Source organism: Mastomys coucha, unplaced genomic scaffold (genome assembly GCF_008632895.1).
Source record: "Mastomys coucha isolate ucsf_1 unplaced genomic scaffold, UCSF_Mcou_1 pScaffold12, whole genome shotgun sequence".
Classification (NCBI taxonomy): domain Eukaryota; kingdom Metazoa; phylum Chordata; class Mammalia; order Rodentia; family Muridae; genus Mastomys; species Mastomys coucha.
The window spans coordinates 15,051,847-15,120,999 of record NW_022196894.1 but is presented as its reverse complement, the minus strand read 5'-3'; the positions used below and the strand labels follow the sequence as shown (position 1 = coordinate 15,120,999).

Below are 69,153 nucleotides of genomic sequence, written 5' to 3'. Positions count from 1 at the left end.
ATGTCAGTGAATGTTATGAGCTTCCTCCTGAGGGAGGCTGCTGTCAATCTGTATCAAGGTGTCTGTCCTGACTGCCTCCTACCAGGGGATTGGGGTAGGTCCTTAGATGAGCCCGAGGCTCAGTGTGTGTGTGTGTGTGTGTGTGTGTGTGTGTGTGTGTGTGTGTGTTTTTAGATTTATTTATTTATTTTATGTGAGTACATCGCTGTCTTCAGACACACCAGAAGAGGGCATCAGATCTCATTATAGATGGCTGTGAGATACATGTGGTTGCTGGGAATTGAACTCAGGACCCCTGGAAAAGCAATCAGTGCTCTTAACCACTGAACCATCTCTCTAGCCCCGGAGAGTCCAGAAGGGCATTTTTGTTTCTTTCTTTGTTTGTTTTTTTGTTTTTTGAGACAGGGTTTCTCTGTGTAGCCCTGGCTGCCCTGGAACTCACTCTGTAGACCAGGCTGGCCTTGAACACAGAAATCCATCTGCCTCTGCATCCTAAGTGCTGGGATCAAAGGCGTGTGCCACCACCGCCTAGTTATTCTCTGCATAAAGGCAGGTTTATTGGGAAACCGCTCTGGGGAAGTTCACTGGTCCCAAGGAGGGAGACAGGAGAGCTGGAAGAGAAAAAGAGAAAGCATGCCTGTAGCTCAGTGTGTTTTGAATGTCCATTGTGTATGCTGTGCCCTGTGTCATTCCTAGACTACATGGGTAGATTGGATCAATGTGGAAGCTGAGTGAGGTGCAGTGGTCACAGGAAGAAAGCCCAGAGTGGGAGCTGGAGCGGCAGGGTGTCATCCTCCCTTCTCATTTTGGGGGTTCCTAGAGGCCATAAACCTATGCTTGCCCTCCTCTCCAAACATGGAACTGTGCATGCATTTCCCATAATAGTTCCATGTGTGTTTGATCCAGCCCCGAGAAATTAGAGTATGGCTACTGGTACACGCTGGAACTCAGTAGCTATGTCGAACAGCTGGAAGCCAGGCTGCTGTTTACTCTGAGCAGACACACAGTGGCTTCTGCAGTTGGGCCTCTGGAAATCTGAATAGCCTTCCTTGTTGAAGACACTGCAGGGTCAGAGGCTAGCTAAAGAGTAATGCCACAAATCAGGCTGCTATTGCCTTGGCTGAGGCTGCAGGATATCAGTTTGGTACTGACAAGCCAAGGTTCTAAGCTGGGCATGATGAAGCACACATTTAATCCCAGCACCTGAGACTCAGAGACAGGCAGATCTCAGTGGATTCAAAGACAGTTGGTCTACATAAAGAGTTGCAGGCCAGCTAGGACCAAACAGTGAGACCTTGTTTCAAAACAAGTAACTAAGTCCTAGGGCTGCAGAGATGGCTCAGAGTGCATACAGCTTTTGCAGAGGATTAGAGTTCAGTTCCCAGCACCCATGTCAAATGGCTCCTGCAACTCTAGCTCCAGGGGATCCTAGTGTCTGGCATTCACAAGCACCCATACACAACACAATCAAAAATAACAAATCTTTAAAAACAACAACAGAGACAACAAAAAGAAACCAAGACCTACAGCAGAGATTTGTCCTGGTCATAGTTGTCTCTGGACTGGCATTTCCCTTGTCTGTCCATAGCAAGGATGACAGGGACCCCAAAATAAGTACTCAATACCATGAATCCTACACAAAAAATAAATTAAAAAAACAAAACAGAACAACCCCTCCTAAACAATATCTCCAAAATGTATTAGCTAAACATCTTAAAAGTGGCGAACACCTTTAATCCCAGCACTTGGGAGACAGAGGCAGGCAGATTTCTGAGTTCAAGGCCAGCCTGGTCTACAAAGTGAGTTCCAGGACAGCCAGGGATACACAGAGAAACCTTGTCTTGAAAAACAAAAACAAAAACAAAAAAAGGAAGTCTTAACCAAGTTTAGATAGACTTTTTCCTCTGGTTTACCCTCATGAAGAGCACTTTGGTCAAGTGTAGCAAGCTAAGAAAGGAAAATACAAAATGGTATGGTTCAAGTATTAAAGGGACACCAGGAAGTGCAGTGGAGCTAAATCCTCTGCCCAAGGAGATAAACAAATTAAGGGAGTGGTTGTCTCAGGACAAGATCCCACCCCCACAGTAACAGACTGCCTGCAACAAGGCCACACCTCCTAATAGTGCCACTCCCTAAGCCCAGCACCTTCAAACCACCTTGATGCAGTTGTCACCACCGATCCAACCATAGAATATTTAGAGAAGTATGAGGAACGTTCTGCTTTCTCCTCACTGGTTCCACAGGGAGCCGGAAGTATACCCGTAAGGCTGGACAGGGCCTGGTGTCTCTGGCCTAGCTTTCCAGGCCCTGAGCTGAGCTGAAGTAGGCCATTGTCTTTGTGCTAGACACCAGCCCAGGCTAGCAGCAGGGCCATGAGATCACTGGGCAGTGCTGGGAACAGAGGGTGCTTATGACTCCCATCTGACTTTCTCTGGCTTTTGACTTCTGTTCACAGCACAGCAAAAGGAGATGTTGTTTGCTACTATGGAAACCGGGGAGAGCCTGAGCCTATTGTTTTGGCACCAGGTGAGCCTGCTTTGGTGTCTAGACAGGGTGGGGACTGCTCCTATGTTGGGAATACTTTGTGGTAAGAATGAGCAAGTCGGGCTGGAGAGATGGCTCAGCCGGTTAAGAGCATTGACTGCTCTTCTGAAGATCATGAGTTCAAATCCCAGCAACCACATGGTAGCTCACAACCATCCATAATGAGTTCGGATGCCCTCTTCTGGTGTGTCTGAAAACAGTTACAGTGTACTTACATATAATAAATAAATAAATCTTAAAAAAAAACAAAAAAAAAAAGAATGAGCAAGTCCCCCCGGGGTAACAGCATTCTTGGAGTCCAGCACAGCACCGAGTGAACTAACCTGGGGTCAGCTGCTTTCTCTATTCACAGCCTGTGGACAGTCCTTGCTGGTAACATCTTGGGTCTGACTTGGGTGCCTACAACTGAGCCGTTGGTTCATATATAGTATCCCTACCCCTGGGAAAGAGTCAGTGTTCTCAACAACATCTATATCCCACCTCTGTGTAACAGTTTTCATTTGTAACCCATCTCCAAGTCGGGAAGCCTTTCTTAGGCAGGTGGCACAGGTTGCTAAGGCTGCAGGACACATGTCACTGCTGCCCAGTGAGGAGCAATGGGAGGCCCAAAATGCTCTGTTCCAAGTGGAACTTAAGGGAGGAAGGGAGGAGCCCCCAGGAAAGCTGGATAGTCCTCTCCTGCCTGTGTTACTAGTTCCAGGGAAAATGGTAGAGCCTGTGATCCTGGCTTGCTGCATACCAGAACTTATAACACAGGTTTATATCAACACTGATTTCCAGCTTTTCATGACTGCCTGGGGATGTTTGAGCCCTGGGTAGGCTAGGGGGCTCCAGAGCTCCTCCCCATTTACTGGGTTATGTCCAGCCCAGGATGTCATGGGCTGGTGAGATCCTAGAACAAGCAGCCCACACCAAAGTATTGGTTCTAGTCCATCCCACTAGCTCTCCTACACAAGGGGCTCTCTGCCAGCTGTGGGTACTCTGGCTATGATACCCTCAGTGCCCTTGGTGCTGTACATGCTCCTTTTTTTTTTTTTTTTTTTTGGTTTCAAGACAGGGTTTCTCTGTGTAGCCCTGGCTGTCCTGGAACTCACTCTGTAGACCAGGCTGGCCTTGAACTCAGAAATCCCCCTGCCTCTGCCTCCCAAGCGCTGGGATTAAAGGCATGCACCACCACTGCCTGGCTGTGCTCCCCTTTTTGTGCAAGCCCCAGAACAGGTCCAGTAGCACCCCCAAGAACCAGCTGGTGCTTGACTTGAAGTCCAGAGTGTAGGCAGTTATTTGGGGTCATCTCTAGCCAGGTCTTCCCTCTCTGTTTGCTGCAGAGCCATTTTTTTTTTCCAGCTCCTTGGGGTCTGCAGATCCATTGAAGGGGATTTGTATCTCAGGAGTCTGTCTCATACCATCCCAATCTCAAGTGGCCCAGAGGCCTCTGGGAGAGCAGCTGGAAGCTGGGGCATAATAAGGCCTGCAATTCCCCAGAGTGGAAGACTCCCTGACAGGAGCTTATTTTCTAGGACAATTTCTTCCCATCTACATTATGATTTATTCCTGAGCCTGCCCCTACTTGATCTTTATCCACTTCCCTTTTTTCTATTGTTGAGATTTGAACCTATACTCTTACACCTACTGAACATACTCTTAGTAAACACCCAGACCTCTGGGTGTTTGGCAAACATGGTTTGCCAAAGCATCTGTACCATTTTACACTTCTACCAGAAGTTTACAAAGGTTCCTGTTTCCTGAGATCCTACCAAGACTTGCTGTTCTCTCTCTTCAGGGGGACAGGGTTCTAGAGAGGGGACCTAGGCCTTTAAACATGCTGAGCATATAGTGTATCACTAAGCTACATCCCTAGGCCTTTGTTACCCGCCTCCCCAACCCGAGGTGCTAGTGAATCAAAGCAAAGGCCTCTGGCCTGCTAGGCAGGGCTCGCTACCTTTGGCATCAGTAGCACTACCTCTCTCTCCCTTTTTTGGAGAAGGGCTAGGGGTTCATGTATCCCAGGCTAGCCAGAGTCAAACTCAGTATATCCAAGGGTGACATTGAGCTTCTGACTCTCCCACTGCCTCCTTCTGAATGCTGGACAGGTATGATGGCTGGGAATGATGGACAGGTATGATCTGTCCATCTGAAAATTTTGTTCTCTTTTTGTCTTGTAAAAGTTCCATCTATAATCTACAAATCTCATCAGATATCTAACTTGCAGAAATCCTTTCCCATTTTGTGCTTTACTTAACTTCTTTGGCACATTTTTTAAATGCACAACTTTAACTTTATATGAAGTCCCATTTATCTTGTTGATATGCTTGTGTTGTCTTACTTAATAAATCATTGCTCACTGGGTCATGAAGCTTTTTCTTTTACAAAAGTGTTTACTGTTTGCATACGTGTGCATGCACTAGCACATGCGCTCACATTGGGACACAGTCTCACTCAGCCCAGGTTGACCTGAAGCTTGCTACACAGGCTGACCTCAAACCTGCCAAATCTTGCATCAGCCTCCTGAGTTCTGGGATTATAGATACATGTGACCACATTTGACCCTAAAGTGGTTTTTGGAGATAGGTTTCATGTAAACAAACTTGCCTCAAACCTTTCTCTCTGTTGTGCATTTGTGTGTGTGTGCATGTACATGCCTGTGTGCCCATGCCTCAGTTTGCATGTGGAGGTCAGAGGACAAACTTGCAGGAGTCAGTTCTCTGCTTCCACCACGTAGGTCCCAGAGCTTGAACTCAGGTCATTGGGCTTGGTGGCAGGTGCCTTTACCTACTGAGCCATCTTTCTGGCTTGGAGGTAATTTTTGCATAGGGTGTGAGGTCAGGTCCAACTCCATCCTTTGTGAATCTCCCAGCTCCATTATGGAGTGGTCTCCCAAAACTAGTCCAGAAAGAAAAAGCAGTGCCATTAGAGCTGACAGCCTCTTCACCTAGGGGGCTCCAGCAGAGCCGGGTGTTGTTCTAGGTTCTCGGCTGGACCTACATCAGAACTGCCTTCTACTGGTGCCTTGTTTAGGATGCTTGACTGTGAGCCATCTACCCCAGCCACCCATGGCCTCTGCATGGCCAGGTTGACCTTCTTCCTATAGGAACCTACGGGCTAAGCAATGCCCTGCTGGAGACGCCCTGGAAGAAGCTGTGCTATGGCAAGCAACTCTTCATGGAAGCCGTGGAGCAGAGCGAGGCACTCCCTAAGGACGCCCTTGTCAGCCAGCTCCTGGACATCCTCAACAACGAGGAGGCGTAAGTGAGCAAGACCCTCTGGGGCGGCCACACTGGTCTAGGGCAGGGAAGAAGGCAGGCTCCGCTACCTTCAAGGTCTGTGAAGGCAAGCAGATTGGCTCAGGTAGGGCTGAGGAGTGCTTTCCCTGACATGCTCCTTCTTCCTCTTGGGGAAGCAGTCAGGGTTTCCAATGGGGCCCCGGATAGTGAGAGACAGTGTAGCCAGGGCCCTGTGCTCTGGGAGACTTGACATTCTCTGAGATCTGGCCTCCCTCTCTACAAGGAGAGCCAGTGTTATGTTCTAGAAGGTTCTAGCTGCTCAGCAATCCTTAGGGAGAAGAGCCAAAGAATCCAGAAGCCAATCAGAACAGGCCTAGGGTTTGACATTATTTGCTATGCCCTGTCTCCAGTGACCTTGGAGCTAAACAGTAGGCAAAGACACACCTATCCCTGGAAGGAGCAGACCCCCACACACATACACACACACACACTCTTCCATGCCCATGGCCTTTTTCATGGAGCACCCTCAGACTCTGGACCCTTGGGCCTTAGCCATCCAAGCCAAGAGTCCTGATGTCCACTATGCCGGCATTTATCCCTTCACAGGGATAAATGCATCTTGTCCCATGCATCTTCCCATTCTCATCTAAGCTTGGACACTTTCTGCCCAGATGATCCAGAGTAGCCCCACCCTCCCCACCATGCTGCCATCCTCCACAGGGTGAGGACTGCCTTGACCCCTGTGTACTCCCTCCTCTCCAATACTATGGACCTTGAACCATAGCATCATTCTCCAGCCTCAGTATCAGATTCCCTCGTGAGAGGCTGTGCTGGACTTTGCTGAGCCATGTGCCCACATGGTCCCCAATCACTTGAGCAGGCCAATTATGGCTCTTGACTTTTCTTATTGATAACTATAGCCACGGTACAAGTTGTGCTGGTTGGTGAGTCTCAGAGTTTCAGGGGGCTCTTGTGTATGGACAGATGCCCACAGGGTACCATTAAGACACAATAGAGAGCGTATGTGCCATTTGGATGCCTAGGTTTGTTGGAGTGGAAGGGTGACAAATTAGAAGGAGCCAAGTAGGAAAGTTATAAATAAGCCCATGGTTTCTCTCTCTAGGGCTCCTCGGGAATCTTAGGCAGCTAGCATGGCATATAGGGGTCCCCCTATACATAAGCTACAGACAGGCAGTAGGGACTAACAGCTTCTCTGGCCCTCTATTCTTCTAGACAGCTGCCAGACCCAGCCATTGAGGACCAGGGCCAGGAGTATATACAGCCGATGCTGAGCAAATATGCAGCCGTGTGTGTCCGCTGTGACACCTATGGCACCAGGTGATCAGGGTTGGGACTCCTGGGCACATTCACTTCCCATTGAGTGTCCCCCTACAACATAGCTGGCCATGGCTAGGCACGGCCCCTGATTCAGTATATTCCAGAGTGTCTCTTCAGACTTAACTGTAGGTTGATCAAGACCCTATAGGTAACATGCCCATGCATAGGTCAGGTGTGTCAGAGCACTGGCCTCCTGAAGCTGCCATTGTGTCATAGGTGGGCTTCTGGCTGCCTCACCTATAGAAGCAAGAGATGGCATTTGGGATGTTTCTGCTGGCAGATATTGGTTGGTAGATACCTGGCACTGATTTTCCAGAGCCTGTGATTACATGCTGGATGGCAGCTATGAGCTGGTCTTTCCTATGTGTGCCAGCCATTCTGAAGGGCAGGAGCTCACACATGAGAACCTACTCTATGATGGGCTAGAAGAAAGAAGCAAGTGAGACAGCTGACCTAGCCTGGGCCAGTGGAGGAAGAAGGAGATATGGGATATCTCTATGTGAACAGATCATGTACCGCAAGCAGTTGAGAGCTTAACTTCTTGTTCTTGAGCATTTAGACATGGCCAGGTATCTGGGAGCCTGGTGTACTGTCAGTGGGATCAGTGACCGCCCCGTAAGGAATGTGGTAAATTGGTCCTTTCTTTTTTTCCTTTTTGGTTTTTCAAGAGAGAGAGTGTCTCTGTGTAGACCTGGCCATCCAGGAATTTGCTATGTAAACCAGGCTGGCCTCCAACTCAGAGATTCACCTGCCTCTGCCTCCTGAATGCTGGGATTAAAGGAGTGCGCTACTACCACCCTGCCTGTGAAATGGGTCTTGCTATAGAACAAGGTCAGGCCAAGCTGAAGTGTTTCAGAGCAGTAGCAATAGGACTCTCCCAGTCTGTGTTGGCCAGGGGCCCAGATGGCTCTGATGAACTCCTCATGTCCTCAGAGTTGAGGCTATTATTTAAATAGCCCACCTGATGCCAGAGCTGAGCGGCTAGCTCAGGCCCTGGGTGTGATGGATACCATTCCTACCTCAGGTCTGGTCCCAGCCATGGTTGTGAAAGGTGGGGCTGGGGCTAAAGGATGCTTTCTTTCAGAACCAACACCATCATCCTTGTGGATGCAGATGGCCATGTGACCTTCACTGAACGAAGCATGCTGGACAAAGACACCTCCCGCTGGGAGACCAACACCTATGAGTTCACACTACAGAGTTAGCCCCTGCCAGGTTCCTAGGATGCTGTTCATCAAGGGCCAGCATGGACAGGAAGGAACCTTTCATGGCCACCCTGCATATCTGTGGCTCAGCCAGCATCTCTAGGACCAGGTTGTTCTGATCTGTGTCCTCATACTCAGCTCAGGGTTTCTCTTTGTCAATGGAGAATGACAGAGTTAAATACTAGGTCTGAGTCAGGCCTGGGTATGCCATATGTGAACGCACAGACCTCTTGCTCAACCCCACCATCACTGTGTGCACCTGACTGATGAGCAGGAGTATGCCTCTCACCTCACACGTTTGGCCAGAGGGTCTCATCCCTGAACAGGTAACAAAAGCAGACTTTTTATAGAAACTGGAGATCCTGTATTTCATGCTCATGTGTGTTCAGTGGTTCTGCATGTACAAGGACCCTGTGTGCATTTTCTCAGTCTTGTAGTGTGGACCCCGGGATCTCTTAGACCCCTGCTTGCCCAGGATTGTGGGTTCTGAGCAAGACCATCTTAACCAGCCCCTGCCATCTCCTATTGCCCTTGTTAAAAACCGTACACCATAGGAATGTGAACTTGAATGTGCACAGTGATAATAAAATTTTAAGGTTGTAATGAGTGTTGGCTTTTTTTAAAAAAACTATTTTATTGGGTTCTTATATCTTTTACTCCCTTCTATCCTTATTGTACCCTGATCCCTTTCAACTTCCCAACAGTAGATGAGAGAAAGATGGTTAGAGCAGAGAGCGGGGGGCATGGACCTCTTTTGGCTACTTACTACTGATAGGGGCATTGAGTTTCTTAGGTCAAGTCCAGTCTTCATTGTTAGGATATTTCCAAGTTCTCATCAAAGAGCAACATCAGCAACTGGGAGCAGCAGCCTCCTCAGGCCCTCTCTTATTTGTACCCTCTCCAAAGCCTCCAGAATTAAACTATCTGTAACTGACAAAAATCATGCCCCTGTCAGTGCATGAGGCAAATCATAATCACCTGCTGCAAAACACCCTTTTATCCCACACCTAGGATTAAAACCAAAACATTCACATAACATAACTAGGTTAAAAAAAAAAAAAAAAAAGATCTCTCCGGGCAGTGGTGGCATACACCTTTAATCCCAGCGCTTGGGAGGCAGAGGCAGGCAGATTTCTGAGTTTGAGGCCACCCTGGTCTACAGAGTGAGTTCCAGGACAGCCAGGGCTACACAGAGAAACCCTGTCTCGAAAAAAAAAAAATCTCACTACAAGTTAAGGGCGATTCAGAGTTTTCTTCCTTTGTGTGGTGGCAACAGTCAGAACTGGAACTATCATGTTGGGTCAGATGCCCACTTGAGAATCTTTTTTTTTGTTTGTTTGTTTTTCCTTTTTGTTTTTGTTTGTTTGTTTGTTTTTGAGACAGGGTTTCTCTGCATAGCCCTGGCTGTCCTGGAACTCACTCCATAGACCAGGCTGGCCTTGAACTCAGAAATCCACCCGCCTCTACCTCCCAAGTGCTGGGATTAAAGGCGTGCGCCACCACTGCCCAGCTGAGAATCTTTATTTTTACATAAGCTCTGGAGCACTTGATGGATGCCTGCCCTACCACCTACAAGCTCCATAGCTCAGGCTCCCTGTACTTCTCCAGCCACCTGTCTTGATATTTTGGAGTAGTGACCCAGCATGGTTCTGAACTGGGTATTCCAGGCTGAATGTGATCAGTTGCTGGTCTCTCTAGGGAAGAGCAAATGCCTGATTTTACCCTTCCTTCCTACCTATACTATCCTTCTCTGGGGTCCAAGAGAAATACTGCTTGATTCAAACTAAGGTTGAAGGGGTGACAAAGCATATAACCAAGGCCTAAGAAGAAAGAGATACTGAGTGTCACATTGGCTGAGCCCCACAGGTTGTAGATCCCGCACCCTTGTTTTATACCGGTTCCTACTCTCATGGGAACCCCTCAGATGTCTAGTCTATATCTGTCCTGCTGTGCAGCCAGGGAAAGCTTTCTAAACCCTGATCATAGAGTCCTCTGCCCCAAGGCTTCTCAGTGGCCTCCTGTGGAAGGGGTGACCCAAAAGTGTAGTTTCTCTTATGGACTAAGTTTTGTCCTCCCAAAAAGGAAGTCCTCACCCCAGTCCTTCAGAGTAACAACCTGAGCTACACAAAGATGTAGATGTAATGACAATAACCTAAAATCATTCCCTGCTATCCAAATCTTGTGACTTTATTTTTAATTTTTTAAATTTTTATTTATTTATTTTTATTCTAGACAGTATCTCTGTGTAGCTTTGGCTGTCCTAGAACTTACTCTGTAGACCAGGCTGGCCTTGAACTCTCAGAGATCTGCCTGCCACTGGGCAGCTGTGACTTACATAATAGGAATGGTGATACAGATCCATGCAGATACAAGTGCATGCATGCTGGAAAACAAGCCAAATGTAGTGATGTATGCTTATGATCCTAGGACTCCAGAGACTGAGGCAGGGAAGTAACAGAAAGTTTGGGATCAAACCAGGCAATGGTGGTTCCTGCCTTTAATCCCAATACTCAGGAGGCAGAGACAGGTGAATCTCTGTGAGTTTGAGGCCAGTCTTGTCTACATAGTGAGTTCCAGGATAGCCAGGGCTACCCAGAGGGAACCCTGACTCAAAAAAGAAAAGAATAAAAGGTTTCAGACTAGCCTGGGCTACCTAGTAAGACCCTGTCTCATAAAACTAAACTGTAGTCAAAACCAAACCCCAAATGAAGCTAATATTCTTCCGAATAAGGTATTCATTACCACTGTGTGTGCTGTGGCAGCATGAGGAAAGGAATAAGGCTTTACCTGGGAGGCACCCTGCTCGAAAGAGCTTTCTGGTGGTCCCTTAGTTACCACACAAGTGAGGAAGCAGAGACTTGAAGCCAAGACAAAGACAAGCTGTTGCTTATAAGAGTGACGGATGCTGCAAGCCCCACCTTTCCATTGCAGGTCTCATATGCCTGGTTCCCTGCCTTCACCACAAAGACCCAGGTCCCTCCCACTGTTCACAGACATAGGACCTTTATCTCCATGTTCCTTTGCCTGAAGAACTCTTCTCAGATATCCAAGCTACACTCTTCCTCACTCCCTGCACTTCCTGTCATTCAATGCTAGTGTATGTACGCATATGTACATGGAAGTCAGAGACAATTTAGGGCTGTCCACCCACCTCCCTCACTGGCCTGGAACTTGCCAAATAAGCTTGTTGGTGGGTGAACTCCAGGAATTCACCCCTCTGCCAGTGAGTGTTGGAACTACAAGCACATGCCACTCCACCCAGTCCTTTTTCAGAAGGGTTCTGAAAACTAAGTTCAGGTCCTCATGCCTGCAAAGTGACCCCCCCGCCCCCCAACTAAGTCTCGGGCAGACACCTGTTTAAAGTTGAAGTTTCTGATCAGTGAGATGGCTTGGAGGGTAAAAGTCCTTGCTAATGCCTATAGTTCAGTCCCTGAAACCCACGGAAAAAGAGAATCAGCTCCAGAATTTTTTTCTGACCCATGGATGCGTTGCACTTATACAGATTACACAGGCAGACAGACAGACAGAGTTGGCCTGGTGTGGTGGCATAGGACTTTAAAAACAGCACTCAGAAGGCAGAGTTCACGGCTAGGCTGGCCTACATAGCAAATTCCAGGACAACCTGAGCCACACAAAGAGATCGTGTCTTCAAAATAAAGATAACAAACACCAAACCAAAACACCCAGAAAACAAAACACTGAAACCTGACCAGGAGTCAGGTCAGCGCTGGTTGTCTTCACTTTTCATTTTCTATTTTGAAAAAATTCTTTACTTTAGGACAGAATCTTGTTTTACTATAGGAAAATCTGTCTTTAAGAAGAAGCCTGTGATGGTGAAGGTGGTGAGAAAAAAAAAACAAAAAAACAAAATGAAAAAGTCACCAGGCAGTGGTGGCACACACCTTTAATCCCAGCACTTGGGAGGCAGAGGCAAGCAGATTTCTGAGTTTGAGGCCAACCTGGTCTACAGAGTGAGTTCCAGGACAGCCAGAGCTATACAGAGAAATCCTGTCTTGAAACCAAAAAAAAAAAAAAATTATTTTATATGTGAGTACACTGTCAATGTCTTCAGACACACCAGAAGAGGGCATCAGATCCCATTACAGATGGTTGTGAGCCACTATGTGGTTGCTAGGAGTTGAGCTCAGGACTTTTGGAAAAACAGTCAGTGCTCTTAACTGCTGAGCCATCTCTCCTATAAAGTTATCTTTTGAATTGAATTACACACACACACACACACACACACACACACACACACACACACACATTAGATGGTTCTGCAGGCACCTGCTGCCAAGTGTAACTATTTAAATTGGATTCTCAGAACCCACAAGGGAGAAATAGACAACTGATTCCACAAAATTGTCCTCTGAACTCGACATGTAAACCACTGGACACAGGATCCACAAACGTACATAAGTATACAATAAATAAATAAATGTAAAAAAAGCCCTGTACAGAATGTTTGTTACATTTTAGCAAATGACCTTGGGCAATGAACCTATCTTAGTAGGAAAAAGCAGGAGAGAAAATACACATATGTTAACACTGTAATTGTGTTTTGTAGTTCCCAGAAGAAATGGGAAGCTATTAAATAGTTATTCTTTTTTCATGCTGCACTTGAGTTCCAGTGTTAGGACCAATGATGGTAAGCTATGACCAGAGCATTTGCTATCTATTTTAAAAATAGCATCATGCCGGGCGGTGGTGGTGCAGGCCTTTAATCCCAGCGCTTGGGAGACAAAGGCAGGCAGATTTCTGAGTTCGAGGCCAGACTGGTCTACCAAGTGAGTTCCAGGACAGCCAGGGAAATCCTGTCTTGGAATGAATAAATAAATAAATAAATAATAAAATAAAAATAGCATCATGGGGGCTGGAGAGATGGCTCGGCAGTTTAGAACACTGACTGCTCTTCCAAAGGTCCTGAGTTCAACTCCTAGCAACCACATGGTGGCTTACAACCATCTGTAATGGGGATCTGATGCCCTCTTCTGGTGTGTCTAAAGACAGGACAGTGTACTCACATACATGAAATAAGTAAATCTTTAAAAAAGTGACCCTAGTTGGTTTTTTTTTAAAATAATAGTATCATGGTGGGAGTAGCGGGGGCTGCAGGGATAAGAGCACCGGCTTCTTTTCAGGGGACCTGAGTTCAATTCCCAGCACCCACATAGTGGGACTCAACCGTCTATAATTCCATTTAAAGAGGGGAGCCAACACCCTCCTTTGGCTTCCAGAGACACCAGGCATGCACATGGTACACAGACATACACACAGACAAAACATCCATACACATAATAATAAAATACAAATTAAAGTAAACAATAGCATCATGGGCTGTAGAGACGGCTCTGCTCTTAGGAACACTGGTTGTGACCCTTTGCCTCCCCTTTCCCTTCCCATCTCCCTCCCTCCCTCCCTCCCTCCTTCCCTTCTCCCTAACCCCCTCCCTTACCACTCTCTCCTCCAATTCTCCATCCCCTTCCCTAAAAAAAACCAAAAAAACAACAACATCAACAACAAAAACAAAAACAAAACATCGGTTTCTCTTGCAGAGGACCTGGGTTTGGTCCCAGCACCTATATGGTGCTTACTCACTGGTGCAACTCCGGTTTCAGGAAATCTGATGCGCTCTACTCAACTCAGGTTCTAGGCAAGCACCTGGTGCTCATACTTACATGAGGGCTACACACTGAAACACAGAAAAAAAAATTCTTTAAAAAACAACCAAAGAGGGCTGATGAGATGGCTCAGCGGATAAGAGCACTGACTGCTCTTCCAAAGATCCTGAGTTCAAATCCCAGCAACCACACAGTGGCTCACAACCACCTGTAATGAGATCTCTCTCTCTATATATATATACATATATATAGAGACATGGTATATATATATATATATATATATATATATATATATATATATACCATAGTATATATATGTATATATATATATATATGACAGCCTAACCAGTTTTCTCTACAGTAGATAAGAGTACTAGTTGCTCTTGCAGAGGACCCAGGTTCAGTTCCCAGCATATAATTGGTGGCTCACAACTGTCTGTAATTCCAGCTTTAGAGAACCTGTGAACTCTTCTGACCACTTTCTGTGCACAAACACACATTCATGCATAAAACACACTTTTAAAAAAAGAGTCAGCAGGTGAATCTTGTTATGTAGACTTCAGGTTAATATCTTTTCCCCTTTTTAAGAGCTAGTCAGCAGAGAGAGAGCTGCTTTCAAAAACTAAGTCAGAAAACTGCTTTGCGGCAGATCCAAGGTGGTTAGCAAGTCCCCGAGCCTTGACATGACTCAGAGAACCCTGTAACCAGTGGTTTTAGCCCAGATTTTTCCCCCAGAGAATATAGACAATATTAGTTTTCTCTCTCTCATTTTCTTACAATGGCCAAAGCAACCTTTTCCTTTGACATAGGATCTTGTTCTGTTTGAGGATTATGAGAGAAGAGAGTGATGGAGGAATAGGAAGCTGATACTTTTCTTGTAGAGGACAGATGGGGTAGAGGGCTGAGAAAGACTGAGAATTGATCTTTTGACACCATCGCTAAAATTTTGCTAACATCCTGACCCTGAATATCTTGATTTTGAGAGTTTAAAAAACTCTATTAACTTTTTGTTGTTTCTTTGAGACTGGGTTTCTCTGTGTAGCCCTGGCTGTCCTGGAACTCATTCTGTAGACCAGGCTGGCCTCAAGATCCACCTGCCTCTGCCTCCTGAATAAAGGAGTGTGCCACCACTGCCCAGTTCATTTTTCTCTCTTTCTTTTTTATTTTGAATTTTTTTGAGACAGTGTCTCACTATGTAGCCTTGGCTGGCCTCAGACTTACAGAGACATGTCTGCCACAATGCTTGGCTTATTTCTTCTTTCTCTCTCTCTCTCTCTCTTTTCCCGAGACAGAGTTTCTCTGTGTAGCCCTGGCTGTCCTGGAACTCACTCTGTAGACCAGGCTGGCCTCGAACTCAGAAATCTACCTGCCTCTGCCTCCCAAGTGCTGAGATTAAAGGCGTGCGCCACCACCGCCCAGCCTTTCTCTCTCTTTTTAATATTTATTTTTTTGAAATTTATTTATTTATATGAGTACATTGTAGCTGTTATCAGACACACCAAAGAGGGCATCAGATCCCATTACAGATGGTTGTAGGTTACCATGTGATTGCTGGGAATTGAACTCAGGACTTCTGGAAGAGCAGTCAGTGCTCTTAACCTCTGAGCCATCTATCCAGCTCCTTTCTTTTCTTAAATGCATTTAAATTCCATTTAAAGCTGACTGCTCACCTATCATCTTTAGTTTTATTGCTTGGGCTTCTAGATTAGCATGCAGAAAAAAATCAGCAGTACTGAATGATCCTCACTGAGGGAAATATAAAGCCAAGATATCTTTAGTCAAAGTTCTATTTACAATGCTTGCAATTTGAACTATCTTAATTGTCAAACAGAAAATCAACTGTGGGGCCTGGGGAGATGGTTTCACTTATCTTACAGGGGATCTAGTTCTGTTCTTAGTACCCATATGGTGGTTTGCAACCACTGCAATTCCAATTCTAGGGGGTTCAGTTTCCTCTTTTGACCTCTGTGGGCATCCAGTACACATACATATTTGTAGGCAAAAAACAGTAAGACTGCTGGTAGCTTTTTCCCATACTTTCCCTCCTTCCTTGGATCTATTTCTCATTTTTTTTTTTTTCCGAGACAGGGTTTCTCTGCGTAGTCCTGGAACTCACTCTGTAGACCAGGCTGGCCTCAAACTCAGAAATCCACCTGCCTCTGCCTCCAAATGCTGGGATTAAAGGCCTGTGCCACCACCGCCCAGCTATTTCCCACTCTTGACATCTAAAGCCTCTGTGTGCTTGCTGGGAACCTGTGTCTCCATAAGTTAGGTGCTGACTTCAGCATTCATTTTTGTGTTTGTTCTTCCCAGTGTGTATTGGGCTTTTCCTAAAGGCTTGAAGATACTCAGGAATCTGGTGGCTGTCAGGACAAATGGCTGTGGTTCCTAACATCCCAAAGCACCCACAGGCCCCTAGGCTCACTCAGTACCTGTAACTTCTCTCAGCTCTTCTCACCCCACCCCCTAAACTAAATCTCTTCAGCTCAGGGCTTCCCTTCCCTTAGCTTCTAATTTCTATAAAAACCTGCCATTTCTGCTGTGGACTCTCTGACCTCTCCTCTCTTGGCATTCCTTCCCCTGAAGGAACAACACCGGATGCTAACATTCCAGGATCCTTTAGTGCTTATCTTTAAGCACACAGACCTCTGTGCCTCCTATAGCTGGTGGGCCTCCTTTTCTTTCTTTTTAAAGATTTATTTATTTATGAGTACGCTGTCGCTGTCTTCAGACACTCCAGGAGAGGGCATCAGATCCCATTACAGATGGTTGTGAGCCACCATGTGGTTGCTGGGAATTGCCTCTGGAAGAGCAGTCTGTGCTCTTAACCACTGAACTGTCTCTCCAGCCCAGGCCTTTCTTAAAGTGGAGTCTTTTAGGGTTATTCCATGGTAAAGCTACTGTTTGCCATTTGCAATTTCTAAGAATTTTGGAGAGAAACTTTTCTACTTTGTTAAAACAGATGCAATCTCCCAAACAGTAGGGATATAGTTCCGTGCTTTTAGCATTAACTCAAGTATGCTTGAGACTTTTGAGTTCCACAACACGTCACCTTTTAGTCCTGTTTTTAGCATCCATGATTTTCTTCATATCCAGCAGCAATTACTTAAGTGTTTGGCTAACGGAAGACAGTTTTCTATAATTTTTTTTTTTAAATTACATTTATTGACTAGAATAAGAACCTAAAAGGAAAGCAAAACTGTTCGAGGTTCTGGATAGTACTAATATAACTTAGCCCCACCTTAGTCCCGGGTCCATAGCAATGTAAGTAATGGTTTGTGTGTTCGGGATTTTAAGGGCTCAGGTACAGACTCGGTTAACTCCATTTTGTTTCTGAATCACTTCCGACCTAAAGAATTTTCTTAAGCCTCACATACAGCTACCTCAGGTGTCAGATCAGTCTTGAACAGTTAAGTCTTTGGCACTGACAAAGGCCTGCAAGGCCGATCTAAGGTCCATCCCAGACCCAAAGTATCTCCAATTGGCTCTGCTTCTCTTTCTTTTTTTTTTTTTTTTTTTTTTTTTTTTTTTTTTGATACGGAGGTTGCTCTAAGCACAGCGAACAGATTTTTAGTCATTAGACCTTTGTCCTTCCCGGTGTGGTGACACTGCGAGTAAAACTCCTTTCCTGTCCTCAGCATCGCGCCTCTTGTCCGTTGGCTTAGTCCTTGGGACGACCCAGAGTCGGGGATCTATTGTCACTCGCAAACTCAAAAGTGACTCTTGAGCTCAACAGAGGCTGGCTCACAGACCAGCTCCCAGCGTTCCTCGCACTCCCGCGCTCTCCAGCTCCCGGCAGCCTCTACGCGCCTCTCTCCCGGCTCACCCCGCGGCCACAGCTCAGCCCCACCCGGAGCGACAGCCGTTAGCCGTGCGAGGCCAGCGACTGGTCCCGCCCACGCGGCCTCCATAGCGCCTCGCAATTGGGCCGCGCGCGCCTCGCGCCGCCGATTGGCGGCCTCCTTAGCCCGCTCCCGGCTCCCCCAATGCGCGGCGGCCGTGCGCCGGGATTGGTCGCGTTCCGCCAAGGCCCGCCTTCCGCTCGCCCGCGCGGCAGCGGGTCTCAAGAGCCGAGAGCTTGCAAGGGCCTTCGCGGGTTGTGGCGGCGCCGGGGCGGTGAGGGTCGGCCGACTGTGGTCGGGCTGCGGGCGGCTCGGGCAGGTCGCGGGCGCCACAGGTAGGTGCGGGGCGCGATGGGCGCCCCGCGGGCGGCGGGCGCTGCGGCCTGGAGAGGCTGCGCCCTTTCCATCCACCCCCCCCCTCCCGGGCGAGGCCACAGGCCGGGGCTCGGGGCGGGGCGCGGCGCGCTAGGCGGGCTGGGCCACGCGGAGTCGCGGCCTTTGTGCAGTGGGGGCCGGGCCCGGAGTTCAGGCGTCGTGGACTTAGGGTGCTGTGGGCCTGGTAACGAAGCCCCTTGGGCGGTGGGCCGGAAGCCATCGCCTCGCCTTCTGGCGGGAGAGGTGTGGGCAGGGACACCCCAACGTCCTGAACTCTGCCTGTTTTGTCTGTTTGGAAAAGCCGAGAAACCGCCCAAGTCTCCGCCAAATTACCCGTGGATGGAGTGTCATGTAGCTTATCAGAGTGTGGTTTTACAGTAACAATGAACGTGGTAAAAATAAATGGGAAGTGGCAACCTGTTGACGGCGATACATGTCAAGTAGTATCATCCAGTGGATTTGGGTTGCTCCTGGTAGGAATTTGATTTGCCATCATGCATGCTTGCATGTACCTCCTTGCCAGATCCAGAGATGTCCTTCGTAGGGTTGGTTGTTGACTCTTGTATGCCAATCACTATTAGGGTGCCCACTATCTGCTGGCTCAAACTAGACCTCCCAGTCTTGGAAGTGGCTCAGTTCTCACTGTAATCCATCACTAACGGAAGGGAGTGAAAGGCTGGTCAAGCCTGTCAGTTTAAAATAGGATTTGCAGGGTGACAAAGGAATTGATGAGGTCATACTGCCTTTGGGTTGAGCAGGAGGCTGTAGCCGTAGCACTGGCCATCAGTTCAGCAAGTAGGAGTTGTTCAGATGTGTTGGGTAAGCCCTGTGCCAGGATCCAGGGCAGCCAGCGGTGGATCTTGCTCACAGTCTAATTGGCAAATCAAGATCTACATCCATAGGTCCAGTCAACTGAAGAATAGTGAGGTTGACAGGCAGGAGGGCTGCTTTGAGCTGTGTTGCCAGGCATGTTGTGGAGCAGGCAGTTCACAGTGGCTGTCTGAATTTTACCTTGTGAGAAACAAGGTTTTGACTGGTTCGCCCAGTTTGGCCTTCTCTTGTCATCATTCCCCTCCCATGTGATCTCATGTAGTTTTCACCTCAGTTTCCTTTGACATCTTCCATGACTCCATCTCCAGTGCTGTCCTCCCTTCTGATCTCCAGCCTCCTGCTTCTAGTTGTCCCTTTCACTTTGATACCAAATAGTTTGATCCAAGCCAAGATACAGCCACAGTCCATGCCAGAACAATCCTTATGCCTCTCAGGCCTGCATGCATCTCTTAGGAAGCCTTGCCACCTGTTTCCAACAGCAGACCATTTCCCAGAAACTGCAACCTAAAGCCCCTGTCCAAGCTGTCTGGTGAGCTTTTAAAGGCTTCTAATGTGACCTCCATTCTTACCCTCTTAGTTTTTCTGGACAGAGTGACTCATTGAATTGTAAGATTATAAAACTGAAGTAGTACAGACTAAGGCCTGCTCGTTTGGGTGGCAAGCAGCTAGCTGTACCTCTTGCTAGCTTTGTAACCTTGAGCAGTTGTTTAACCTTTCTGTCACAGTGCTGAGTGAATTGCCCAAAATCCTTAGAGCAGGACCAGTGTGAGGGCTTGCTGTCTTTGTTACCCATGTTACTCATATACCACTGTTTTGATCCCTTCTGTGCAGTATCCTGTTATTCAAAATAAAAATGTAAAAGACTGAATACTTATTGCCCACTGTCAATTTCACTCAGCATACTATCCCTAGCTTGGCTACACCATGGCTCTGCCTCAGGGTCTTTACTTTTCCTTTAAGTATCTTCTACAGTGACCCTCCTTTTACCCTTGTTAACCACCTGGCTCCATCTGTTTCATCTTTAGGTGGGCACTGGCTGTAGAGCCTTGTGTAATTGTTTGGAAGCTGCTTCCTAGCTTTTTTCTTGCTTTGTTTTAGGAGAATATTTGTCAGCATGTGACATCATAGATACTTTTCTTATTCATCTTTCACACTAATACGCTCTGTGGGGGAAGTGTTTTGTCTGTTTTGTGCTTAACACATATAAATGATGTGTATGCCTTATGGAAGGCATTCAGCAAATAGTTGATTAATGAATTGAGTAAGCTTTCAGAGGGAAGGTAAGAAACTTGCCTAGCCTGCTGCTGCGCTCCAGAGCTAGACATCTTGCCTGCTTCTGCAGGATGTGTACTTTCCTTTTCCAGGGCCTCAGGGTCCCCACCTATGCTGTGTGTTTCTTTAAAGCTTCCCCCACTTTAACACTTTTTTTAAGTTATGTTTATTTATTTTATGTCTATGAGTACACTGTAGCTGTCTTCAGACACACCAGGAGAGGGCATTGGATTCCATTACAGACCATTGTGAGCCACCTTGTGGTTGCTGGGAATTGAACTCAGGACCCCTGGAAGAGCAGTCAATGCTCTTAACCACTGAGCCATCTCTCCAGCCCCACTTTAACACTTATTAATGTTATTTATTGTCTTCATCCTGTAGTTCCTCACTGGCTCACTGTTTTTAACATGCAGTTTGATTCTCTATCCTCTACCACTTTGTCTCCAACCCTTGCCTACTTGAGTGTTCTTACCACTAGCATATTCTACCTCAGAAACTACAAATTTATCTTGCTGTGATCTCTGCACACCTAACAGGCACTGTCCTGATCTTATTTGGTATCTGTTAGGATTAAGCATGCTGGCCAGTCTGACCTCAGCAGTGGTCCTTGGTTGCCAGGAAACTTTGGTCTTCCTCCTAGCTCCTTAGTTATTGCTGCTCTTCTCAGTCATTCATAAGCACCTTTGATAGGAACATCTTTGGAGAGGTATTTTGTTAAATTTCTATTGAATTAAAAACTGTTAGGCCACTGCTGGTTACAAGAAATAAAGTCATAGTATAGTTTGACCTTCTGGCTATATCTAGGCCTTGGGGTCATTATCTCTTGTTTGTGGTAGCACCTCTCAGAGTAGACTGTGAGTTTTTAAATGGTTTAATTTAACCTAAACAAGCCTCTGGCTTTTATGTTGTACCTTCAGCAAGGCATAGCCACCCCACTCAATCCTTTTATTGTAAACTGCTTATATAGTTGATGTTTTCTGTCCTCTTGTCCTTTCTGGGGTCTTAAGAATATGAGTTATTGTAGGTACAACCAAGCTGTCACCCATGGGCATGGTTGTATGTGTGTATATCTGCACCTGTAATGGTGTGCATGGCCTGTGCATGTTTCTGTGCATGATGTAGGAGTGTGCATGTGTGCGTTTGTGTGTGCATGTGTTTCTGCCAATAACCTTTTTTTCTGTGGATCTTTGATTTTTGTGGCCAGCCTTCTGCTGATCTGCCTTCCCTGTTGTGTCATCCCTCTTTGCAAGTATCCTCTGTAGCAGAGCTTCCTAGGATTATATACTTCCCTCTCTGCTATTTCCCTCTTGTGGTTTTGCTGCTTTACTACCATGTGGTCTCCTCCCCAGACCTCTTCAGGGCTCCAGAGTTATGGCCTGCCTGAGCACTTGTGAGACAGGGCTGCCTACAGCACCCCTCTGTTCTCTCCAGGCTTCTGCCTGGGTGTGTCTGCACTAGACTAGAGTGTGTCTACAGAGAAGCTTTTCTCTTCACCTCCTTTTTTTTCTGCTTTCCACCCCCATAGGGTCTGCAAGCATAGACAATTCCGTGACACTTTCTTATTGTCTCCAGAGCTGCTTCCACATCTTTGTTTTGGAGAACTGTCCCAACATCTGGTGCAGTCCTATACCTGGTATAGCTGTGAGTCTTCTTTATAAGGAGAGTCACTTCCCTGTTGATAGCTCACTATTCTCAGCCTGGAGCTAGGCTCCAGATGACACTCAGAACCCTTTCTACCTTGGCTCTAGCTTTCTCCTATGTTGTCCCACCTACTCCCCCAATGCTAGCAGGCTCCCTTCCCAACAGACCCCTTCCTCTACTGGGAATGGATCTATGCTGCCACTCCTGGTGACCTCAGCACGCTGCATCACTGTCCTGTCCACGTGCCACGTTGTGGGCCCAGGAGAGGGGGTCCCTGGGTAGCAGAGTGCCTGGCTATATCTCTGAGGTCTCTAGTGCTACAGAGTTGAGCTGAGGGTCTCACTCACCCTCTGACTGACCCAGCCCTTGAAGGTGAGTGGATTGATGTCCCTCTTATGGCCTGAAGGAGGCCATGCACTCTACATCTGTTCCTGAAATGGTGATGCATGCTTGCTTATCCACTAGACCAGGTTATGGGAGTGCTGAGGGAAAATTTTAGCTTTTTATTTTAGTTTTAATCCTTTTTGAGCGCTAAAACTGTATTTTTGTGCTTCTGAAATAAAGATTAAAATGAATAGTTGATAAAATACTTAATTTAGGACTTAATTTAAAATTAGTTTTTTCTGATGTCTAAAAGGCTTCCTTAAAGGCTGTGTTATCTTGGCCCTTTACTACACCATTGATAACATTTGACTTTTAACTTGGTACCAGAGAAGTAAAAGGTTTCTGTCATTTGTGATGATATTTTTAAATTTCTTTGCAGGTGGAAGAAGAAAGGTGCCACTTTGGCATGAAGATAGACTCACTTAGACGTCAATCTTTTAAGCTGAGTGCATTGTGATTTCCAATAATTGAGGCAGTGGTTCTAAAAGCTGTCTACATTAATGAAAAGAGCAATGTGGCCAGCTTGACTAAGCCGCCAGTGTGTGTACAGCGCGGGCAGGACGGCACCGGGTCTCGACGGACTTGTGCATGTTAGCAGTATAGATTTATGTAAGGTGGTTTAAAACTCTGGTCTTTTAAAGTAGTCTTAACTGCTCATAATAATGGAGACATATGAGAGTCCCTCTCCTCTCCCGCGTGAGCCCGCAGGAGAAGCGATGATGGAGAACCGAGCTTGCCCCTTCCAAGTGCTGCCCCATGAACAGTCTCCACCACCTCCCCTGCAAACGTCCAGTGATGCAGAGGTAATGGACGTTGGCTCTGGTGGTGATGGACAGTCCGAACCTCCTGCCGACGACCCATTCAACTTCTACGGAGCTTCTCTTCTCTCCAAAGGATCCTTCTCTAAGGGCCGCCTCCTCATAGACCCGAACTGTAGTGGCCACAGCCCGCGCACTGCCCGGCACGCACCTGCGGTCCGGAAGTTCTCCCCTGACCTTAAGTTGCTTAAGGATGTAAAGATTAGCGTGAGCTTTACTGAGAGCTGCAGGAGTAAGGACAGGAAGGTGCTGTACACAGGAGTAGAACGAAGCATTCGGCCTGAGTGTAACCAGCTCCTTAGTCCTGTCAGTGGGGACGTGCATGCTTGTCCCTTTGGCGGGAGTATTGGTAATGGGGTAGGCCTAGGGGGTGAGAGTGCAGATAAGAAGGATGAGGAAAATGAGCTGGATCAGGAAAAGAGAGTGGAGTATGCAGTGCTCGATGAGTTAGAAGATTTTACTGACAATTTGGAGCTAGATGAAGAAGGAACAGGCGGGTTCACGGCTAAAGCAATCGTTCAAAGAGACAGAGTGGATGAAGAGGCCTTGAATTTCTCCTATGAGGTATGTTGGTGACCAGTTCCCTGGAGGGCTCTGAGCAAAACCCAAAGAGAGGTTTGGAAGTGGCTTTATTTTTAAAAGCAGGGAAATCAAACAAAGTAAAACCCTGTGTGAGGTTAAATATTAATGTGGAGAAGAGAAAGATGTAAAGAGTTTACATTTCTAAAGTTCCTCAGTAGAAAGTTTGGCTAACATTGAGCCTTATTTCTTTCCAACCCGAGTCAGCAGCTGCTGCTGAAAAGCCTCTTTGGCTGGGTGTGCTCCTGGAGTAGACATGTTGATTTCACTTGTCATTTCAACCTGTTTGTTTTTCAGATGATCAAATGCCATCAGGGCATGCTCAGTCCCCATTGAGGGGCTCCTCTGTGTGCTCCCTCATACATGTGAACCTTGTCCTTGGTACCAAAGCATGGAGGGGTGTAGGGTCTGAACACTTTATTTTGCAGGATGACTTTGACAATGATGTGGATGCTTTACTAGAAGAAGGTCTCTGTGCTCCCAAGAAGAGGCGAATGGAGGAAAAATATGGTGGAGACAGTGATCATCCATCTGATGGAGAGACAAGTGTACAGCCAATGATGACCAAGATTAAAACAGTGCTCAAAAGTGAGTGAGTCCATCACAGATCCTGAGTGCTTCATGGCCCAAAACTCTTTCCTTCCCAAGAATATTTTGGGAGTTCTTTGGTGCCGGGCCTCAGTCTGGGTAGAGACACAGGTTTAAGTGTAGAATAATCGTGGGAGGTGAAAAGAAAACAAATTGGACACAAGTACTCAGACACACAACCCAGATTCGGATCTTGACAAATTCCATGGAAGCCCAGAGAGCTATAGACAATCCTTGCCTGGGGTGCATCAGTGTGTGCCAGAATAAAAGACCGGTAGTAGCCTGCAGATATGGAGGCTATATATTTTTGATGGGTTGGCAGGTGATAAGTTACCATCTAAATTTTGGTTCTGTTGCAAGTGAATCAGGAAAGCACCAACACTGTAGGGCAGGTGGAAGCTGTGAACAGAAGTACAAGTGTTTGGGAGATGTGCAGAGTGGCATATCTGATGACAATGGGAAAGCAGCTGGTAAGCACCCATGGTTGGATTACCAGGGTCTGTTGCCAGTGCAGGGAAAGTGTAGGACAAGTCACATGGGTGTTTATGTGGACTTGGCTTAGTGGCACCTATTACTCTGGTAAGGATCCCAGAATCAGTGGGGGGGCGGGGCGGGGTGGGGCGGGGCACATACAGCTCAGGACATAAGAGACCATAGGCTAAGGGCCTGAGGAGAAGGTGGAGATGTTGCCTTCCTTAAGTTGCTAAGGAGGTGGGAGGGTCTGCAAGGCTAGATACCAGATATTGTTGCATATGTTGGTGGTAGCCCAGCAGTGGAGATGTCATGATAGGTAAGATGTCATGATAGGCAATTTCAGACCAGGTGATCCTTGGCTCCAGCTTCTGGGAAGTTAAGTCTTTATCTTGGTGTTCCTGGAAGGTTTGCTTTATGCTTTTCTCAGGGTTCCAGGACTCTTACTTTGAGCTTCCCACAGGGCAGCAGTAGCCCTGACTTGTTCACTTACCTAGGAGGAGTAAAGGCAGGAGCATACAACTATTCAGACAGCTTGGTGGATTTGATTGCCTGTTATCAGATATGTGGCTGGGATAAACTTGTCTTACATTGTACTGGGGCCTACATTCTGTTTGATGCTTCTCCTGAATTAATCCCAATGTTTGTGTGTGAAGCAGCTCACCTTTGGTTAAGTTTCTGGAAGATATACCCATGGCATACTTCTGACCTGCAGGATTCCCTCTGGGTCCACACTGTGATGGTGACTGGTGTTGAGCACTGGGGTCAGGGTTTGGTCAGCATACTGTTGCTCCTGCCCTTCGCAGAGTCAGTTGCACCTTTTAAGTGATGCCTAGTGTTTAGGTTTTATTTATATATATTTTCTTTAGTTTCTTGATATCACAATTCTCCTAATACCTGTAAGGACAGATATTAGTTAAGGTGTTTTGTTAAGCCTTTTTTTGTTTATTTTTTTGTTTTGTTTTGTTTTTTCGAGGCAGGGTTTCTCCGTGAGTCCCGGAATTCACTCTGTAGACTAGGCTGGCCTCGAACTCAGAAATCCGCCTGCCTCTGCCTCCCAAGTGCTGGGATTAAAGACATGCGCCACCACCGCTTGACCAGGCTTTGTTTGTTTGTTTGGTTTTTTGTTTTTTGTTTTGTTTTGTTTTCGAGATAGGGTTTCTCTAAAGGTTTCTTTTTTTAAAAAAAAGACATTTATTTATGTATGTGAGTATACTGTCGCTGTCTTCAGACACACCAGAAGAGGGCATTGGATCCTATTACAGATGGTTGTAAGACACCATGGGGTTGCTGTGAATTGAACTCAGGACCTCTGGAAGAGCAGTCAGTGCTCTTAACTGCTGAGCCATCTCTCCAGCCCATGTTTTTTTTTTTTTTTTTTTTTCCTCCTGGTATTAGTTTTATCATTGAAGAGAGAAAAGATGAAAACAAGTCTGATACTTAAAACTGCCAGTAAAACGAAGAAAGGGTTGGAAGCAGTATTTTAAAAGCTGTGTAGAAGAATGCCATGCGATGGGGGCCCATGCTTGCCTTTAATCCCAGCACTCAAGACAGGCTGGTCTCCATGAGTTTAGGCCAGCCTGGTCTACAGAGTGGGTTCCAGGACAGCCAGGGCTGCACAAAGAAATCCTGCCTCAGAAAAAAACCACCCCCCACCCCAAAGAAAAAGAAAGAAGCAAGTACTCTAAAATGCTGAGCCATCTCTCCAGCTTGGCTTTGTTTGTGGAATCAAACCCAGGGTTTAGCTTATGGTAGTAAGGAAGTGTTATTTAGTTTCATGCTCCTGGTCACCAGGAACAGTGGCTGATACATTTGCAGTTTATTAGCAAAGTTTACTTACTCTAGTACTTGATATTGTGACTGGCAGATGGGAGAGTTCCAGTGTTCTGTGTGTTCCCAAGTGTTGGGTCAAAAGCTAGGGTAGGGACTTGCCTTGAATAACACTGTTTAGGGCTTCTTGGTCATTGGTTCTCCATGTAGAAGTCGTTACCTTGTTCCATATGCTATCCTATGGGTACAGTTAGGGTTCATCAGGCAGATAGAAATTTGGCAAAACCCACACAAATACAAAAACATGTTCAAGAGGCTTTGTCTGACACAATCTCGTGCTTATAAAGGGATTGCAGGATGTTTTTTGTGTTCTGTGCAGGTCGTGGCCGTCCACCTACAGAGCCATTGCCTGATGGATGGATCATGACTTTTCATAACTCTGGAGTCCCTGTTTACCTTCATAGAGAGTCTCGAGTGGTCACCTGGTCCAGACCCTACTTCTTGGGAACGGGAAGCATAAGGGTAGGGGAGTCATCTGTTATATATTTAGGCTTGTCGGCTTGTCAGCCTGTCAGACAGACTCAAAGTTGTCCTGATAACCTGCATCAATGTCACTTTCTACAGAAACATGATCCTCCTCTAAGCAGTATCCCCTGTCTACATTATAAGAAAATGAAGGACAATGAGGAACGGGAACAAAACTGTGATCTTGCCCCCAGTGGAGAGGTGTCACCTGTCAAGCCCTTGGGTAGATCTGCAGACTTAGATTTCCCTCTAGAAGAGCCTGACTCCATGGGTGGGGACTTGGGGTCCCTGGATGAGAAGGACCCACTGGGGGCTGAGGCAGCCACTGGAGCCCTGGGACAAGTGAAGGCTAAAGTTGAGGTGTGCAAAGATGAATCAGTTGGTAAGTATTCTGAAGAGCTTTCTTCCCTCCTTGCTGCATGAGTTTTCACTCCTACTATATTCTGTGCATCCTACTTCCTGGTTGTGTTTGAGAGGGGAATTTTGCCTATACAGCTCACAGGCCAGACAAGCCCTCCCTTCCTCCACTTTCAAGAGAAGGCTTGAGTGCAGCCCCACCCCCTACCCCCATGTAGGATCTAACTGCCAAAAGCTTCAGTAGACATGACATATCAGTGCCAACTAGCCTTTCTGTTTCTTTCCTTTTTTGTTTGTTGTTTTTTCGAGACAGAGTCTCTCTGTGTAGTCCTGGCTGTCCTGGAACTCACTCTGTAGACCAGGCTGGCCTTGAACTCAGAAATCTGCCTGCCTCTGCCTCCAAAGTGCTGGAATTAAAGGCATGACCCACTACTGCCCAGCTCTTTTTTTTTTTTTTTAAGATATATTTATTTTATTTATGAGTGTACTGTAGCTGTCTTCAGACACACCAGAAGAGAACATCAGATCCCATTACACATGCTTGTGAGCCACCATGTGGTTGCTGGGAATTTTGAACTCAGGACCTCAGGAAGAGCAGTCAGTTCTCTTAACTGCTGAGCCATCTCTCCAGCCCAGCCTTTTTGGTTTTAAATGACCTCTGAAGTCTTGCTCTTTCAGTACAATGTGCTCATGTAATATTGTTTAAATTTATCTGATGAGCTTAGAATGAGCCTGCAGTCATAAATTCAGCACCAAGAAACTGCCATTCTTCTGTGGCCAGCTCCCTCCTCTTCTGTTTCTGTTTTTTTGCTTTTCAAGTACTGGGCAGTGCTCTTGAGTTTTGCATTTGTCTAGTTATATGCTTGTATTTCTCTTTCTTGTTCCTTTAGCTTAGTTTTGTCCCTCAGATCCCTGGTGGTGTCAGAGCTCTTTCAGCCCACTTGCTGATTCACTTCCAAAGAGGACATGCAGCTTTCAGGATTAGGTTTTTTTTGTATGCTGTTGGTGTGAGGTGTCCTGTGAGGAATGTAGAGAGAGGAAGCTGCTATTGAGAGGTGTGTGTGTGAAATGGTTTGGGAAGAGGTGCATCAGTGCAGAATATTTGAGGAGGTGGAGAGCCAACTAGGTATGGTTTGTTACTGAGTTTAAAGGCCAGAGGCAAAAGTGAGATGGTCTGAGAAGGTGGTAGACACTTGCTCTTGGCAGTTAGGTATTTGCTGTTTTTTTGTGTGTATATTTAGTTTCTTCCAGCCCCAATACTCATTTTGTGTTAAGGGAAAAGCCTGAAGACTAGTGGTTTTCTTGTTTCTTGTTTGTTTATTTTAATCACCAATATTATTTTTGAATTGTTTTTCTTAGTTCAGATAAAGTAATTATATACCCTGGATTCTTTCCATAAGAAGCTTGCCAGAATGATTTGAAATAGCTATGGAAGGATCTTTCCTTGCTTTTGAGAGGGTTGAGGAAAGGGAATTCTGTATTGTGCATCCTGAACTTGTTTAATGGCATTGCTATTCTACACAGGTCTGAGGAGAACATGTTTCTTAGCTTTGGAAATCTGATAATGTAGTTTTCTGGTGTATCTTTGACAGATCTGGAGGAATTTCGTAATTACCTGGAGAAGCGTTTTGACTTTGAACAAGTAACTGTGAAAAAATTCAGAACTTGGGCTGAGCGGCGTCAGTTCAACCGTGAGATGAAGCGAAAGCAGGCGGAATCAGAGAGGCCCATCCTGCCGGCCAACCAGAAGCTGATCACTCTATCTGTGCAAGATGCACCCACAAAGAAAGGTGGGCCAGGCTTGTACTGTCACCATCAACAGATGTACCATGTTACTGTCATTTCTTCTTAGTCTGTGTTTATGAGTTGCACTTACCCCAAAGGTGTGTGTTTTTGTAGTACAGAGGCTGCCATGTTCATAGTGGTAAGCCCCTAATGAATGACTCTGATGTCAATGATCGAATTCCTGAGTTTACCTAAGATAGTTCTTTTTGTCACAGAGTTTGTCATCAATCCCAATGGGAAGTCTGAGGTTTGCATCCTGCACGAATACATGCAGCGTGTCCTCAAGGTCCGCCCTGTTTATAATTTCTTTGAATGTGGTAAGTTCAAACCCATTTTAGTCCTGAAGAGTCTCATACATCATTTTGGTCATGGCTGGAGGTGGGAGTGAGTACATTGGACCTGCTGGGTTGAATAGATAATGCAAGGCAAGGAGAAAGAGAAGTGTGGTGCAGGTGGAGTCTTGTTTTCATATCAGCGACCCTTGTCTTGAGAGGGAAGATTGCTCAGCCTTTCTTTCCCTTTGAGTTTGCCCCAGTTTCCCCCTTCTCCTTTTCTTGTCTTCTCTGCTCTGCCTTGGTGGCTTCTGACTGTTATGAGGAACAGTCCGTAATAAAGATTTCTGCTGTGCTTGAGTTCTTTCCCAATTTTCCTGTCCTGTGTCCACCACTCCCCATCTTCCAATGATGAGGAAGCCTTGATTTCACCATACTTTCTGCCAGCTCTGTCCTCTGTGGTTTCTTCCATACAGTTTATGAATGCCAGTGTGGTTGCCCTTGGGAGCTAAGACCTGGGATCACTTATTTTGGGGGGCAGGGTGGCTGTTTCTCAGGTGTCATTGATCCTATGCTTTGCTATTCTTGACAGTCCTGTCTGTCTTTCAGAAACTTCATTCCTACTTTGTCCCTGTACTGGGCAGCTCTGTCTCCAGCTTCTGCTTCCCCTTTGGATAATTTCCCATAGTGCCCCTTACTCTTTAACTTTCCCATCATGCCCTTTGCTGTCTGTGGTTTCCAACCTTATCTCAGCATCTCAGATAAGCATAGACATGATTTATTCAGGGGTATCTTGTCAGGGCTGGCTGACTTTGTGTTAGCATGCTTTTAATGTTTTGGGAAGTATTTTAAAATGAGTAATTTTAATTTTAAGAGAATCCAAGTGAGCCTTTTGGTGCCTCCGTGACCATTGATGGTGTGACTTATGGATCTGGAACAGCAAGCAGCAAAAAACTTGCGAAGAATAAAGCTGGTAATGTGGTTTGCTTGGTATATCAGTTACTTTTCCTGTTGTTGTGATAAGATAGCCCTACAAAAGCAACTTAAGAAAGGAAGGGGCTTGTTTTGCCTCATCAGTTTATCCTGGTGGGAAAGGCATGGTGCAGGAGCTTGTGGGTGCTGCTAAAATGGCATCTGCAGTCAGAAGCTTACAGCTTCCTTTCCCCTTTTTGTTCAGCCTAGGACCTCAGCCCATGGGATGGTGCCACTTACCGTTAAGGTGGGTTTTCCCACCTCAGTTTACCATATCTAGATGTTCTTCCACAAGTATGCCCTAGAGGCTAACTTAATTTAGATATTCATCACAGGCATGCCCAGGAGTTGGTAATCAGAATTAAACATCACATTTGGTATCCCAGAGACAAGCTGTATGCTGGGTCTTCATCTCTGATTAGCAAGGGGCTGAGTAATGCCTGCAGGTTTTCTTTTTCTTTCTTTTTTTTTTTTTGAGATTTATTTATTATTATACATAAGTATACTGTAGCTGACTTCAGACACACCAGAAGAGGGCGTCAGATCTCATTGGTGGTTGTGAGCCACTATGTGGTTGTTGGGATTTGAACTCAGGACCTTCAGAAAAGCAGTCAGTGCTCTTACCCCCTGAGCTGAGCCATCTCACCAGCCCTATAACTGTAGGTTTTTATGGTATAGGTTTAAGATTTTTATTCATATTACCTATTTTATTTTTATTTTATTTTTTTGTTTGTTTGTTTGTTTGTTTGTTTTGAGGCAGAGTTTCTCTGTATACCCCTGGCTGTCCTGGAACTCACTCTGTAGGCTAGGCTGGCCTAGAACTCAGAAATCCACCTACCCTTGCTTCCCAAGTTATGGGATTAAAGGCATGCGGCACCACTGCTCGGCTTATCTACTTTATTTTATTTAAAGATTTATTTATTTATTTTATTATATGAGTTCACTGTAGCTATATAGATGGTTGTGAGCCATCATCTCGTTGCTGGGAATTGAACTCAGGACCTCTGCTGTCTCTGGCCCTGCTCTTCCAGCTCAAAACTTTATTGTTATTATATGTAAGTACACTGTAGCTGCCTTTAGACACACTAGAAGAGGGTGTCAGATCTCGTTATGAATGGTTGTGAGCCACCATGTGGTTGCTGGGATTTGAATTCAGGTCCTTTGGAAGAACAATCAGTGCTCTTAACCATTAAGCCATCTCACTGGCCCTCACCTATTTTATTTTTAAAGGTGCATTTTAAAAAGATTTAAGTGTGTGTGTGTGTGCGTGTGTGTGTGTATGTGTGTATGTGTGTAATATGCATATACACATGTATGTACTACTAGTATGCTGATGCCCTCAGAGGCCAGAGCGGGCATTGGATTCTTTGGATTTGGAATTAAAGGAAGTTGTGTGTCACTTCATATGGGTGCTGAGAACCAAACCCAGAGCCTTAAGTGCCTTTAACCCTTAATGAGTCATCTCTTCTGTCCTGGTACTTTGATTCTTAAAACATCAGGTACTATAAGAGTAGTTTATAGTAAATGACTGTAATCTTAGTACTGAGAAGCTGCTACTGGACCATTGTGAATTTCAGGCTAGCCTTGGCTATAGAGCAATTCTGTCTTAAAACTAAGGGCTGGAGATATAATTAAGCTTTAGAGTAGGTCAAGGACAAAATATAATAATTACGTACTTATTGTAAATGATTTAAACTAAGAGTAAAAAGACTTGATGAGTTAGAAAGATGGCTTAGTAGTAAAGACCATGTAGTATTCTTTTACTAGAACCACGTTTGTCCTACTGTGACAAAGTTCCATGACCACAAGGCAGTTTTAGAATAAAGCATTTAATTGGGGCTTGTAGTTTCAGAGGGTGAATCCATGATCATCGTGACAGCAGGCAAGCATTGGAGCAGTAGCTTACAATTTATACCAGACCCACAAGCATGAGGCAGGGGAGAGAGAGGGAGGGAGAAAGAGAGAGGGAGGGAGCGAGCGCGCTAACTTGGAATGATATGGGCTTTTGAAGCCTCAAGCCACAAGGCCATGTCTCCGAATCCTTTTTTAAATGTTCCACCCCCTGGGGACTAAGCATTAAAAATCTGGAAACTACAGGGTGGGGTTGGGGGAAGAGGGGCATTCCCACTTAAATCCCCATATTTCCCAGAACCCACATTGGGCAGCTTACAAAGAACTTAACTCCAGCCTCTGGCTTCTGCACATACATATATACATAATTAAGATTCCTGCTGGGTGTGTGTGGTAAAACATATTTAATCCCACCATTTGGGAGGCAGAGACAGACAAATCTCTTAAATTTCAGGCCAAACTGGTCTACAAAGTTCCAGGACAGCTAGGGCTGTCTCAAAAACTATTAGATTTTTATTTAATTAATTTATTTTTTATTTTTTTTAAAGATTTATTTATTGTTATATGTAAGTACACTGTAGCTATTCTCAGACACACCAGAAGAGGGCGTCAGATCTCATTATGGGTGGTTATGAGCCACCATGTGGTTGCTGGGATTTGAACTCAGGACCTTCAGAAGAACAGTCAGTGTTCTTACCCACTGAGCCATCTCACCAGCCCAGATTTTTATTTTTTTATTATTATTATTTTGGGGGGGGGGTCGAAACAGGGTTTCTCTGTATAGTCCTGGCTGTCCTGGAACTCACTCACTCTTATAGACCAGGCTGGCCTCGAACATAGAAATCTACCTGTCTCTGCCTCCCAAGTGCTGGGATTAAAGGCGCGCGCCACCACTGCCCGACTGATTTTTATTTATTTATTTATTTTTATTTATTTATTTATTTTTTTTGGTTTTTCGAGACAGGGTTTCTTCTCTGTGTAGCCCTGGCTGTCCTGGAACTCACTCTGAAGACCAGGCTGGCCTCGAACTCAGAAATCTGCCTGCCTCTGCCTCCCAAGTGCTGGGATTAAAGGCATGTACCACCACCGCCCAGCTTATTTTTTTTTAAAAGTGAGTCTTAGGCTGGAAAGATGGCTCAGAGGTTAAGAGCACCGACTGCTCTATGAGAGGTCCTGAGTTCAATTCCTAGCAACTACATGGTGGCTTATAACCATCTATAATGGGATCTGATGCCCTCTTCTGGTTTGTCTGAAGACAGCACCAATATTCTCACATATAATAAATAAATACATTTTTTTTGTTTTGTTTTGTTTTCAAGACAGGGTTTCTCTGTGTAGCCCTGGCTGTCCTGGAACTCACTCTGTAGACCAGGCTGGCCTCGAACTCAGAACCACCTGCCTCTGCCTCCCAAGTGCTGGGATTAAAGCAAGTGCCACTACTGCCCAGCTAAATAAATCTTTTTAAAAAATGTATCTAAAGTGAGTCTTTATACTAGAGGGCCTCTTTCTACTGAATAACCCCAGAGTCCATGTTTTCAGTTCTTGATTCAGCCAAATGCAGATTTGGGTATGCTTAGAGCTAACTGGGCCATGTGGACCACATGCAAGTGTTTTGTTATTTTTATTTTTTATTTTGTTTTTGTTTTTTTGAGATGGGTCTCTGAGTGCTGAGACTAAAACATTCACTACCACACCTGGCATTTAAATCTGTTTTTAAACAGCAAAATGTGGGCATGCTAAGAAAAAAGACAGATTGTATGCTATCATCATCTTGAGGGGTTTTGATATTTGTATAGATTATTTCCTGAGTCCTTCAGACCTCAAATTGGGGATTAGATAGTCATTGGCACAGTGTTCATCCCAAGAACTGGTGTTTTCTTTTAGATACACTATCTTTGCCTTCTGCCTCTATGCAGAGATAGATAGCATGTTTGCACCCAGCTGTTTTGACCAGCATTGGGGTTATTTGGGTTCTTCTGAGCGGTGGAATATATTGTAGTTTAGTGTTAGGTTTACTTCTATCCCTGGCACATATAGAGCCATTCTAGATCTTTATCCTATGGGATTGTTATCTTTCAGAACTGGTCTCTGTACAGAACAAGAGATATGCCAGTTTTCTCAGTCTCACTAGGGCTTAGGGTCAGGAGGAGGATTTTCTACTTCTAAGAACCAGTTTCCATGCTATTGTTTTTTTTTAGTGGCCATTGCTTAGGACAATAAGTCTTTTTTTAAGATTTATTTTATATGAGTACACTCTAGCTGTTTCCAGACACACCAGAAGAGGGCATCAGATCCCTTTACAGATGGTTGTGAGCCACCATGTGGTTGCTGGGAATTGAACTCCGGACCTTTGGATGAGCAGTCAGTGCTCTTAACTGCTGAGCCATCTCTCCAGCCCAAGTCTTTCTATATCATGTTACTGGCTCTGTTCTTTTGCCCTCAGCTTACATGTTCTGCCTCAGTCTGCAAGATGTCCTGATATCTGTTTTGCTAACTTACTCATGCAGAGTTAGGAATTGAGCCAGGTCCTCATATGCAAGGTGCTCTACAACTGAGCTAATATCTAGCTTCTACTGTACATTTTAGAAGGATTTAGTCTAAAAAGACTTTTCAGTTCAATAAATTGTCAAGACTTTGAACAGATAACTTTTGAGATAGGACCTGGCAGATGAATGGAAACCTCTTCAGGCTTATTCTAAGCTATTCTTTACAAGGTTACCAGTCTATGTTCTGGACTTTGTGTCCTCCACCAATATTTCAGCCACTTACTCTTGACATCTGTACTGTTTGGTCTTTATTACAAACTTATTTTGCTGGGACGTCTTACCAACAATGCTGTGCTGGACCAGACAGCAATTAGTCCATGGGCTATTTATTGTATGTATTCTTTCCCCATTGTGACAGGTAGTGGCCTGTTCATGGTCCTTACACATGACTCTTACAGAGTTTCTCACATATGCCCATTTACCTGTTCTTAACAGCTGCTGTCCATGTGTTGTGGTCCATAGCAACCTGTTGTTAGTTTTTACCAAGCTATTTTTTTCATACACTACACAACTTGATTCCTCTAAAAACACAGATGGAGATGTAAGTTCCTCTCTTGGTAAAATTGGCATGTAAAACTTGCATCATCTCACTGTCCCTTTTCAGGATTCACTTGTTCTTTATGCCCTCATAATTCTACCTTATAAAGTGCTGTTCTTGTGGGCATGAGTGTGGGAGCCAGCATGTAGGCTCACTGCTTGCTCACATGGTTTTCTTTTGGGTTCCCCTCACCTCAGACTTTTTTTTTGTAGCCCGAGCCACACTGGAAATTCTCATCCCTGACTTTGTTAAACAGACCTCTGAGGAGAAGCCTAAAGACAGTGAGGAACTGGAGGTGAGTGTGGTGATCTTGTTCTCCTGGGAACTACCATACAGCCACTGACCCCGTTGCCTCAACCAGGGATGTACACCATGTCAAGGGTCTAATCATCAGCCTGTAAGAGGAACTTGCTTACCTTTGTGAAAACAGAGGAGAAAGTCTTGAAGACTTTACCCTTCAGTTGTGTATGTTACACATGTAAATCTATGATGGAAATGAATCTGGCAGAGTGTCTAAGATTGAGATTGTTGTTACAACTATCTAAAACCCTGTCCTGTAGAAACCTTTTAGGATAAATGTGGTTTTACAGCTATTCGTAGCAAAAGAGTTTAATCTTGGTTTTATATTGATTTCTTGTCTGTTCTAATTTTCTTGTGGTCACTGGTTATTTTAAAACCAGACTTTTGAGTTCTTTGGCCTTTGAACCCTTTTGTTATATTTGGATTCAGTTATGAAAGAGTCCTGAACATTTTTAGGAATTGTGTTGCCTTGGCTTTTCAGGGTTCTTGTGTTTCTACACTGTGTCTTGCATGCCTCTGTTGGGATAGGTATCTCTTCAAGTTATTAAATTTATTTAAATGGGAGACAAAGACAGGCACATCTCTGTGTGTTTGAGGTCAGCCTGGTCTACATAATTAATTCCAGACTAGCCAATAGCTTACATGGTGAGACCCTGTTTCAAAAAAACCAAAAAAATTTTTTATTTATATAGATTTTTAAGTTTTATGAGGGTCTTGTTAGTGGAGTCTTGTTGGTTTCTTGGGGTATGTTCCCCCTTTGCACTAAGAGAAAGCAGTCTCTGAAAACAGCAATTCCGTTTTTACATTACATTGATTTATTATTTACTTTTGTGGTTATGTATGTGTGTGGGTGAATGCATGCTGTGGTACAAGTGTGAAGGTAGAAGAACAACCTGAGGAGGAGTGAGTCCTTTTCTCCCACCATATGCATTCTGGGACTGAAACTCCAGCCCTCAAGCTTATGTGACAAGTGCTTTTTGCCATTGAGCCATTCTTTAACCCTTAACTACATTTAACTATGAGAAAAGGAAAGGTGTATGGGGTGAAGGTATAGGAAAATGTTCTGGCTTGGTGTGATATGGTAGTATATGCCTATAGTGCTAATACTGGGGAAGAAGAGGCAAGAGGACCAGAACAAGAACAAATGTGGGTGCTCAAAGTTAGCTTGAGTATCTAAGACCATGTGTCAAATCAAACCAAAAATAAAAATGGAAAGAAGACTTAAGTGATCACACAGGAACACTTAGAAAAGTAAGAAAGACAGTGCAAAAGGAAAGAAAAAGGAAAGGAGCCAACAAAACATCTTCACTCTTGCTGAGGACAAGAGAAAGGATGAGTCATTTTCCTCCAGGCTTGTTTTATAGGTGAGTGAAGTCCAAAACAATTCAGAAAAGAGCTTTTCTCAAACTGTGTTGCTGGGTTGAAGGTCCTGGTATGCAGGCCTAGTTATGCTGAAAGTGTAAGAGCCTCCCTCAGACTGCTTCTGTTAGCCTAGCTAAAGGAAAGGACATCCTCTCTCTCTCTCTGAGCACCAGAGGTCCTCTGCCTGGTGGGTTTGTGGTGAGAAGTTCTTTTGTTTTTGTGTGCATATGCATGTACATACAAACAATAATCTCAGGTGTACCTTAGGTACTAGCCATCTTTTTGGGGGGTATTTTTCTGCCTGGAATACCCAGTAGATTGGGTTGCTTAGCAAGTTCTAGGGATAAATCTGTCTTTTTATGCCTACATCATCACCATGCTTGGAATTAGTGTTGGTTCTGGGGATTGAACCCTGGATTTCATGCTTATGTGGAAAACACTTTGCCAACTACTTGAGTTATCTTCCCATCCTCTAGGGTAGAGAATTCTCCCCAGCAGCAGTTGATTTTTTCCACCTCTGAGAACATCCAAAGTAGTGAGGACAAAGCAATCTGCACTATCTAGCCAAAGGGTTCATCTTAAGTGTCCTGGCTTCAGTTCTGTTCTGCACTCCACTTGTATTCACACCTAGCAAGCTCCCTCTGCTTCCTTATTTGCTTGCTCTGGGCTTCAGTCTGATATAGTTGTCATGTACCATCTAAGTATATCTGTCTGAATCTGATTAATATCCAGTTTCCCAGGTTCACATACATTTTTTTTTATCTTTCCCTTTAATTAAAAGGTTAATATATTATTTCCCCACCCTCCAACCTTTTTGATGCCATCCCACCCCTACCCCCATTTTTGGGTAGTCAACTTAGCCAGTGGAGAACTTTGAAGTTTGGAGATAGGAAAATACAGGGTCTTCTTTCCCCAGCTTAATGGTATATAAGACTTCTCCTGAGATAGTTCCCCTCTATGACACCAGTGAGCAAGCTAGGAAGTGCTTGATTGCTGCGGGCCACCGATCTGGGCCTCCCTCAACCCGCGGGAGAAACGGGGGTCTTAGTCAGGTCGACAAGGCGTAGGCGAAGAAATGACGGCAGAGACGACACATGAAGTATAAGATCTAAATGTATTTCTTAGAAATGGCATCAGACTTTTACAGTCATTGCAAAAGAGAGATGGTAAATCTGGCAGCTCAATAGTTGAGGTACATCTGAGGCTATCTAAAACATACTGGGTCTAAAGCAGCAGCTATCTCCTCTGAACTGGTGCTGCATCCCCCCGGGCCCAAGTGCTCTGGGGGGACTGCGAGAGATACATGAATCTGAGTCTTAGCCCATCTAAGTTCTAGTGCTAGTCCTGCATGTGAGTCCAAGTCCTTCTTCTCCCAGTCCTAGTGCTAGACTGAAGCAAGCCACCCCCATACCAAGGTCAGCAAGGTCTGGTAGCTAGGTGTGAAACAGGAGGAAGAGGGGTGGAGCCCTCCCTGTTGAGGTATTCTTATGCTAATTCTCTGGTTCTTGCTGGAGGCAGGCAGAGGGGAATCCGGACCTAACACTTTCAGCTAATGTCTTAGAGTGAGAGAAACCCTTCAATTACTCTCTAGTGTGTAAAACATTAAACTAGGATAGTTGGAAACATTGTGTTGGCCAAGAGACAATGTCCAATCTTAACTATTTACAAATCATTACTTGGGGTAGCTTTATGCCTAATTATGAGGCCGTGTTGACGATTGGAAAGACTGATCTGGAACAGGTCTGAGTTAGGGGATACCAGCGACTAGTCTGAAATCCAGGAGGCACAGATCTCCTTTTGAAGTCTTATTGCCTCTTATCCTTTATCAGGATTTTATCCCCAATATTTTGGATGTGACTGGAGTAGACGAGTGTGCGTGGTACTTGATTACAGGAATTTTTTTCCCTAATATTTTCCTTAAATTTATTTGTGTATGTGCATGGAAATCAGAGGACAACTTGTGAGAGTTGGTTCTCTCCTTCTACTATATTGGTTCTGGGGATTGAAAGTAGACTGTTGGCTTGGTGACAAGCGCTTTTTTTTTTTTTTACCTATTTAGCCATCTCTATAGCCCTATATAAAGAATTGATTGATTTAACTTCCTAGCCCATACTGCCTTTTACCCTTTCTGGTTTCTGATAAGAAACTGTTTTGGGAATAGAAGTACCACAAATTTAAATTCATCCTGGGCTAGGCAGTAAAACCTGTTTCAAAAAATAGAACACCAAAGACTGGGTATAACTTGATGGCAGAGCACTTTACTAATATATATATATAAGGCCCTGGGTTTGATTTCCAGCATTGGAGGGGAGAAAAAAGAAAAGGAAAAGCAAACAAACATTGCTTGTTAACCTCTGAGTTTTCTGTGTCTGCTGAATAGATTCTCTTCTGCTTTCAAGAAGCTCTGTTTGGCCTTCAATGGATGAGTCTACAAACAGATGCGTGAGTTTATTCCACTTGGAATTTATTTAGCTGCTTCTTTTTATTTTTTCTTTTTTATCTTTTTTTGAGACAGAATCTGTCTCTGGGTGTTCTAGAACTCAACTACATAGACCAGGTTGGCTCTGAACTCAAAGATATCCACCTGCTTTTGCCTCCTGAGTGCCAGGATTAAAAGCATGAGCCACCACATGGGCTAGTGTAGTTTTTTTTCCCCCAAGACCAGGTTTTGCTGTGCAGCCTGGGCTATCTTGGAACTTGATCTATAGACCAGGCTGGCCTCGAACACATAGGGATCTGAGTACTGAATTAAAGGCATATGCCACTACCTTCTGTCTACAAACTTTTATACTTAATGATAGTTTTAATTTGTCCTAAAGGTTTCTGCAACTCTGCCTTAGTTTTATTTTTGTTCCTCAGACTAGATAATTTCAATAGACCTACCTTCATGTTTGCTGATATTTCTTTTGCCTATTTGAGTCTACTAGGAAACACCTCTAGAGAATGTTTTAAAATCCCTACTTTGCTCTTCCTCTTGTATTAGGAAGAGGATCTTGGGCCTTTGACATTCGAGACAAGAACTCTGTCCCTGAGTCATAAATCCAGCCTCATCCCCACTTCTACCCTTGTGTGTGTGTGTGTTTGTTTTGAGACAATGTCTCACTGTATAGCCTTGCTGTCCTGGAACTCTTTATATAGATCAGGCTGACCTCTGCCTTCTATAGATCCACCTTCCTCTACCTCCCACTGCTGGCATTAAAGGCATATGCCATCAGAGGTTATGAACACTTACTATTCTTGCAAAGGACCCAAGTTTGGACCTAAACGTTGGGTGGGTAACAACCACTGGTACTTCCAGTTCCAGGGGATTCAGTACAAACATAATTAAAAAATGATAAAAGTAAATAATAAATAATAAAAGTAGAAGCTGGAGAGATTGTTGAATGCTTGAAGACCTGAATTGGTCCCCCTCACCCCCATCCCTCTTTCCAGATTTGATGCTCTTTTTTGGCCTTCATGGTCACTGTATACACGCAGTACACAGATATGCATGAAGTCAAATCACCTGTAATTACAAATACATTTTTTTTTTAGAAAGAGTATTAAACTCAGCAGGAAACTCAAGTACATTAGATTGGTATTTCAAAGAGTAGAATTGGGCAGGCACAATCGATCATCAATAGGAGGAGAGGACCTCGGCCCTGTGAAGGTTCTGTGCCCCAGTGTAGGGGAATGCCAGGGCCAGAAAGTGGGAGAGGGCGGGGTGGCATGGGGAGGGGGGAGGCAACAGGGGTTTGTTTTTGTTTGTTTTTTTGTTTTTTGGAGGGGAAACTGGGAATGGAGAAATTCGCATGTAAATAAAGAAAATATCTAAAAAAAAAAAAGAATTGGGCAGGCAGGCTAGAGATCTTATCAGCTACCAGTAGGAGGGAGATAAGGTACAGACAGAACAAATGAGGACAGGCATGCCAGTAGAAAAGAGCTTGGTGATGTGGACCTTTGTCCTTTGTAGGATGTTTGTCTGTCTGTGTTCGTTTCTAGCTACCTGTCAGTGTCAGAAGTTAATAACTGGTGTCTACTTAACTCTATCTTCTTTCAGAGACAAGGCCTCACTGTGTAGCTGTCTTGGTTGCTGTGGAACTCACTATATTATTGTATCAAAGATAGGGTATGAATGACTATCTGCTACTATCAGTTTACCTTCTAGGTCTTTTAATTTATTTATTTTGTGTGTGTGCGCATGCGCGCTCACACAAGTGTGCACATACATGTAGGCTTATGCTCATGTTGTGTGTATATGGAGGCCAGAGGACTATATGATAAAGTTAGTTCCCTCATAACTTTGCTTTGTTCTAAAGATAACTAAGTTTATGTGGCAAAGCATCTTTACTACTGAGGCATCTTGCTGGCACTTCCTTTGGGCCCGTTTGTCACTGAAACACCTGTACTGGTATATTTATGCTCTAACAATATAGAAGACCAGCTCGTAAAAATGATTTATTGGCAGCTTGGAGATGGTCTCTTAAAACTAGTCTCATTTTAAATGTAAAACAAAACAGAAAAATGCATTTTTCCATTCATTTATTTTATTTTTTTAAGATTGATTTTATTTGTATGTGTGTCTGAGTGTCTGCCATGTGAGTGCAGGTACCCAGGGAGGCTAGGACCCCTGGAGCTGGACTCACAGGCAGCTCTAAGCTGCCTAACATGGATGTTGGGAAATAATTTCGGATCCTGTAGAAGAGCTGTAAGCACTCTTAATTGCTGAGCCATCTCTGTAGCCTTGTGTGTATTATGTGGGTACATGCATGCCACTGCACACATGGAGAGTTCAGAGGACCATCATATAGATTCCAAGGGTTGAACTCAGGTTTTCAAACTTGACAGTAAATACCTTTATCCACTGACCTATTTCTTTCTATGTTTCTTCCTTTCTCCCTTTCTTTCTCCTTTCTTTCTAAGTTTTTTTTTTTTTTTGGTTTTTCGATCTTTCTAAGTTTTTGTTTGCTTATTTGCTTGTTTGTTTGTTTGTTTTGCTTTGTTTTTTTGAGACAGAGTTTCTCTGTATAGCTCTGGCTATCCTGGAACTCAGAAATCAGCCTGCTTTTGCCTCCCCAAGTGCTGGGAATAAAGGCATGTGCTACCACAGCTGGGCTTGTTTGTTTGTTTGTTTGTTTAATTTATTTATTTTATGCAAATGAGTACACTATTGCTCTCTTCAGCATGCACCAGAAGAAGACATCAGATCCCATTATAGATGGTTGTGAGCCATCATGTGGTTGCTGGGTATTGAACTCAGGACCTTTGGAAGAGCAGTCAGTGAGTGCTCTTAACTGCTGAGCCATCTCTCCAGCCTGATCCACTGAGCTATTTCAACACCGCCTTATTATGAACCATTGATCATTGCCATAATTGCCTCAGAGAAAGCTGTATCTGTAAAGAGGTTGGTTGCAGAATGATCCTTTATTCCTGTTTAGTATCCCTTACTGCCTTTAAACCAGCTGATTGATTGATGAATTAATTAAGTTTATTTTGTTCTGCCAAGAATTGAACTCATGGCCTTGCACTAGCTAGGCATGTACTTTGCCACTGCCCTCCAAACTGCTGAGCTATCTCTCTCTGGTCCCCCCCTCCTCTTTTTCAATATTTATTTAATGTATGTGAGTACATTGTCGTTGTCTTCAGTCACACCAGAAGAGGGCATCAAATGCCCACTACAGATGGTTGTGAACCACCATATATGGTTGCTGGGAATTGAACTCAGGCCCTCTGGAAGAGCTGTCAGTGCTCTTAAGTGCTGAGCCATCTCTCCAGCCCACGAGTCCCTATTTTTATTATAGTTACTTACACATATGTGTCAATGTGTTTGTGGGGATGGGGGGGTTGCCTAGAGTAACAAGAAGTGTTGGATCCTTTCGGAGCTTTAGTTATAAGACAGTTACGAGTTACCCAACATGGGTGCTAGGAGCCAATTTGGGTCCCCTGGAAGAGCAGTGCTCTTTATTGAACGCCATCTTTCCAGTCTCTAGTCGTGATCTCTTTAATTTTGTGATGTGTGCTTGTTTATGTCTGTGTGTGTAGACCACAGATCATCATTGAATGTCATTTCTCAGATACTTTCTATCTTGTTTTTTGACATAGAATCTCTTGCCTGGCCTGGTACTTCCCAGTTAGACCAGGATGGCCAGCCAGTAAGCCCTGTCTGTACTGGAATTCACTCTGTAGACCAGAATGGCCTTGAACTCATAGAAATCTACTTATTCCTACTTCCCGAGTGCTGGAGTTAAAGGTGTATGGTGTGTGTAGTTCCCCAACCCCTATTAAAGGCATATCTACCACTAAGCCTGCCAGTCTATGCTTTTTATGATGGGTAATTGAAGTCTCAGGAATAGTTTCTATTTCCTGTTCTTCCCCTATATAGGACCATCTATACTTAACAATTTGTATGTCTCACAGAGCACAACAGGACAACCAAAGTTAGTTATTGCTGTTACTATTTGTTTACTGGTGCTACTATAACAAAGTATCAAAAACTGGGCAAAGTAAACCACAGAAATTTAGTTTCCTTGGTTCTAGAGGTCAGAAGTCCAAAATAGTAGTGTCAAGTTTGTTAGTTTCTTCTAGATACTGCCAGAGACATCTGGTTTCTGGGATGACTATCTTCATGTTTATGCTTTTCCTTAAAGGAATCTCATTTCTGTTTGTAAAGAATTAACTCCTGGGATAGGGCTGAGTCCTCACATAGGGCCCACTTACCCATGTACTTAACTCACTTTCCGAGGTACTAAGGGGTGAGATTTCAACTTGTACATTTTGGAGCAGTTTATAGTTCAACTTGTAATAATATTTTTCCCAGATAATAATTGCAAAATATCTGTATTCTTGAGTCTTAATTTATCTGTTTTTTTTGTAGCATGTCTACTAAGTCAGTACACTTAGATTAGCTGATCATTGGTTAGTGATTTCCTTGTACTAGTAGTAGGTCTCTTAGCCTTTGCTTTTGTTAGTAGCTGGTGGTTTTTATTACATACAGATCCTGCTCACATTTTATTCTTAGATTGTCCCACTGTAGTGAGTAATCCTTTGGTTGTATTTTGTTGCTAGCATGTAAATACAACTTACTGTTTGTGAATTGATTTTCTTTTTTCCTTCTTTCCTTCCTTCCTTCCTTCCTTCCTTCCTTCCTTTCTTTCTTTCTTGGCTGTTGTTGTTTTTGAGACAGGGTTTCTCTGTGTGGCCCTGGCTGTCCTGGAACTTACTCTATAGACCAGGCTGGCCTCAAACTCAGAAATCCACCTGCTTCTGCCTCCCAGGTGCTGGGATTAAAGGTGTGTGCCACCACTGCCCAGCCAATATTGATTCTTCTAAAGCATGCATCCCCGAACTAGTCCTACTTGGCATGGTATATATTCCTTTCTTTGACATGGTATACATTCCTTTGTATTGATTCTATTTATCGACTGTGTATGTGTGTGTGTCTGACTTCTGTGTGTGTTTGCATATGAGGGGTATTTTTTATTAAAGTGTGTTTGTGTGTGAGCACAGGCGCTACAAAACACTCATGGAAAACAGGAGAGCTTTGTTCTTCTACCTTTATATGGGTTCTAGGGAGTAAATTCAGATTGCCAGCCTTGCTCAGCAAGCACTTTCTTCATTAAGCCAGCTTGCCGGCTCCTTGTTTGCTTTCGATAGGGGATTCACTATGTAGTACTAACTATCCTAGCTATGCAAATCAGACTGGCCTTGAACAACTCACAGAAGTCTACCATCTGAGTGTTCGAATTAAAGGTGTGTTCTGCCAAGATCAGTGTGTTACTTTTTGTGACAGGGTCTAGGTACATAGCCTAGGCTGGCATGGAATTCAGGATTCTCCTGCCTTATTCTCCTGAATGATGGGCATTTAGGCACACACCACTATGATACTCTTCATAATTTTCCTATCTGTGTTTGCAAGGGTTACTGTTTTGTAGGTTTTGATTGGTTTAGTTTTTGTACTTTCTCCTGGTGTTAATATGGTACAGGTAGCATCATAAACTAAGCTATGAAGTATTCTCTTTGAGTTTGTGTATAGTTGATATTTTTCTCCTTAAAATGTGGAGTCGTCATTATCAATGAAATCATCTGGACCTCGAGTTTTCTTAGTGGGATAGTTATAACCTCAACTTTTGTTGACGAGTGGATATTGCTGAAGGCTGATTTTTAAGATAGTGTTCCTCAGTATCTAGATTGTAGTTTTTTTTGGTTTAGGTGGGGGTTGGATGTTTTGTTTTGTTTTGTCTTTTTAGATGGGGGGAGGAGAGAATGCAGGACATTGAGATAGGGTTTCTCTGTATAGCCCTAGCTGTCTTGGAACTCACTCTGTAGACCAGACTGACCCAGAACTCAGAGATCTGCCTGCCTCTGCCTCCCAAGTGGGATTAAAGACATGTGTCACCATCACCCAACTTAGATTGTAGTTTTTCATGGGCTATATGAGCAACTTGTGCTTCTTTGCCATCTATGGGCTCTGGGCGCTCCAGTCTTCCAGGCTGTCTTTCAAAATACCAATGATTATCTGTAAGTCATTTTGCCATTTGATTGCACTTGAGAGATACTCCACAGAGATGCTTGCTGTGGGCGTTATGCTCAGAATTTTATACCAGACACAGACATCTTTGAGTTTCTGAGTGTATGTTTTCCAGTGACTATACTCAGGTTCTTCCAGGACAGAGTTTGGGTTTCAGATAAGCTGGCCATCTGTCAGCTGTACCCTGATGGTCAGGTACTAATGGCTGGGTAGAACAGGGTTATATAGGCTGAGCATAGCACATGTTGCTAATCAGTTGGCTTCCTTCCTGGTTCTTATAGTTAGTTCCAGGGTCTAACTCCTGATGAGATGGGTGACTTCCCTACATTTGAGGGCGGAGGCATCTTTTGATTCCTATTTAAAGACAACCAAACCACGACAGTTGGAGTTCATGCTTGCCAGTCTTGGCTGGACTCTTTATGTAAGAGTTTCCTCTACACTGTTGTTACTGTGAGCAGTACAAACACAGAGAAAAGCTATTCATACGTCATTCTAGAAAGGTCTTGATTTAGTTTATTCATGTGACCCAAGGTCTGGACTCTAGGGCTCTACAGACTGCTCTCTATTGGGCTAGTGAGAGATTTCCCCACCCAGCAGATCCTCTGCCTGGTGGGCCCCATTGTTTCATGTTTGTTTCAAGCTCTTTGTTCCTATTTGCTTGACAATTGAAATTTTTATTTTGTTTCCCGGATATTCTGGTTTGGGTTGTGTAGTCTCTGAAAAGGATCTGTTGAGGGGCTAATCTCCAGTACCTGAGAATTTGGCATTACTTTGGAGAACAGGTTGTTATAGGTATAATTTATTGACATGTGGTTGAATAATTGTGACTGGTTTTCCAGAGGGGAGAAACAAAGAAAACATACTGAGTATAGATTGACTTGCTGCTCTCATAAGCCATAGGAGCTAGGCCACCGGAAATTGAGTCTTCCCATGTAGTTTCTGCAGGAGGAGTAGAACTTTGCTGACTACCTTGAATTTTTACTTCTAGCCTTTATTTAGAGTTGTGAGAGCACACACTGTGGTTGCTAAAAGTCACCCAGTTTGTGGTATAGATATGTATTGCTTAGATGATTTACTTATGGAAACCATATAGAGTGTACCTACACAAACTAGGATGACTCTAATGTTGCTAGGCTATAAAATCCTATGGGACTTTGAGTACGTGATCTACCATCAACTGGTAGATTTATCAGTGCATGACTCTACCATTTCTGCAGCCTGTCCCAGAGGTAGTCTGTACATAGAGTAAGCTGAGCTGTTTGGCAATCTTCTGTTCATTGAGTACAGGGTCAGTCAGGGATCAAGGCAGGGATCTGTTAGCTACTCAATTCTGACCCTTATCCTTTGTCCCATGCATTTCATGGCTCTCCTCGTATCCCCAGCCTACTTGAACCTTGCTGTGCAAAATTTCTCTCTCTGCATATCTTAGTTACTTTTCTATTGCTCTGACAAAACACTATGGCCAAGGCAATTTAGAGAAGAGTTCATTGGGGCTTAGAATTTCAGAGGGTTAATCCACAACTATGAGAGGCATGGTGGCAGGCAGGCATGGTGTTCAAGAAGTAGCTAAGAGCTCACATTTCATCCACAAGCAGGAGGCAGGGAGAGGGAAGAGAGAATGAATCTAACTAGGAATGGGCTTTTGAAACCTTTAAAGCTCACTCCAGTGATATACCCTCTCCAACACAGCCACACTTCCTAATCCTTCCCTAATAGTTCCATCAGAGATATCTGGAATATGGCATGCTTTATTGAGGTAACAAAAAAAGATGTTCATTGTCTGAGGGAAACACAGTGTGGCACAACTGTTTGAACCTGCTTGGGATTCACAAACATGTGCTTTGTGTTTTAGTATTTTAACCACATCAGTATTGAGGATTCACGAGTCTACGAGCTGACAAGCAAGGCTGGGCTGTTGTCTCCATATCAGATCCTCCATGAGTGCCTTAAAAGGTAGGGTAAGCCGTACTTCTGTTAAGAATCAGGTCACGGAAGCTCTGGATAACTGAAATTAGTGTGTGGAGAATCTTCCATGGTCTGCTGAACATCTAGGGAGGGGTTTGGGTTTTCTTTGGAGAGCAATTAATGGACTTGGTTGGATAGTAGCCCCCCCAGAAGTCACCATGTATAAGCATTATCGAGTAATGTCTTGTCATCTTTCTTTTCTCCTAAAGAAACCATGGAATGGGTGACACATCCATCAAGTTTGAAGTGGTTCCTGGGAAAAACCAGAAGAGTGAATATGTTATGGCATGCGGCAAACACACAGTGCGCGGGTGGTGTAAGAATCTGTCTCTTCCCCTGCTTCCCTCATAGGCTGGTGTGTTTTCAGAGGACTGCTAGGGTATGGCTAGCATTTTCTGATATGAGGGTGTATGGCCTGGTCTGCTACTACTGCTCTGACAGTCATTCTAAGCACCAGTTTTTTGTGTTGGCCATCACACCTTCATCTGAAATTAGGTGGTCATCCTCCTTGCATTCTCCCTCCTGTTCCATTGTGGCTATGACTTCTAACCAGCCTGACTGGTGGGAGAAGGGGACTGCTTTCTTAAGGCGGTGACTGGGGTGCATCCTGATGGCTACCCATCTGTCTGCACTCCTATATTTGGTCTCTAGGCACCATCTTCCTCTGGTTTTACATCTGACATAGTTGCTTAGTAAAAGCTAATATAAAGTTAAGCATGATGGAGAATTCAAGTAGTTTCAGCAGGAGAATCATGTGAGTTCAACACTAGCTTGAGCAACATAGTGAGACCTTGCTTCTAAAGAAATAAAAAACAAAACCATAAAATAAAACATTGTAACCACTACAAGTAAAGGTGTGTGTGTGTGTGTGTGTGTGTGTGTGTGTGTGTGTGTGTTTTCTATACCTATGGCTATTGCTGCACCATATAAACTCCAGTCCTCACAGATGTAGGCTGGAGAGAAGGCTGAGTGAATCTGACCAGTAGTGATTTCTCAGTGTGGAGGGCTCTCCTGGCTCAGAGAGTATCCTTTCTATGGAGGCTCTACCCAGACACCTACCTTCAGGAGCTATAAACTTTAGGAGGCCTTGTAGCTGGTGCTCATTGTGTTGCAGGAAAGTGAGGTGGAGTAGGCTGGTGGAGGGAAGGAAATTTTGTTGTCTTAGCTAATACATTTCTCACAAGTCTTTACTTGGATCTCCTGAAAGCTGCTCAATAGGGTGTTTGGTACCTGGGTCAAGATCTCAGGACTCAGGACTGAGTCATGGTGTCCAGCACAGTAGCAAAGCACTGTCTACCTTCTTGTGGCATGCCCTGCATGGGCTCCCTAGGTACCCAGAAAAGGTTCTCCTGTCTTCTCACCTTTGTTTTTTCCTCCTCATAGGTAAGAATAAACGAGTTGGGAAACAATTAGCATCTCAGAAAATCCTTCAGCTGCTGCACCCACATGTCAAGAACTGGGGGTCCTTACTGCGCATGTATGGTCGTGAGAGCAGCAAAATGGTCAAGCAGGTAACCAGACTGTCACATATTCTGGCAGTTGCTCTGCTTCCCTGTTTCTTGCTTTTGGCTTGGGGCTTGGCAGCACTACTTTTAATTATGACTGTCTCTGCAGTGCTGTGACAGTGATTGTGTAAGCTGAGGGTGGGAGCACCCAAGCTACATTTTCCTCATGAATCTGTCAAGCAGTTTTGTTTCTGAGGTTTTTGCCCAGATCTCAGAATTTAAATCAGTCTCCAAACCTAAGGGGTATAGGAAGTATTGGGAAGTAGTGTTGGGTAGTAATGGAACTCAGCTGCATCACCAGCATTTTTTTACATTTTCCCCTAATATATGCTGGAACTACCTGGATAATCAGGATCTCATTGTTTAAAGGAGTTTAAGTGGAGACCCTGAAGACTGTGCTGTGGACCCTTGAGCTGAGCTAATAGTTGAGAGAAACGCAGCATCCCTTCAGATCCCCCCAAATTCAGGTTTGCTCAAGCAGGAGGAGTCCAGGAGTTACATGGGGAACATAAATAATATAAGGCTACTTCTCTTTTTCTCTGATTCCACTCCCTCCTACTGCTGGGGATCCTACCCGGGGCTTTGTACAGGCCAACAAGGACTGTACTATTGAGTTGCATCTTCAGCCTGAATAGAAGCATTTTTTCACGAGTTGAAATGTAGGTACAGTGTAGGTACATAGTCTGGGGCTAAGACTGAGAGGGAACATTGCTGCAACCATGGACAGGTTTCCTTCAACTGAAGAGTGAATGGCCCTTGTCTGGCACAGGAGTTCTGGCATTCTAAGATACAGTGAGCATCCTTAGTTGTGGCCTCCAAACCAAGAAGGGAAGAGAACTAAAGAACAACAGCTGGGTAGGTTGTTTGGCTGTGTTATGTCTCAGTTGGCTTCAGCCATGATCTTGCCATTGTCAAAGGTTTCCTAGCGTAGTGAGTGCTTGACTTTCACACTCAGCTAGTAAACACACAGAGTTGTGATCATGGAGGAAGGAACAATGTCTGGGAGAGACCAGGGAGCTCAGGGCTGTGCTTATATCCTATATTTGTCAGCAACAAATGCTTTATCACAGGTAGGCCACTGGTGTGCACTTGTGCCTCACCAAGCCCTTACACTCCTGATTTGGGTGGATACTGCTACTTGAGCATACTGCTACTTGGCAGTTCTGAGAGCAGGCTTTGGGTCCCTAGGAGACCTCTGACAAGAGTGTGATAGAGCTACAACAGTATGCCAAGAAGAACAGGCCCAACCTTCACATCCTGAGCAAGCTGCAAGAAGAGATGAAGAGGCTGGCTGCAGAGCGGGTGATTATCTCCCTTCCTCACCCCTTCCCCAGGCCACCTGCCTCCCTACCCCCTAAACTCACCATCTACCCGTGTATTGTTTCTGCACATATCATAATTACTGACCCATCACAGTTGCTGGATTAGCCCCTTCCTTGTAGTTAGATCCTAGGAGCCTGTTTCTGATCCCAGACTCTGGAGATGCTTAATCCTTCTTCCAGACGAGGTTGACTTTTTTTTTAAGTTCTAGCACAGGTGATGCTTTCCTAAAATGACTTTGTCTTAAGTTGAGTTAAAGAGCAGACAGGCCAGCCTTTTAGTGGCTAAAGGTTCCAATTAGGAGTCATTTGAAAGAAAGGATTATGCACTGGTCTTGTTTGATAACTCAAAAAAAGATCATAAGCCTAGGTAGAACTTAGTCTTGGTGAAACTTCATAAAACTACAATAGGTATCTTTTGTGTTGTTTTGTTTTTCGAGGAAGGGTTTCTCTGTGTAGCCCTGGCTGTTGGGGAACTCACTCTGTAGACCAGGTTGGCCTCAAACTCACAGATACCAGCTGGTCTCTCATGAGTGCTAGGATCAAAGGCATGTGCCACCACTGCCTAGCTTTTTTTTTTTTTTTAAGATCTATTTATGTATTCACCATTGCTCTCTTCAGAAGAGTGCATCAGACTCCATTGCAGATGATTGTGAGCCACCATGTGGTTGCTGGGAATTGAACTCAAGGACCTCTGGAAGAGCAGTCAGTGCTCTTAACCACTCAGCCATCTCTCCAGCCCTGCCATAGATATCTTATTCCATGTGGGCTGTATTATTGACATTGTTTCCTGGCCTCTGGCGGTATCTTGTAATCACTCATACCCTTAGGCCCTCTGAGTTGGGAGCATTTCCAGCTCTGGCATATTAACACAAACTCTGAGGACCAAATGTTTATTGCCTGTTGCATTTCTACTGCTCTCAGGTAGGGGTGGGGCTTGTCTGCTAGAATAAGCAGGACTTTCTAGCTTGATTCTTTTTAAGAGATTAGTTGTGGGAATCAAAGCAACAAGCCTAAGACACATACTTCTGTTTGTGGAGAAATTCACTGGGCTTCTAGGCAAGCAAGCAATGCTAGGATGATACTCACCTTGGAGGAGTGGAACCTAGTTTGTTGCAAATTCTTCTATTCTGGGTATCTCTAGATGGCCAGGGAAGCTGCAGCACATGGGAGTCTACCCTGGCTATCTGAGGAGAACCCCCTGGCCTGCCCCAACCTAGCCCACTCCCTCTCCCTTCCCTCTAGCCAGGTATCACAAGCATTTGTGCCCTCAGAATTCAGGGGCTTCCACCTTTTCACTCTTGTGAACCTCTTTGCTAGGCCCACCTTTAGCATCATTGACCTCTGTTCTTCCAGGAGGAGACTCGGAAGAAACCCAAGATGTCAATTGTAGCATCTGCCCAGCCTGGTGGTGAGCCCTTGTGCACAGTGGATGTATGAGGTAGGCAGCATGGGCCAACAGTGCTACCCAGGAGACCATCAGCCACACATCATCACTCTGCAGCAGCACCAGGCCTCCAACCTAAGTTCCTTCCCTGTGGCAGTGTCTGGGCTCTGGCTCTGGCACATGGGGACAGCTATGACTACACAGTACACATGCAAAGAAGCAGTTCTGGACAAGCTGCTCTCAATGTGACTGGATATACTTAAGGATCAGTTATAAGTTAACTGCACAAGTGGAAGCTGATACAGCTGTAGATCCTGCTTGTATGTATCTGCTGCAGACTTTTTATGAAGGTTTTCATTAATTTTAGTACACTATATGCACTGACAAGAAGTAATACTTCATTAATAGATGGGATGACCAGGTTTTATAGCTTTGGCTGGCCTGTGATGCCAGTTAGCCCCTTTGCTATGGTTCTTTCTGGTGGAGCCACTGAGACTTGGTCAGAAGATGCAGGTATCCTGTCCTGTTGTACTACCTGCTTTGTGTGTTTCCCATTTTCTTCTGAAAAAGTTATAGCAGAAAGGAATATTTCAGGCTATTTTGGCTTAAAATAAAACAAAATTTTAGCACCAGAAATACTCTTCTGAGATTGCAGTGAAGATACTGAACCGTCAAGATTCTGAGTGTTAGTCTGGTTGACCCTTTTTCTTATGAAGTCTTAATGTCCTAACAGCCGTCTTCTGGATACTGAAGCTTCCACCTTGGATAAACTTTAGCAACAATTTTTTACAGAGATTTTTGCACAATCAAGCCCATCTGTTCACCAATTTTTAAAGCTTTTATGATGTTTTAAAATTTGGAGAGAAACTTTTACAGTAAGAATGAAAGATTTAGAATCATGCATTTCAACAGGTAGACATGCATAAATAGGCCTTCAGTGTAGCCCATCACTGACCAAGAGCTGGCTGGCACATTGTACATGATAAGTAGTTGTGGTGTCTCTTGATCTCAAGGGTAGCTGCTCTGTGCAGCCAGGCCTGATTTTAGGTTTTTTGTCTACTTGCACTCATTGGATAGCCCCTGTAGATGGTTATTGAGTAGAGGGGTGTTCAGAGCCCCAGTAACTGTTCAGAGGGGCTACATTCTACGTGCTCAGTGTCTCTCACCATGTATCTGAAGATATATGGGTGATGTGTGCTGTTAGAAAGAATGGCAACTGTGGACCTCCCAACAGCATCTTCCTCCTCCCTAACCATGTGTGTGACAGCAGTTAATGTCTGTGTTAATCTTGGCAAAAAGAACCCTTAATCAAGTTGGTAGACTTGGACACTTCTTTTCTGCCTCCCATTCAATTGTGTTCAGTCTTTTGACTAACCATTGCCCTTAAAACATTTAGACTTAACATTGAAAAAGCATATGGTAATGGTGGTATCTCTAAAGCCTCACTGACCCAGGCACTGTCAATAGGTGCTGCCACACAATTCTGGTCTCCAGTGCCCTCCCTGTCTCATATGGGTGGGAGCCTGTGCTGATGCTGTTTTTTGTGTGTTGGCCAAGGCTGTAGGGTAAACCATGATTGTCTGAGCACATAAAACTGTCCAAAAGGGAATGGCTGGTTTCTTTCTTCTGATGGGAGTGCTGGATATTTGTGAATCTTCAACTGGCCAGGACTGTCCTATAGTCAATTGTGTTTTTAAGTGCCTTAGTGGACACACCTAACTCCATATGAACTCAGCATAGACGTGTTCAGCCATCCTTAGTGCTCCCCTGGAATATCTGGTTGGTGCCTGGTCCTAAAACATGGCTCTCTGGGCCCAAATTTAAGCAAGCTCTGTCATTCTGCAGGCACACACTTTAACCTCAGCACTCAGGAGGGAGTCATAAGCAAGCACATCTGTGAGGCTAGTCTGGTCTGCATAGAACATGAAAGCTATTGAGTTCAAGGTCAAAATCACATTCTGTGAGTCCTTCACGCCTTTCAGAAAGGATTGTCCAGGGCATGTGCCTTACTTAATGGGTGGCAAAGTAGAGTGAGTTAAAGCTCTGGCTCACCAAAGAAATGTCAGTAAAATCAGCATTTGTTTATTCTAGAATCTGGCTATCCAATTATTAGGACACAGGTGTTCAGCTGGCAGACCCCAGCTCTCCAGCCTTCCTGTGCTCCTATACTTCCCCTAAGAAGTCTCTGTTTCCTGTGGAGTGATATCAGAAAGATTTCTTGGGGTTTGAAGGTCTTGATGTTCCAGGACTCCTATGCCATTGGGGTGTTGTTGCATCCTCTCAAACAGGATAAGCATCTCACAGTGTGGAGTCTGTGGGAACAGGTCCACTGCTACAGCCTTGACTGGGTGGAATGGGATGCCCTTCACTCGGTTAGATGGGGCCCTGCAGAGACTGGTGGGAGAGAGGTACCAATGTTAGCCCCACAGAAATTCCTCTAGGCAGCAGGCAGTGCTCTGGCCTACATACTTACTCCACAAAGTTGCCCATGGCTGCCCTGGGGTTGCAGGAAACATACAGGAGCCGCTTGATGTTCTCAGCTTTCCGGATGGCCAGAATCACCTTAGAATCTAGCAAGTCACAGAGGGGCTAGTGGTTGACTACCCAACATAGTTTTTTTTTTTGCCCCCACCCCACCCCAAATGGAAGCCACTCACGTAGGCCAGCCCGTGGTGGGTCTAGAACAGCTACAAGTTGCTGGGAAGACAGTCTGCTCACCAAACCTGGCACCAGATCCTCAGCCCTGCCGCAGTGGAACTCAACATTGCTCAGCTCTGGAGATAATCATAGTCGTCAGTAGCCTATGGGCCTGCCATTGGGATTGCTTAGCAAGCTTAGGTAGCACATAGGCCAAAAAAAACCTTCTGAAGTCTACAGATCCCTCAGCACCCCATTCCTCAAAAGATCCTTAATATCTCAGGATATTGTAGGCACAGTATTCCAGACCACCTGCCTGGCATGTGTTACAAAGGTTCTCACCATTGGTGAGGGCGTTCACACGAGCATCCTCCACAGCCTCCTGGCACAGTTCAATCCCAACTACTCTCTTCACCTTCTGAAATGGAAAGATAGATAAGTCTCATTGCCCGGGTTGCTTGGGAAAGGAAAACAGAACTGGTTATATCAGGAACAGGGTAGTAGCCTTGGCCTTCAGGCTAGGCTCATGATAACAGGGTAGGGTGGTCTTACCTAGGGCTGGGAGGCTTACCGGAGCCAGGGCCAGGCCTATAGTGCCAGTGCCACAGCACACGTCCAACACTGTACTGCCCCCATCTAGCTGGGCCCATTCCTGGATGACTGTGTAGAGCACCTCAGCTGCAGGTGTGTTTACCTGGAGGTTAGTTAGCCATAGTATATTCCAGTGTAGGCTAGCATCCCACATTGTTTGGGTCCCATTTTTTCTACATACCAGTGACCTCACCCAGTCTCTTAAAAATCAAATCATTTGAGACCCTCATCAATAGAGAGTTTTTCCCCTGACTTCACAACTGAGAGTGACTGCATACCTCATGCAAGAGATTTTGGACTCTCCCTTCTCTATCTCCATAGGGTTTTTACAGCAGTGAAAGTGACTGATCCTGTTCTGGGTTCAGCAGAAGGCAATAAGGCCATGCACATCATTGGGTGACTGCGAAGGGGCCAATCACTAGCAAATATCCATTATCCTATACTTTATTCTGGGGCCCCCATTACCTGAATGTTCACTATAAATCTCTCTTTGAGGCTAGTTACTGGCTTCCCTCCATGTGTCTTTATTTTCACAAGAGGTATGCTACCTGGAAGAATGCATGAGGGGAGATGCGGAAGGTCAGCCCTAGCAGGTCTTCCTGGATGCACTGGTCACCAGCCATATGCTCCAGGGGCAGGCCTTCCTGGCTGGGAGTCTTTCTATATAAGAGAGAGCAAATCTGTCAGGGTCATTGGCCTGTCTGGCCCCTCCTGCCTCCACCTGGGCTCCTCACCTCTGTCCCTCCTCCACAAAGTAGAGGGAGGTCACCCCACTGGCCTTGCCTGGCCCCTCCATGAAGTGGCACACCAGGGAGCCCTTTAGTCCTGCCACCTCCTCAGAGCTCAGTTTCTGTAGTAGAGGATATTAAAATGGTGATCAGGCTATGCAAAAGTCAACCTGTACCAGACACACCCCCCAACAGAACCACCACATGACACCTGGGGATGGAAGTAGGCAATGGCCATGGCCTGGCCTCGGCGGCTGGTACGAACAGTCAGTTGCTTCCAGTGGCCTGTGTATGTCTCAGGGTCATATGCTGAGTATGGTGTGGAACTGAAGAAACCACAAGTACACTCAGTATGTGCCTGTCTGTCCTGGCACCCTATCCCCTTACCCACATACACAACTGCCAGTGCAGGGCCCACACCCTCTTATCCCAGATGGATCAGGGACTTTCCAGAAGCCCAGCCCCAGGCAAGGTCCCCACCGAATGAATTCCTGGAAGGCCTTCACCACCTGCTTAGTGGCCTCTGGAATGTGCACAGTGTCAAAGGGAGCTGCCACAGCACATGTTCCACCCTTGTACTTGCCAAGCCGGCAGCCAACAGTGTTGTCCTTGCCATCCACCCCAATTCCGACCAGAAATTCACACTTATTACGATACTCAGTCTGTAGGAGAGAGTGTAGTAAAGAGTCAGATCTCAATACACAACACTGGAAGAAATACCATAGTGGATAGGAGACCCAGATTTGCCCAAGGGGTGGCAGACAGAACAATGTTTTACTGTTGGTTTATCAAACATTGGGAAGAAATGGAAAGCAAAAAAAGTCAAAGAGCATATGCATAATAAAACATGAACAAGGGCCAGCCTCCCCCACCCCACGTAGAATGGGATTTCTCTGACCTGTTGGGGTGATGGCTTGACCCCCTCCAGGGGGCAACAAGCTTTATTGTGCTGTTGTCTCTGCAAAAGCAGCCAGGGTAGCAGGGCACGATTAGTGTTCCCAATTTCTCTGCAGGATGAAATACATCATGGTTGGACTTAACACTGTTCCCCCTCCATACTGGGCAATTCCTTTGCGACCTCACTGTCCTACTGTTGTGGGCCTTAAGGGTTCTTTAGTCGGCTACTTTAGACTGGTGATTCTCAACCTTCCTATTGGTGCATGTGACCCTGTAATGTGATCTCCAACCATAAGTTTTTGTTGTTACTTTGTAGCTGTAATTTTGCCAATGTTAAATTATAATGTAAATGTCTTTGGTGGTGGTCTTGGGCAACCTGTGAAATAGTCTGGTGACCCACAGGTTGAGAACCATTGACATTAGCCCTGTGTGTATCCTGAATTGCTTATAAGGCTAGTGGACCAGGCCAAGAACAAAACCCCGCTCTGCTTGGGATGTCACTGCCACACTCACTTGGCCAGTTTCTGTAGCACCCGCTCACATTCCAGTCGCTTCTGCTCTAGCTGCTCAGTGTAGGGCACTGTCCAAAGAGGGGTCACCACATCGGCAATTTGTGTTGCTGGTGGCTCACTGTCACCTTCTTGTCGCCTCTTCCTAGCCATGGGGTCAGCCTTGGGTCGGGCCAGGCGAACGCTGAGCGGGCGGCCTTTCCAGAGAGCTCCGTGCAGTACTCGCAAGGCCTTGTCTCGTTCGGCAGCGCTTCGAAATGTTACAAAGGCACATGGTGGTTGTCCAAAGAGTTTGATTTTGTGAGACTGTAGGCCAAAACGGCCTAAAAACCGCCGGACGTCACTGAAGCTGGCGTGGCGAGGTACATTTTGGAGCTCTAGTTTAAAGATCTCCGAGGTGAACAAGTCGTCCCTTATGTAGCTGTAGAGCCCAGGCTGAGTTCCTGGCCCTGCAGCTGGCCCAGGCCCCTCTTCCTCTTCTTGACATAGTGGGGCCGCAGAGCTGTGTACTGCACTGGCATCCTGGCCGCAGTCCTCCATGTGCTCCGGAACCTATGTGGGAACACATGGGCCAGGCTGAAGGCTGTAACTCATATGACTACTGCCTCAGGCTTGCTCCCCAAACCGCTGACAAATCTTTAGCGCACACTACACGCAGCCCTGGCCAAACCCGCTCTTCTACTCTGAGACCCAGTTCTCCCCGATCCTATCTTTGATCCGACAGTAATGACTGCTGCCAAACCCACCTCCGCCCACCCCGTCCACATCTCCAGCATGTCTCCCTTTGCTTTACTTCCGTGTCCAGCTCACTCATCGCCTGGCTCGTCTGTTGCCCGGACCCGGGTGCTCAAGAGGACCACCAGCTAGGCCTCTCACACAACAGGGGCTCAGATACGAGGTACGCCGCCGCGATGGGATACCGCAGCTGCACACGGGGACTCAGAACTCGGGTGCTCAGAGCCGGGACTGAGGTCTGCAAATGCACTGCCCGCGAGGGACACACGCTCCGCTCCGCCTGCCTTCAGTCGGCCAGCGCACGCCAGCCGCGTCTCAGTTCTCTAAAGGCTTGGCTTCCGATGACGTCACCGCCACGCGCCGAGTCCCGGCCGATCCCTCCACCAGCCGCTCACGCCGGCGTCGGAGACACTCACCTCTTGCAGGCGGAAGTGCGCGCGCGGGTCGCCGGGAAAGCGCGCTTCCCCGGCTGAGGCGCGGCCGGGCATGCGCCGCGGGCGTTTTGGCGGGAAGCGCGGGGCGGGCCGGACAATGAATGTCCGCCGTCAGAGCCAATAAAGCTGCACTGGTTTTGAATCACTGCGCGTTTCCCGCCGCTGGGGTCAGGGGTCAGGGTTCGGGTCGGGGGGCGGAGGGAAGAGCGGACGGGCGGGAGACGCCGGCGCCAGACGCGGAGGGAAGGAGCTGCCTGCGACTAGCCGCCCAGAGGCCGCCGAGCCAGCGACGCCTGAGCTAGTCGAGCCGCCGTCGCCGCGCCCCCATGGCGGCCGCCAAGGTACAGTGAGGCCCGGGTGGGGCTGGGCAGGCCGAGAGGCAAGGGCCGCTATGGGCGGCCACGTGGGCGGCCCGCGCTTGGGCCTCCAACCCTCGCTGGCTTGCGGGTTCGGGGCCTGTCGAGGCGCCGGGGCCTGGGGTGCTCGAGGTCTTTGGGGTCCGGGAGTGGGAGCTACCGGCCAAGACTCCATTCTCGGGGGCTACAGGGCAGCGCGTGACCTTGTGGTCTGCGGAAGAACAGCCATAACCAAACTGGGCTCCCGGCTTCACCTGGGGACCTGGAGGCGGCCGATCTCCTTGGTCGTGACCCACTTGCGATCTTTCCATTAGCGTCGGCAATCCTTCTTCCAGTTGCCCGCAGACCCCTTCATTCATTAGGTCACTCCGCCTTCGGTGGGGGAAGCTCGCGTCCCAGCGCAGGGTACACATATTGGACGCGCGGACTCTGGGCGGGGGTGGCTTTGTTGGTGGCTCGTGTGTCGACCGCAGCTTAGCCGCAGTGCTGAGAAACCGAACGAAAGGGTTCTGTTTCTTTATCTTGTAGAGTTAGGTAGTGACTCTGGGATTTCTCTGTATTATCAAAGCACGTGATCTTGTCAGATTTAAACGTGCATGTCCTTGTAATTCTCCAAGTTGGGTCAGAATCCTAGAGCTTATTTGTCATACTTTGATTAGCTTCTTTCAGCTTAAAATTTCAACCTTGGGTAAAATTGCTGGAGGGGTTGTAAACTCATGTAGATGCTAGTACTCCCGTAGTTTCCTAGTAAACTAACAAGTGCTTGGATAATCCTCAGTAAAAACTGTTATGGTTGCTCTTCCTCTTGAGTTTATCACATTCTTTTTATGGTGGGTATCATTTTATTTTACGAAAGGGCATTTCACTCAAGCTACTTTGCCTAGGACTTGTGTGTAACCAATTGAGTGTGTAGGAGGAGGGTCAGAATCCATTGTCTTGTTTCATGGTCTCCTGTGGTTTTTGTGATGCTGGTTGTAAAGACAATCAGGTGATGTGAATGATAAGACCGAAGGCTTAATTTCCAATCTGGGGGAGGCCTGTCTTCATTTTTCAGGTGCCATTTGTGATTGATGATGCCCACTGTGGACCATGTCCACCAGCCAGCAGCATCACTTCTACCTTCTCTACACAGGACAGTCACGAGGACCATGATACTTCCACAGAGAATGCAGATGAGTCTAACCACGACCCTCAGTTCGAGCCAATAGTTTCTCTTCCTGAGCAAGAAATTAAAACGCTGGAGGAAGATGAAGAGGAACTTTTTAAGATGTAAGTCTGCTAAGGTGTCCTGTAAAGTCTCTTTACAGGGGCTGACTGAGAAAAAAGAGTGGACAGGAAGCAGTTCTCTGCAGGGCATTTCTTTCAAAATTTGCAGTACCCAGCAACCATAGTTGGACCACTTATGTTTTCCTCTTCAGTTTCTAGAGGAGCCAGCCAAGCTAGGAATTCTGTCCCATGTTGTGTCTCTTTCATATATAAGCCTTAGTGATACTTTCTGGCGTAGCCTCTTTGTGATTTCTATCTGGAACTGCATAGAATTCTAGGGTGGCTGGGCACCTTGATTTCTGTGAATTTCATGGCTTGGACCCAGCTTGATAAAGGCTGTTTTAAGAAAGTGCCTGGAGCCAAGCGGCGGTGGCACACGCCTTTAATCCCAGCACTTGGGAGGCAGAGGCAGACGGATTTCTGAGTTCAAGGCCAGCCTGGTCTACTGAGTGAGTTCCAGGACAACCAGGGCTATACAGAGAAACCCTGTCTGGATAAAAAAAAAAAGAAGAAGAAAGTAAGTAAGTACCTGGATTTGTATGGTGACTAGTCTTACAATGAAAATTCAGCCATTTCTCTGCCAAAAACTTTGCCTGGTACCCTGCTGCCTTGTGGCCAGTCATGTGAAGGGTGTCCCCATCACTGTTCTGTCACTTGGGTGTCTCCAGCAGGCTGTGGTGACTCGAACCTTTAGTCTCAGCACTTGGGAGGCAGAGGCAGGCAGATTTCTGTGCATTGAAGGTCAATCTATATATAACCAAGTTCCAGGACTACATGGTGAGACCTTTTTTGCCAGATAGGGCTCCCTCCCTTTCTTTGTTGAGCAGAGTCTTCTTTGCTTTTCTTTTTTTCTGCTTTGTTTTCTAATGCCTTAACTGTATATTCTTAAAGATTGGGGTTTGGTTAGCTCTTGTTAATTTTTATGTGTGTGTGTGTGGGGGGGGTGTTTTGCCTGTATTGATAGCTATCTCTACACAATGTGCTAAAGGAGGCCAGAAGAAAGTGGATCCCTTGGGACTAAAGTAACAGACAGTTGTGAGTTGCCATTTGGACCTCTGGAAGAGTAGCCAGTGCTCTTAACTGCAGAGCCATCTCTTCAGCCTCCAGCTCATGGTTTTGCAGGTTAGAAAGTATGAGATTGCAGGGCGGTGGTGGTGCACGCCTTTAGTCCCAGCACTTGGGAGGCAGAGGCAGGGGGATTTCTGAGTTCAAGGACAGCCAGGGCTACACAGAGAAACCCTGTCTCGAAAACAAACAAAAAGCGAGTATGAAATCTGAGAGTGCTAGCAGTGGTATGGACCTCAGTCTCAACTTTATGTGGCAGTGTATCATGTAGGAAAATCAAGAGAATTCACTAATGTCAAATTTTCAGGTATGCCTAAGATGTTAAAGGTTCTTCTACTCTGAAGGGAGGGAGGATTGCCCAAGGAGAGCCATAAGTACACCTTTGTACTAACTAGAAGGTGGTGGTCCAGAGCTCTGTTCCACAAAAATGGGTGAGGGTAGCATCTCCCTGAGTTATGTGGTGCTTAATTTTGTCCACTTGATGCTGAAAGTACCCTAGTGTCCTCTGTATAGTTTTGGAGACAGTATTTTGTGCCTTAATATAAGGGCCTTTGAACTTTCTCTTAAGGAGTTAAGTGAAGACACAGTCTCCTTGGGCAGGACTGAATTTGGAGGAAAGCAGAGGCTCTGTAAGAGCAAATGGGGCTACAGAGGAAGGGTGCTGGTTTGGCCCGAGAGACAGTTGTGCTGGACTCATTGCAGGTACTGGGTGCCTGAACCCTGGAGGCTATGAAAGGTTTCTTGTAATAGGAAGCTGTTGCTAGGCCTGTGGAAGATAATATTCCTAAGGCTTTATGTAGTTATAAGGCACTCATTTAGTGTGAGTAGGTTGCCCAGACCTCTGTAGCTTCTTTACCTACTGTGGGCCATGTATATCCTTAGATGTGTCTGTGGGGAAAAACCCTTTGCTATGAATATCTTTCTGGCTATGAAGTAAAAGCAGCCTGGAATTTGTTGGGCTATTGTGCTCCCCTGGGTTGTATTTTGCCTAGTAATTCTTGGTGCCCAAAGGCCTTAGAAAAAGGTTTTTGGGGAGGACATGGTGTTCAACAGTACCCTTAAGCTCAGTGTCCAAAGAGCAGGTGTTCCTTTGTGGCAGTTGGTCCAGGTGTGAGTTCCCTCTCTGTCTAGATGTTTCCTTACTGGCCTTTCTTACAGGCGTGCAAAGCTGTTCCGGTTTGCTTCAGAGAATGACCTCCCAGAATGGAAGGAGCGAGGCACTGGAGATGTCAAGCTTCTGAAGCATAAGGAGAAAGGGACCATCCGCCTTCTCATGAGGAGGGACAAAACCTTAAAGATTTGCGCCAACCACTATAGTAGGTGGTCTTTCGGGTCTTTATGCACTAGAGTTTTTAGGAGCTTATTACTAGGGGAGGGGGGGCCGTATATTTATGATACTTATTGAACTTGAGTCTTTTTGAAACAAGTCTGTGAACTGTGACAGTGAAACTTAGGAGAATTCAGGCTGTGGGCAAGATAGGTCCAGGGTGGTTGTAGATTTCCAAGCTAGACTTGGATTATGGTGTATGTTATCTGGGTAAGTTGGAGTTGTCCCATGCCTGAGCTGCCATCTTTTTACTTTCTGATATGTTTGTTCTACTCCCTCTGAGCTGTTCTCTGGGATGGTACAGGAAGGGAACAGGCCTGCAAGAAGGTAAATGAGGAGGACTCTTGTTCAGGTGTGTCTTATGTGCCTAGAAAGAGGTCTCAACTAGCCACCCCTCCCTGTTTGTTTAGATCCATCTTGGGCTGTGTAAAAGTACATGGATTTACATCCTTTTGCCTTGAAATAATGCACTATAACTGGGCAGGGTTGACATCTGTTCTAAAGTGACTCAGTCATGTGCCCTGTTACCTGCCATCTTAAGTCTCGCCCTGGCTGCTCCTGCTCCATCGTATTCTTGTGGCAATTCCTCATCCACTCTCTCCATTCAGGATACCCTTACTGAGATCAGAAGTCCCACCTTAACTCTCTTCCTCAGCTATAGGCTGATCAAGTCTTTATAGCCAATTAGAGGTGAGGGAGAATAATTTTTATACATCATTGAGATGGGAGATGCTTCAGTAATCCTGAATACTAATGTCCAGACTGTAACCAGATCTCTGGGCACAGTGCACAAAATCATCCTCTAACAGAGCTACTCTTAATCCTCATAGATTCTCTAATGCAAAAATCTACATTTTCTAAACTTAAAAAAATTTTTTTTTCTTTTGGTGGGGATGGGGTCCATGTATAGACCAAAGAACAACTTTATGGAATTTGTTCTTGACGCTTTCACATGAATTCTGGAATCAAATTAGATCACTGAGCTTTTGTAGCTAGTGATTTTTATCTACTGAACACATTTTTTCTTTCCTTTGTGTGTGTATGTGCCATGGCTCTGGCAGTTGAGGGGGAACTTGTAGGAGCCGATTCTCCTCTCACCTTGTGGTTCTAGGGATGAGACTGATGAGTGCCTTTACTGAGACAGTCTACAGACTGTCTTTCTATAGGCTACACTTTCTAAGCCCATCAGGATCTTTTATCCTGAGTACATAGACAGACTATAGGTAAGATCAGGGTATAGGGCTTAATCTGTAGGGTGGTTTGCTGAGGCAGGGGCATGAGAAAGATCTTTGCCCTCCCTATCCCACAGTTGCCTCAGTCTCTTCTCAGTCCCAATTTGGAGCATTCCTTGGGGCATGGGGGTATCAAGGTGCTCCCAAAGCTTGGCTGGAAGGAGCCTCTGCAATCCCCTCCACTTGGGCCCCTGGTGGAACTCTGTCTCATGCACCCACAGGTTGTGGGGTCAAGGTTGGGCATTGGTTAGTCACTGTTCTGTGACAAGACCATGACCACAGCAACTCATAAAAGGCATTTAATTAGTGGCTTGCTTACAGTTTCAGAGGGTTATGCCATTATCATGTCAGGAAGCAGATAGGCATGGCCCTGGAGCAGTAGCTAAGGGAGAGCTTTGCATCCTGGTCCTTAGGCAGCAGTTGGAAAGAGACACTGGGCCTGCTGGCATCAGCCCACCCCTAGTGATATACTTCTTTCAACAAAGCCACGCCCAGTCTAACAAGGCCGCTCCTCCTAATCCTTTCAAACTGTCCTTCAACTGAGAACCAAGCAATGCAAATCTGAGCCTCCGAGGGCCATTCTCAATTCAAACCCCTCCAGGCCTCAAGTGAGGTATGGGGAAAGTTAGAATGTGGATAATGTACAGTGTCTAAGTCCACTGTTGGCCTGGTGTGGCTCAGATCTTTTGAATTCCAACTTTAGCTGTCATGTGTGGTCAGAGGGCCTCCCTGAAATCCTGGAAATGCTGCCAAGGGTACAGGGACTAGTGGCTGGGCGTATATACCAGTGAGTGATATTCTAGATGACCAGACGTTCAGTGGAGGACAGGTATTTGTCAGTGCTTAGCCCTCCCTTGGTTCTTAGGACCTGAGGAATTCAGAATAAATATGTCTGAGTCATGACTTATTTTCCATGACACACTAGCGTTTGTCATAGGATTCTGGTATCCATTGCTTGTGTTCTTTCTGGACTATAGCCCTGCTTTCAGACTCCTTTGCTTCTGTGTTCCTACCTTTCAGTCAGCTAGGTTCGTGCTGGTGTGGGCATGTTATGTTTATAGCCATATGTTGGTTACACTTAGGTTTGAGCTGGAGTAGCTGCCCTTAAAACGTCATGAGACAGAGCCTGTGCTTCAGGATTGGAGCTTGTTCCCACATAAGGATTGTTCTGGTTTTAAGCAGATGTGGTTTGCATCAGGGTGTAGAGTTGTGTAGGCCTATATTTTAACATTCCTTCCCAGGAGTGGAATATCTATACTTATTTTAAGATCCTAATGACAAATCAAGGTATGATGGCACCAAACTACTCTGGGAACCAATGAGGTTATTGGGCTTTCTTAAAGAACAGAGGTGAAGGGTTATTTATAGGGTATTGGTGCTCCTTACCCCGTCAGGCTGTACTTGGAAAGTTTTGACCTAGCAGGGATGATGGCTTCTCCATAGGTAAAATCCCTCCCCACTCCCTTAGTCTTTCCCAACCTAATTCTCTAGCCCCCCTGGAGGAGAGCACATGCAATTAGGGCAGAATTGCACACAACCAGTGATAGGAACTAGCTGGATACTCAAGTGGGGTCTCTGACCCCTTCTGACCTTGAGGAGATACAAACAGTTAAGCCCAGCTGGGATAATTTGCAAGTGGGCATAGTTGAGTACCCCAGTATGGTGGTTGCGTGGCTCAGAGGGTAATCAGGTACAACAGCTTGGATCTCAGATTCCAGATTCCATGATGACTGAAGTGGGTTCTCTCACTTGGTGAGCAGGTTGGTGAGGGCTGGGTGGTTTGGCCACTGTCCTCACAGGCTTCTCTCCCCTAGTCACACCAATGATGGAGCTGAAGCCGAATGCTGGCAGTGACCGAGCCTGGGTCTGGAATACCCACGCCGACTTTGCTGACGAGTGCCCCAAGCCTGAGCTGCTCGCCATCCGCTTCCTAAATGCTGAGAGTAAGCAGAACTTGCCCAAACTGTGGGTCACCTGCTGGGCAGCTGATGTTAGCCCAAAGCATGCAGAGCCTCTGAAATTCTAGGGGTCTGTATAAACAGTTGTTGCATCCAGTTGACTCCCATCAGGTGTGTGGAACCAGAGACACACCCTAGAGTTTCCTCCTGCTGCTGCTTCTGCTTGGTTTCTGGTTCCTCAAGACTGGGACACTGGTGTCCCCTACGGACGCTTAGGCACCTGTACCAGCAAAGACTGCAGAGATCTGCAAGCCCTGGCTGATCTCTCTTCCATGGGGGAATCTTTCTAGTGTGAATTGCCACAAAGCTGTGCCTTGGGGATCATGGAGAGTCAGCAGGTACCATGGCAAATGCCCTAGTGGCTGGTGCTCTTGTGAAAGTGAGCTTTGCCCTTGGTATGGGAGATATAATGTGTATCTGGTAGCCCCTCTAACGTGAGTAGAGCCTACAGTAAGAGCGTTGGTCCTTGGTTGTCTGATTGTGATAGACAGCTAGCTGAGCAGAGTCAGTGGCCTCAGGAGGGATTCACTGCACGTATTAAATAGTCAGAAATTGCCATTGGGGCTGGGCGTGGTAACGCATGCCTTTAATCCCAGCATTTAGTAGGCAGAGGCAGATGGATATCTTGAGTTCCAGGACAGCCAGGGATATGTAGTAGGATTCCCGTCTAGAAAAAATAGCATTGAGGACCACGAGTTGGCTCTTCAGAACTTTAGGATATTGCCAGTCTACTTTGAGAACTTTCAGACATTAGTTCCTTTTCTTTTTACAGATGCACAAAAGTTCAAAACAAAGTTTGAAGAATGCAGGAAAGAAATTGAAGAGAGAGAAAAGAAAGGTGACGTGGTGCCTGGGGTGATGGGGGGGGGGGTTGTGAAGCTTCTGTGCAGATTCACTCTGCACCTGGCTGCAGCTCCAGTCTGGTGCTTTTTCCATCTGCCAAAGAAACAATCCAGAGTGCTGTGGCTGCCTCTGCCTGTCAGAGGCAGTGCAGTTGCCTGGGGACACAGCCTGATGCCTTGTAGGCTTTGGCCTTATGTTGGCCTCGTAGTATTTGTGGTCAGTTTCAGGTACAGAGCTGAGTCACAGCTCTTTGGAACCCACCAGGAGTGAAAGGGCTTTTTAAGATATATTCCTCGTTTTCTCAACGAATTCTGTTTTCTGTTCCTCTGGGGCAGATGGGGCCTGGGTGATGACCATACATCACCAGCAACTTGCTGGGCCCATCTGGGGAGAGTGGTGGGTAATGCTTGGGGAGCAGGTGAGTGCCAAGAGCAGTGCAGTCTCACGGCCAGACTTCTCTGTTGTCTTACTGCGATTACCTGTTTTTGCAGGACCAGGCAAAAATGATAATGCCGAAAAGGTGGCTGAGAAGCTGGAAGCCCTTTCAGTGAGGGAGGCCAGAGATGAGGCTGAAGAGAAGTCTGAGGAGAAGCAATGAATCACTCTGTCTTTTTCCTTTCCTTTCCTTTTTAAAAATTTGCCCTACCCTTTAAGGTTTGTTTTTATTCTGTTTTGTTTTTACAAGGGACTTTATAAAGAACTGAATTCCAACCTTCAGGTTGTTTTTTAAACTTTTTTTTTCCTTCAAGTTTTGACACCATTGAACATGACTTCAGAAATCCATTCCCCAGTCATGAAAATGTACTGTGCTAACTTTCTTTTCCATAGTGGAAACACTTATTTATAGTCATCAAAAATAGTGAATAAAAAAATGCCTTTGAAAACCTGGACCAGCTGACAAGGCTATGTGAGGGGTGGGGAAGGTGTCTGTGCCTGGAGCCCTCCTTGGCCACCTGTGTTTTCTCTTAGGAGAAAACCATTTTGTCAAAGTGGTGTGTTCTTCTGTGGCTTTTAGGGACTAGTGGACATTGGGGTATCGGTTGGTGCTGGAGGCCAGTGGCTGTGTGTGGCTGCAACTGGCATTCAGGGCCAAGGTGGGCTGCTTCCTCGCTGCTGGAACTATTGCTTTGTGCTGTCATATAGGGTGTGTGTGGGGGTGTGTGTGAAGGGAGACTAAGTGCTTTAGTGTAGTTGTGTCTAGCCCTATAACTCTCCTATTGGAAGCCATTAGATACCCCTAACACATCTTCAAATAGCATTCTAGGAGTTTGGACCTTGAATTCTAAACTCAGTACTGTTAGGATTGGGGACTATTTGAATAAAACCTGCCTTATGTGGAGTTAGAAAAATGGCTTATCAGTTACGAACACTTGCTGCTCTTGTAGAGGATTTGAGTTCAGTTTTAAGCTCACAATTAACTGAAGCTCCAGTAGGCAAACCAAACGATAATGCACATATATACAGACAGGCAAAAGAAAGCCTTGATATGATACATTGTGGCCTCAGGAGCTTTACCAGCCCCACCTTTCACAGGGTAGGAGCCAAGGTGGGGTCTGATTGTATTAACAGGGTCTGGTCTCTTGGCTCTGTAGCAGATTGCTAGTAACACCTACCAGAATTGTTTTAATTAGAGTCTGGATGTTCTTTTGTTGATGTTTATTTTACTAAACTGACCCTGCTATGTCTGACCTTGTCCTTTGCAGAGTTGCTTACAAATGCTTGCCTTCCTTCCCTTCTCCTCTCCCTTCTCCATTTCCCTCTCTCCATCTTTCTCCCTCCTTCCCTTTTTTATTTTTGTTTTTTTGAGGCTGGGTTTCTCTGTATATCCCTGGCTGTACTTGAACTCTCTCTGTAAACTTTGAACTCAAAAGATCTGCCTGCTGGGATTAAAGGTGTGTGCCACTACAGCCCATCTTAAAGCTTTTAATCCCCACACAACCCCCACCCGAGACAGGGTTTCTCTGTTTCCTGGCTGTCCTGGAACTCACTCTATAGACCAGGCTGGCCTCAAACTCAGAAATCTGCTTGCCTCTGCCTCCCAAAGTGCTGGGATTAAAGGTGTGTGCCACCACCACCTGGCTTAAAATTTTTTAAGCTAGCATTCAAAGTCAGTTTTCATTGTGACATTTCCATATTGTACTTTACCATATTCACACCTCCCTTCCTTGCCCACTCCTGCAAAAGTACCTTTGCATTCCCCAAGCTGGTCTTTAAAAGCCAACTAAAGGCTGTTTCTTGGTTTTCTCCATCCCGGGAAGAGATACATATGTGCAGTGGGGCCTGATGTAGCAGAATTGAGACATTGGCCACAGGTGGCCTTCAGTGTACTCATGGAAGAACTGTCCATGGGCTTGATTTTTCTTAAGGGGAGCCCTGGACTGAAGATTCAGGCTCACCTTTGCATAGTGCAAAGTTAACCTTAAGCTTGTAGTAACTGGCAAGTGAACCTTTTGAGTAGGGTAAATGCCCTTAGGGAGATGTTTGTATTTTAAAAAGGACCTCATCAAGTAGGAGGGACTTAAAAAGTGGGAAGTCTCTTCCTATGACCAGTGTTTGGCATTTCTCCCCATGTATCAGGCAGTGGAGGACGATGGCTGTGTTGGTTCTCATGGCATAAATCTGGATACCCAGAAGGGTTCCTTCTATTCACATACAGAAAGGCCCCTCCAAACTAGCTAGGGGACGGACACTACTGTCCTGTGCTCAAGTTGTATTCTGATGTACATTCAGGGGAGTGGTTTGTTCATGCTGTAGATGATGTAGCTGAAGGGGAGACATGCATTGCTTCAAGTCCTGAATGCCCCATTGACAACAGTTTGGAGGGCATCAACAGCTTATTGAAGCTACCTATCCTGGTATTGTATCCTGAGGCAGAGGCTGTGCCA

General features: G+C 45.6%; 4 protein-coding genes and 1 non-coding gene across 15 annotated transcripts in view; 4 read left to right on the top strand and 1 right to left on the bottom strand.

Moving 5' to 3' along the window:
* Tango2 (transport and golgi organization 2 homolog) overlaps window positions 1-8,911 on the top strand; it is a 47,311-nt gene extending 38,400 nt beyond the window's left edge. For all 7 annotated transcript variants that reach the window (XM_031363353.1, XM_031363352.1, XM_031363354.1 and 4 more), the window contains 4 exons: window positions 2,456-2,526; window positions 5,633-5,786; window positions 6,999-7,103; window positions 8,188-8,911. In XM_031363353.1, coding sequence (XP_031219213.1) covers window positions 2,456-2,526; window positions 5,633-5,786; window positions 6,999-7,103; window positions 8,188-8,308 — 451 coding nt within the window. In that variant the 3' untranslated portion in view covers window positions 8,309-8,911. The remainder of the gene's footprint in view (window positions 1-2,455; window positions 2,527-5,632; window positions 5,787-6,998; window positions 7,104-8,187) is intronic.
* A 9,055-nt stretch (window positions 8,912-17,966) lies between these two features.
* Dgcr8 (DGCR8 microprocessor complex subunit) lies at window positions 17,967-53,299 on the top strand. Its single transcript, XM_031363343.1, has 14 exons — window positions 17,967-18,106; window positions 22,654-23,656; window positions 24,100-24,259; window positions 26,880-27,022; window positions 27,125-27,407; window positions 28,975-29,172; window positions 29,383-29,484; window positions 30,314-30,412; window positions 35,559-35,641; window positions 47,367-47,467; window positions 47,689-47,795; window positions 48,863-48,990; window positions 50,173-50,286; window positions 51,660-53,299. The coding sequence occupies exons 2-14, from the start codon at window positions 22,937-22,939 to the stop codon at window positions 51,741-51,743; spliced, it is 2,322 nt and encodes a 773-aa protein (XP_031219203.1). The 5' UTR covers window positions 17,967-18,106; window positions 22,654-22,936; the 3' UTR covers window positions 51,744-53,299.
* A 451-nt stretch (window positions 53,300-53,750) lies between these two features.
* On the bottom strand, window positions 53,751-58,269 carry Trmt2a (tRNA methyltransferase 2 homolog A). Of its 4 annotated transcripts, none has more exons than XM_031363344.1 (12): window positions 57,799-58,269; window positions 57,057-57,604; window positions 56,545-56,653; window positions 56,127-56,308; window positions 55,858-55,972; window positions 55,653-55,768; window positions 55,467-55,578; window positions 54,899-55,021; window positions 54,670-54,745; window positions 54,348-54,464; window positions 54,164-54,260; window positions 53,751-54,084 (listed from the first exon to the last, which is right to left on the bottom strand). In XM_031363344.1, exons 1-12 carry the CDS (start codon window positions 57,826-57,828, stop codon window positions 53,865-53,867), a joined length of 1,845 nt encoding a protein of 614 aa, XP_031219204.1. In that variant the 5' UTR covers window positions 57,829-58,269; the 3' UTR covers window positions 53,751-53,864. The 4 variants fall into 4 exon arrangements, with proteins under 4 accessions (XP_031219204.1, XP_031219206.1, XP_031219207.1 ...); XM_031363346.1 differs by having other exon boundaries at window positions 57,841-58,268; XM_031363347.1 differs by having other exon boundaries at window positions 57,863-58,268.
* Window positions 58,270-58,344: 75 nt separating this feature from the next.
* On the top strand, window positions 58,345-67,158 carry Ranbp1 (RAN binding protein 1). 2 transcript variants are annotated; one of them, XM_031363348.1, is made up of 6 exons: window positions 58,345-58,562; window positions 59,710-59,846; window positions 62,067-62,224; window positions 65,282-65,410; window positions 66,198-66,263; window positions 66,760-67,158. In XM_031363348.1, the coding sequence occupies exons 1-6, from the start codon at window positions 58,548-58,550 to the stop codon at window positions 66,864-66,866; spliced, it is 612 nt and encodes a 203-aa protein (XP_031219208.1). In that variant the 5' UTR covers window positions 58,345-58,547; the 3' UTR covers window positions 66,867-67,158. The 2 variants fall into 2 exon arrangements, with proteins under 2 accessions (XP_031219208.1, XP_031219209.1); XM_031363349.1 differs by lacking the exon at window positions 58,345-58,562 and adding an exon at window positions 58,674-58,982.
* Window positions 66,312-66,437, top strand: LOC116086746. Its single transcript, XR_004117098.1, has one exon. It is a non-coding gene; the product is annotated as a small nucleolar RNA SNORA77 (small nucleolar RNA).
* Window positions 67,159-69,153: the final 1,995 nt, after the last annotated feature.

Excerpts from the sequence above, each read along its gene's own strand:
- Dgcr8 (XM_031363343.1), top strand. The coding sequence starts at position 22,937 with ATGGAGACATATGAGAGTCCCTCTCCTCTCCCGCGTGAGCCCGCAGGA. Across the intron at positions 27,408-28,974 it reads GTGCAAAGATGAATCAGTTG|ATCTGGAGGAATTTCGTAAT; the intron begins GTAAGTATTCTG and ends TATCTTTGACAG. Across the intron at positions 29,485-30,313 it reads TTATAATTTCTTTGAATGTG|AGAATCCAAGTGAGCCTTTT; the intron begins GTAAGTTCAAAC and ends TTTAATTTTAAG.
- Trmt2a (XM_031363344.1), bottom strand. The coding sequence starts at position 57,828 with ATGCTGGAGATGTGGACGGGGTGGGCGGAG. Across the intron at positions 55,579-55,652 it reads TTTGTGGAGGAGGGACAGAG|AAAGACTCCCAGCCAGGAAG; the intron begins GTGAGGAGCCCA and ends TCTCTTATATAG. Across the intron at positions 54,261-54,347 it reads CCCACCACGGGCTGGCCTAC|ATTCTAAGGTGATTCTGGCC; the intron begins GTGAGTGGCTTC and ends GTGACTTGCTAG.
- Ranbp1 (XM_031363348.1), top strand. Across the intron at positions 62,225-65,281 it reads GATTTGCGCCAACCACTATA|TCACACCAATGATGGAGCTG; the intron begins GTAGGTGGTCTT and ends TCTCTCCCCTAG. Across the intron at positions 65,411-66,197 it reads CCGCTTCCTAAATGCTGAGA|ATGCACAAAAGTTCAAAACA; the intron begins GTAAGCAGAACT and ends TTCTTTTTACAG.